At 49.3% G+C, this 72,089-nt stretch overlaps 1 long non-coding RNA gene across 1 annotated transcript; it reads right to left on the reverse strand.

Annotated features, from left to right (window-relative positions):
- Positions 1–55,325: 55,325 nt before the first annotated feature.
- Positions 55,326–58,109, reverse strand: LOC129150625 (uncharacterized). The gene is made up of 3 exons (XR_008557344.1): positions 57,950–58,109; positions 57,488–57,750; positions 55,326–55,469 (listed from the first exon to the last, which is right to left on the reverse strand). It is a non-coding gene; the product is annotated as an uncharacterized LOC129150625 (long non-coding RNA).
- Between the last annotated feature and the right edge of the window lie 13,980 nt (positions 58,110–72,089).

Here is a 72,089-nt window from a genome sequence, read left to right on the forward strand (position 1 = left end):
CAACCATCAGCCAAGAGTTTCAATGGAAGAGACACACATTCAGAAACACGTGATGTTTGGAGAATTCATCTCCAAAGATAATCACACTTTTGCCACCCTCTGCCGTGCAGCTTGTCTGTTTAATGATCTTTTCAAATTGCCCCATCAAGCCCGGATGAAATATCGCCCCTGAGGGAAGCAAACTGCCTCCCATTACTCCCCAGGCGGCAGCTTTGTTATCACACAATTAAGAGAGAGAGTGTAAACTCACAATTCTGCAGACGGCACTGAGGGCCCCACTCCTCCTTGCAGCCCCGTGTGGGGCGAGTCCTGCGCCTCTGTGGGTCTCATAGGCCTCCTTTGGGGGACACGGTAGTCCAGACTCTGAACTTGCAAAGCCTTTTTGCGATTGCCCCGTGGCCAGAGCAGTGGTCCTCACTCTTCTTTAAAAATTAATTTCAAAGAGGAAGGGAGGGAGAGATAGAAACATCAATGATGAGAGAGAATCATCGATCGGCTGTCTCCTGCATGCCCCCTCCTGGAGATGGAGCCTGCAACCAGTCATGTGTCCTGACCAGGAATTGAACTATGACCTCCTGGTTCATAGGTCGAATCTCAACCACTGAGCCACGCCAGCCGGGCAGGAGTTCTCACTGCAGCAGACGCTCCTGTGCGCTGGGCTGCACCCACGCTTTCTGATTCAGGAGGGATGGTTCCGTGACTGCGAATTTCTCTCATGAGCTCCCACGTGCTGCCGCTGCTGCCGGTCTAGGGCCCATAACCTTATATGCCAGTCTCTGCTCCCCACCTTTTTAATTGCAAACCTCTAGACGGCGCCTGTAGAATATGCACAAGGGCTGCATCTCCAGCATCAGAGGTCCTCGGGAGGGTCACGGGAGGGAGGTCATCTCCATCACACTTTCCCAGAGTTCCACGCTTTCCCAGAGTTCCACGCTTTCCCAGAGTTCCACGCTTTCCCAGAGTTCCACGCTTTCCCAGAGTTCCACGCTTTCCCGAGTTCCACGCTTTCCCGAGTTCCACGCTTTCCCGAGTTCTGGGCCCAGCAGAGGCCCAGTAAGGGGACACTTAGCCAGGATCTGGGCAGGATTGATGCGACCACAGCTGGAAGGAGAAGACCTGCCAGGCTCTGCCCCTCTTGGGGTCCCCTTCCAGGTGGGGTCGGTGGAAATTTGTATTTGTGGGGGGCCCTTGAGGATGTCTTTGTAGAGACTCATTTTGCCCCTCTGACTTGGGAGCAGCAAAATACAGTGTTGAGAGCCAGGGAGAGAGAAAAGACAGATACTTAAAAAAGAAGTTGGGATGAAGACCTTTTTCGCAGGTGAACTTCAGGGTTCGGACTATATTACTCTATATGTCCATCAAGGACAGTCATTTCTGCAGGGACCAGCTAACAAGCCCTGTGTTCGAGAGCCGCGGCCGGCCTGTATTCCCGAATTTGTGAGTTTGCTAAACGAGTGTGGACACCTAGACCTCCGTGTCTGACAACGTCCGTGTCAGTAACAACCCCTCGTCGGGGGAGGTGTCTGAACGTTTCTCGTGGACGGTCCTCTCGGTGCAAATGGCCAGGCTCCCAGTTCTGTTCACCTCGCCGTTGCCGCCGATTCTCTTCCCAGCAAGTGTACTGGGGTTTTCAGGAATGTTTGGAGTTCTCACTAAGAACTGCTCCAGTCTCGCTGGGGAGCGGGTGCGAGAGGGGAGACTTGGTTCAGTAGAAGGTTTCTGAAGCAGAGGCAGAGCGCTGTCGGAAGGGGAGGAGCAGGCTGGGGACGCAGTGCGCTCTGCAGTTCTGGATGGTTCTCAGGAGAGGCCAGGCAAGGACAACAACACAAAAGAAAACAGCCAGGACTCACCCGCCGTGCGGCCTGGAAGGGCTCCAGCAGGGACCGTTCCAGCGACGCCTTCATGACCCCTGACCTTGCTGAGGTCTCCGCATGCTCTTCGGCTGTAAGGCTGATTAATCCCCAAAGTGAAAGCATAATAAACACTTAAGGTGGAAAACATCATTTTCCCCCACTTGTGCACTTCCTGCAGGCCTACCCTCCCCGCACCCACCCCTCCCGTCATTCTTGTGCTGGAAACATTGGCAGCGACATATGGCCTGAAATAACTCCAGAGTCACGACAACAAGACTGAACTTCCAGCGCCCAAGATTTACGCGTCGAACATGTCCCGCTCCCAAAACATGCTTCATGAGGGTTAAAATGGAAGCGATCGTCCCCGGGCCTCGGGAGGCACGTTGGCCACACTTGTTCTGATCGAGGAGGGCACACGCGCTTTCTGAGCAGCACTCAAAACGCACGAAGAAGTGGAAAATGGGGTCCTTGAATGGTTGGCCTCAAAACAAGAAAAGTTCTATTGGTACGGTATCCACAAATTACCTGAAAGATGGGGAAATGCATAGCTAGCGATGAACGTTACTTTGAATAAAGCACTTTTGATGTTTCTCTTGAAATGATCGTGTTTTCTTTGATGACAAAGTCCGCGTTATTAACCGGTGCACCTAGTCGTCACTTTCACCTTCTGGTTCCGTTTCTCATCATTCAGCCAAGGTCTATCGACAGGAAGTCACGCAGTCAGGCTACTGTTCTACGGACCACGCCCTCTAACTCACGTTGTGAAACTGGCCACGCCACACACCCGCGTGGGAGGAAGAAGCCAACGTGGAAAGTGGAATTCCCGCCCACGCCACTTCGCAGAGGCTTCCTGTCCTGGGGGAGCGGCGGGAGCTGCGACTTAGGACCATGGTCTCCCGGATCTTCCCCGGGACTCGACGTCTTCCCTGTGAGCGATCCATTGCAGTTGGTGTGTGTTTTCTGGGCCTCAACTGCCCCGCACCCCGGGACAGCGCTACCGTCAGCCCGGGGCCTCCACTTTACCTGCAAATAACGAGGACTGTGGTCACGGGCTTCCCCAGAGAGCACCTGCGACGCCAGGCGTGAGGTTGAGTCCCACGCGCCAAAGGCGGCTCTGGTGGGGGGCCCTCCAGGGAGACGCTGGCCGCTTGTCAACACGAGCTGGTTTTCTGTGCTGACAACGGAGACGTGCCTGGCTTCCGCCCACGCATTTAACTCACGGGTTGTTACAGGGTTTTTTTAAATTTTTTTATTTCATCCTTTTTTTTAGGTTGTCTCTATGACCCGTGTAGTAATATTGGTAATATTTTCATTCCTGTTATGATTGCAAATCAATTAAGAGGTCCTACTGGTTGATTACATCAACCAGAGTAGCAGCTGATTAAACAGAGTGTCTTCTGGGTAAATCCCGACTATTTTCCTGGCCCAGTGAATCTAGACCCTCTCAGGGGCACCAGAAAGCTCTGCCGTCAGCTGTTCTTTACGGAGCTAGAATGTGGCTGGGGAACTAAATATAGACACATGGAAGTTAAGTAAGAACACTCGATTTAAAAAGATTTTCAGTAAGACATGAGGAGTCACCTGGTATTACATGATGACTATTTCACTGAATAATAACCCTAAGTTCACAGCAGTACGTGACCTTGTGGGGCTATATGTCACCCCAACAGTGGATCTGATGGGTCACACTGGCTGAGCAGTGTCCTCTTCTCTTCCCTCCACCTTCCCCGTCTTGCCTGCCTCACGCCCCCTCTCACGGCACCAGGGCCGGTTGTGGGTCCTGCGCCTGAGAGGGAGCAGGCCAGTCCTCATGCTCACGGCTGGCGCGCTCTGCTGTGCATGAAGAAAGAGCACGTGAGTCAGGGAGTGGGAAGGAGCCAGGCCGGGGTGGGGGAGGGGGGCTGCTCTCCACCTCACTTTCCCAAGGTGAGGGAGGATGGAGGGGGACGGATAACTGTGTGAATGGAGAGGTAGAGCGGGAATCCCGAAAGAAACACTCAGGAAGGGGTAGGGGTGTTAGGGCCAGGTGAGCTGGGCAAGGACACCGGGAAGGGAGGTATCGACGGATGAAGATAATGCTTTGGAAGTGACAGATCTGCGTGGAAGTGACAGCCGACTTTGTAGGAATGAATTAGATCCACAAGGAAGAGAAGGCAGAGGCAGGAGTGGCGGCCTGAGGCTGGGGGGGGGGGGGGGGGGGGTGAAGGAGAAGGGAAGGGCAGTGCGGATTCTCGGCGGAAAGGACGTCAAACATTACACATGGGCCATGGTTTGGCCCCATGCTCTAAAAATCAATACTTTTCATTAACAAAGTGCCTTGAAATTGGAGTTGATCTTATTTGCAGACAGTATTACTTTTAAAGGGATATTTATGCTCCAGGTTCAGGCATAGAAACCAGCATTAATCAAAGATATTAGCTCATCTTAATTTTTCTTTGCTGCATTTATGCTTGCGCCAGTGAGAAGACCATGTCGGGATCTATCTGTCTATATAAAAATCGATACATTGAGAAACTGAAAGAGAGATGTTGTGTGGGGAGGGGGCGGGGGGCCGTCCTTCTCGGCAATTAGGAGGATGGTTGATTCCCTTAATATTCTAAGAGCAAGCGAAGCTATCATTATGAATCACTATGCTTGATGAGTCTAATTCTTTTTAGTGCTGCTACGGCAGCTGCTCACATTTCAATCCTCTAAAGACAAATCAATCTTCGTCATCCCCTCATCCATATTCCCGAGACTGCACCGGGCCCCGGCGTGCTGCGCCACCGGTGGGAGGGAACGGCGCCTTTTCTTTGTGAACTAGCAAAGCACCTACCTGCCTGGGAAGCCAGAATTCCAGTCGAGAAATAGCTGTTCTTTGCAAAATTGACAGTGACCACCAGTTACGTGTGCATGAGAATTGGGGCCGAATGGCACCTTCTCGGCCAATTCTGGCTTTCCGGAGACGTCTGCTCCCTGGAAGGGGGAGCGGCGGCCGTAAGCACGAGTCTCTTTCAATACAGCTTCGACACAGAAACCAGTAATGGCAGCGTGGGCACTAGAGTGGCTTTGTTTTGTGGTCTTGGAGGAAACCACACACATACACCCAAATGTCACACGTCACATGAGTACTTTTATTTTCCAATCTTGCAAGACCAAAGTTGGAATATTTCCTTCGATTCCTACTTAAAAATGAAACACCTCAGTCCTCCTCAGTGAGCAAGGGAGGCTGGGTGTCAGGATGGAACGGCGGTGGACATGGTTTGGAGCCTCCATCGCGGCTCCTCTGTCCCTGGCTCCCAGGGCACGCTGCGTCTTGCCTCGGACTGGGCTCTGCGATTCCTGGGCCTCCTCACCTGAGGAGCCAGCCCATAGGGACATCCTACTGGCTCCCAGTCTGACTCCGGTGATGAGATCCTGGTCTTTGCCTTCGAGTCAGATGCATGGTGGGGACGAACATGACGGGACCTTGAAAGGGGTCCGTGTATGTTGCATGTCAGACAATACAGAGGGTTTGTGACAGAGGGTGGTTTCGGGGAGGTTATGACGGCTGCGTGTTCTTGCTCCTCTTCTGGTTGAGAAACGGGGTCTGTTTTCGTCCCCTGGGATTTGGCCACGAGAACGCAGAGGAAGGAGGCTACGTACGGGCCTGTCACCGCGGGACCTTCATCTGCAGCTTCTGCCTCAGCGCCCGCTGCACCCCTCTCCTGGGGCCTGGCCCCCGAGTCCCTTGGCCACTCTGGTCTAGCAGGGAGGGAGGCCCCGGCTGCCGCTGTGGCTCCAAGGTGACGCGTGGGAGGGAGCCATCGGAGCCGCGCCTGGTGCTGCTGCGCAGGGTCCTGAACAAATGAACGGCTGTTGTTGGAAGCCACCGGTTTGGGGAGCAGCGTGTCCCTCAGCCATGGATAAACCAAAGAGCCACCCGGCAGGAACAGTGTGCAGTTCACGTCTTGGTCACTGCCCCTCTCCAGGGACGACATTTTCCGAAAGGTCAGGAACAGTAAGAGTGATTGAAGTGTAGATTTTATTTCTCTCTTATTTCTTAATATTTTTATTGGTTTCAGAGAGGAAGGGACAGGGAGAGAAAGATAGAAACATCAATGATGAGAGAGAATCACTGATCAGCTGCCTCCTGCACACCCCCCACGGGGGATCGAGCCCACAACCCGGGCCTGTGCCCTGACCGGGAATTGAACCCTGACCTCCTGGTTCACAGGTTGGTGCTCACCCCCTGAGCCACACCCGCCGAGCTGAAGTGTAGGTTTGAAATATGCTTCATTAAAATCAAGGGAACACACTTACACGTAATTCAACCTGAATGACATCCCGTACATATAGCGAACTACCAAAACACCACTTTCCCCAACATGTTCTGCTTCCGTTGAGTCTGTGTTCTAGCGAAGACGTGCGCCTGACTCTGTGATCACACGGGATGGGGACGGACAGGGGGTCGACAGGAAGCAGCCCGGGGCCCGGAGGGCGCTCTCGTCACCGAGGCGGACGGCCTGTCGCCGCCACTGGCCTCGCGGCGCCGGCTTCTCCTCGCTTCCTTTTCCTCCCGTGTCACTTCCACGGCAGTGGGGACCGCGCTGCGGATGAAAGTTGCAGAGAGAACTATGAAGTACAAAGAGAAAAGGGGGACATTTTAAATAAAGACAAATTTAAAACGCCAAAGCCTTTGAAATTTCAAATCGTTTTCCCTCATTCGAAACCCATAAGCTCTAAATGAGAAGCCACCTGAAACCTCGGGCCCGTGTGCGCGTTTTGCTGATCACAGACTTTCTCTTTTCATGTCGCCTGCTTTTCATTTCGGGAGCTGTGAGCTCTACCCAGAGTTATTACCAAAATTGATTTTGAGCCTGCATCGAAGGCATTATCCCTGCTTCTCTGAGGAAAATGGAATGTATATTTATCAAAGTGTCCTGGCCGAATAAAGGAAAGTGAGAGCTGGTAATGAGACCAACACATCTGTATCTTATTGAGGCCGGAGAACGATCCTTCCGCTTCAGAATTCCCTCCCTCCCTCCCTCCTCAGCTGTAAGGAGCCCCCCAACATCCAAGGAGCCCCCCAAGGAAACAGGTGCTGGCGGTCCCAGGCGCCTGAGAAGGTGGCAGAGGAGAGGGGCGCACCTGCAGGGCGCGATCAGCGAGCTGCTGGCATTCCTATAGATCATTCCGTGACAGGGACCTAAATGTCGCCGTGAAACAACAAGCAGGACTCGGGACGCGGCTGTTCTTTGTGACCAGAGAGAGCCACCCGGGGCCTGCCTCTACGCCTCTGCGTTCTGTCGGAGGATGCCCTGCAGACAGCAGCTCTTCCTCCCCGAAATGCTGCCCAGCAAGCAGTTTTCCTCTCCACAGCATTAATTAAATTACATAAAACCGGCGGTGCTTAAATCCCGGCATCTGTATTGTCTCACTTAATTACACCCCTGGCCTCCTTTCAGCATTCTTCCATTTGCTGCAGGGACATCTATTGGCGAGAGGCGAAGGAATCAGACAGAAGCGATCAAGCGGGATTCGGATTCCTACGGCCCCGCGCCCACCCTGCCTGTCCCCGGCGTTCTCACCCGGGGCTGAGCAGCTCGGACGGACGAAACGCAGAGGGCAAAGGTCCCAGTGATAGGGACACGCTGGGAACGAAGGGCCTTTGAGTGTGGAGGGTCATACAGAAAACACGTCTCAACAGTCTTTCCACATTTTTCAAGCCCGTGTAAGAACACCTTCAAGTGGGAGGCAGTTCGCCAGGCTTGATTGTAGCAAGTCATCTGCCAAATAAGAGTGTCCCTGAAGCTGGGGCAGGAGAGAAGCTTCCAGAAGCTCTCCCTGGGCATCCTGCTCAGAGGAGTGTTGTGAGCCTGGGTCAGCGGAGGTGACCCTGCAGGCTGGCTGGGAGGGCGGGGCCAAACAGAACAGCCAGGCGCCCAGCTCCGCTGCTCAAGACCCACTGCCAGAGAAGGGCCGACAAGGGAAGCCCACAAGACTTTTTAAAAATATATGTTTTTATTGATTTCAGGGAGGAAGAGAGGGAGAGAGAGATAGAAACATCAGTGATGAGAGAGAATCATGGATCGGCTGCCTCCTGCACGCCCCCCACTAAGGATCGAGCCCGCAACCTGGGCCTGTGCCCTGACCGGGAATTGAACTGTGACCTCCTGGTTCCTAGGTCGATGCTCAACCACTGAGCCACGCTGGTCAGGTGCTCACAAGACTTTTTTTTTTTTTTTTTTTTTTTGCAAATTCCTTCTCTCTCTTTTTTTTAATGGACATGTCCAGAATCAAATTAATTTCTTTCTCAGATCTAGTTATTTTACTTTTTATTTATTTATTTTTGTCTTAATGAATGGCTATCATCCAAGCCAGAAACCTGAGGTCATCTTGGGTCTCTCTTCTCAGCTCCTACCTGCATCTACCTCTTGCGTCCCATTCTCTCTCTCACTGCTGAGGGCAGAACAGGCATGCCCCGCCGGCCTCCATCTGCTCCAGGTCAGGGATCTCCGGGCCCCTTCCCCACGTCCTGAACCCTCCACAATGATTTTCCTAAAATGTGAATCTTGCCTGGTTACTCCCCGATGGCTCAAATTGCCTGCACAATAAAACCCAGGCTGCTTAGCATAGAAATGGAGACCTCCACGGTCCAGGCCCTGGTTCCCTCATCAACCTCATTTCTCTCTCTATTAAAGTGTTCACTGTTGTTGAACCAATGAAATGGGATCTATGGACTGGAGATTTAAAAATGATACTTATATTCTCCTGAGAAAACACAGTACTGAGTTTGTTGGATATTCTTTGTAGTGAAACAATGAAGAGAGGAAAATCTGAGGTTTGATGAAGAAACAAAATTTTGCTAATCATAACGAAAATTTGATGTTTTGGGGACTAACGTGGACCCACATTTGGCAATTCAGAAAATACTGTTATTAATCCAACAGCTACAAAGTTTATTCATCTTTCTTCCATCTGTTCATCAAACAATGATGAATGCCAGCGATATACCATCCAATACGTCGGCACCGGCCGCACGAACATGAGACAGGGCCAGCCTTCCCGGAGCTCACAGCCTCCTGCAGGAAGAGGTGAGAAAGCATGTGTGATGCCACATGATAAGGGTATAAGAAGGCATCCGGCTAAACAACCTGTATTAATTTGGTCTCTTTATATTGCAGGCAGTAGACAGTTCAGATCATTCTCAAATGAGCCAAAAAAAAAAAAAAAGAGAGAGAGACAGAGAGAGAGAAGAAAAAATTTACTGTTAAACATAAAGGACAATTTTGGGAGCATTTTGCATTCAGTTTTAGTTTGATTCAGGAACTCTAATCATGTTCCCAGATCTCTCTTCTTCTCTCTCAACTCCAGTTATGTCTGCTGGCTTTTTCATACATGGGTCATGGAAATTCGAGGCCTATACTTTACCAGTTAATTAACTTTATAAAAACAAACAAAACTTTTCCCCTAACAATTCTATAAAATGGCCCCAGATGATTGAGAGTTCTTGCTTGGGTCATTTGTCTACTCTTGATCCAAACACATGGCCAAGATAATGAGAAGTCCTGACTGATCAACATGACCAATCTTGGCGCCAAGCACAGGGCAAGCTTCATCTCGTCAATGCAGCCTCCGACCAATGCCGCTGGAGTCAGAGAAGGGGGGTTCCCCAAAGGAAATTCTCCTGAGAAGGAGGAAGAGCTGTGGAATAGGTAGAAAACAATGGAAACCTGCCCTGGTCCTGGAGCTGAAACTTGAAGATGAGCAGGAATTTGCCAAGTCAGAGAGTGGATGAGAGCCATTCCAGGCAAAGGTAGCAGATATGTAAAGACAGAGCTATCCAAAAACATGGTACTTTCAGGTACATTTTAACACTGTCTTAGTATGATGGGACCCATGTGGGTAGATGGCATGATAAAAGACCAGAAACATTGATTCTACTCAGAGTGAGCTGTGAAGTCCTTTAAATGGCAGCAATCTTTTGGGAAAGACCAAGTATGGCATGCCTTCAATTTCAGAAACATTTGGGAAAGACTTTGCACAGCCATCTTCTGAGGAATTGTGACCCCGAGCTCCCCAGGCTAAGTGGACACGAGACAGGTTTCTGACTTCAAGACAACCTGGGATGCACTGCACCCCAAGGGAGACCCTGGAGGTGAGTCACCTGTCTGACCTGTCAGCTCAGCATTGTGCAGGGAGAACCATCTAGGCCAGTGGTTCTCCACCTTCCTAATGCCGTGACCCTTTAATACAGCTCCTCATGTTGTGGTGACCCCCAACCATAAAATTATTTTCGTTGCTACTTCATAACTGTAATTTTGCTACTGTTATGAATCGTAATGTAAATATCTGTGTTTTCTGATGGTCTTAGGCCACCCACAGGTTGAGAACCGCTAGCAGGGTCGCCTAAGACCATCGGAAAACACAGATATTTACATTACGATTCACAACAGTAGCAAAACTACAGTTATGAAGTAGCAACGAAAATAATTTTATGGTTGGTGGTCACCACCACATGAGGAACTGTGTTAAAGGGCGGCGGCGTTAGGAAGGTGGAGAACCACTGAAGTGGATGGTGTGGGAGAAGAAGAGGGGTAGCGGTTAAGTAATCTCAAAGGAAAAAATTAGAGACAGGAGTGGTGATGATGTAGCTACTGCACTGCTGGGTCTTGACCACCGCCTAGTTCTTCAGTGAGATTTTCGTTTTCAGGACACCGAGCTGTGCGACTGTCCTAGTTGGTCCAACTGTGCAGATGACAGCACTGCCTTCTCTTGTGAATCTTCACAAGGAACTCCTATGCTTGTGGCCGTCCTAGAAGAACCGTGTGTCTTGCTGTCTAAAGGAGCTCAAGTAATTTAAGATCCGCCACCTGTCCGTCAGAGTCTTCCCGTTAACATGAAGACACTGGACAAATCCGGAAGGGGGTTATAAAACACATGCTAATGCTGTGTTTTTCAATCAGTTAAACATGAGCACGCATCCTAAATTGGGGGCCTTAACCAAATACTTCATTTTCTTTCACTTGCACAGGGAGTTTTCCTAATGCCCCAACGTCAGAAGTCTTTATTTTCAGGCTCCTTACTGGGGACAGTCAATGATTTTCTTAACCAAGTGGTGATTTTGCGGTCATGGCTGACTTCCTAGGCCTTCGGCCTTCTTGGTCCTCAGGTTTGATACTGCAGGCCTGACACATGTGGACGTAGAAAGATATCAGCACCACGTCTGAACACGCCGATCCATGAAACACGGCAGGGCACCCCCTCTAAACGGTGTCCAGATTCGTGTTGGCATTACAATGCTATCTGTTTCAGTATATATTTTCGATGGAGGCTTGCAACATTCTATTTGCCTTTAACTATAAAAGGTTGGCAATGTGGACATGAAATCAGTGGGTGAAAAACAATCCTTGAAATTAATTTACATACATTATTCGCTTTGGGAGATGCATTTTCCTGAGAGCAATGATAGTTTCAAGTTGGACAAAAAAAAAACAAAACATAACAAAAACAAAACAAAAAAACACCACATCACTAATCACATCAAATAATTGCTCTTATAAAAATATAATTTCAACACAAAAAATTCAGATACATTTTTCTTTTCTTGTTCTAGAAAAGAGGCGCCAGAAACAGCACCCCCGAGACTCCGTGGGCGGATTTCACAGACAATCCAGCGTTGGGGCGGAGTCCGGGGTCCTAACGGAGCAGCTTTCCTCCCTGCAGGCTACGATCAGGTTGAAACATTTACACTCATATTTGTTATCTGGGAGAGATAATTAGATATTTCCACCGCAAAATAATTTACATTAATGGGCCGTAACTCTCAATGTGTAGTTTTAAACTGCACATTTAAATAATATAATATCTGTCTCCCTCAACGTTACTGTAATTGTCTCCATGTGGTGGCTTTATTTTTCTTTTCCAAAGCGCAGTGACTAAAACAACACACTGAACGTCTTCAGCCTGGTGGTTTGAAAGTTTAGACTAGGTTACCCAGCAAACTTGTTCAGAATTTAACTCAATTCTTCGTGTGGAGGATGAAGGTGGCTTTGAACTTTATCTAAAGATATAAGATGAATAATACGTGGTACCTACATGTCCTGGGGGAGGGGCTGTGAGACAGGGCGGGATTTGCTTCTTAGTCACCTCCTGTTTAACCCCAAATACCCACCCGCTGTCCATTAGAAGCAAGGCTCGCCTCAGTCACACACCTCAGCCTGTTCTTGGTCTAGGGCTTGGTCAGCAATACTTTCTTCGGTGAAATGTGTGCCCGGAATATTTTGTCCATTTATTTCCTCAAATATCCTGTCAGCTACAACTCATGGCTGAGTAGGATCCTGGGATAGAGGCAGGAAAGCCCTCACAAGCCCGGATGGAAGAGAACAGGACTGCCTGTTCCCCCTGCAGATGGGCTCAGCGCTAGGATAGTGTTATCACCGAAGACACACACCTACAGAACGGGATGCAAGGAACAAGGGCTCAGAAACATGAACGGATGCTCTGACCTCGGGACGACCGTCCGTGTGGTCTGAACGATCCTTTAATTAGAGATGGAAGTGACTGTCCTCAACTCGGGTCACCTTGGCGAAGTGGGGCGTGCTGAAGGCCTAATTTTAATTATTCTACGCCATCTTTTCATAGCACTGTAAGGAATATTGAAAGATTCCAATTTCTCAAGAGTTGAGAGTGACAGCAACATACATGCAGGCCAGGGCCTTCGACACCTGCAGCAGAATGTCTCAGGTTTCAGAGTCAGAGCTTACGACCTTCCTGAGTTACTTACTCCGTAGAGGTTCAGTTTCCTCACTAATAAACGCATGGCGTTATTGGTGACACTAAGTAAACATTCCGTATCACTACATATATAAAGGTATAAATACCACGCAAATGCTCGAATGGTAACGCTACGAATAACAAAATCATAATCCTCGTCAAATGGCTTCTCTCCACAGAAGGCCTTTATCCGACATTCAGGAAGCGATGCTCACCACCCCGTCCCTGGCGTTTCCCAGACACTTGTCCTCTGTAGCTCCTTCACTCATGATGCATCTTCCCGGGTAACACAAACATTCCCCGAGCAAACTTGCTTATGCTGCTAATTAGTCACATCTGGGATCAAGTGTTTGCAAAGATAAGAGGCAGCGCCTAGTCTGATTTATGAGTATGTTTTTTAAAAAACTTTAGAATCAGATTGAAAAATGCAGTTTGATTCTACAGTGTATCACATCCATGTTATTCATGCGTGAATGTGAGCCATTTCACACAAAAGGCCACTTTGTTTCATGTTCTAAAAAACATCCAAGTAAAGAATGAACATCTAATGAGACTTTCCGCTTCATTATTTTTAGCATTGAAATCTATCTTCAAAGACTCACGCCACTGACCAGGGTCCGCGTCTCCGTGTCGAATGGTTTCTTTGGCAAATGAAGAGAAAGCTGCTTTGAAGATTGTTTTGCTCCCAGAATGTCTGTGGCCTCCACATTCTAGAGTGAATAGATTAATTGGGTGTTATTCGTAAAAAAAATAAAATAAAATAAAATAAATGGTGATTTGGGGGCTGTCCTTCCTGCAGGCAGCCCTGCCCAGCTACTGCTGATGCCTCATGGCAGATAAGTGGGCCATGGAAGCTTCTAGTCCGCTGTACCGGGTGCCGGCAGCTTCCCTTCCAGCTCGTTTCTCCTCCGCATGCAAAGATCACAGTCCTGTGTCTGCAATTCAATTGCCAATTGATTAGTCTAGTCCCATGGAGTCATTCTTCAACGTAAAGCCAATGTGTGGCACCCCAAAAATACGAAGTGAATTGAATTGCATTGCATTGGTCATAAAAGCCACCATCACAAGACAATTATCACTAGCACACTTTCCTAGCTTAGGATTGGATGTAATATATCTATATATCTACTAGAATATATCTATATACCTATATATATCTATATATATCTATATATATATGTATGTATTTTATTGATTTCAGAGAGGGAGAGGGAGAGAGAGATAGAAATATCAATGATGAGAATCATTGATCAGCTGCTTCCTGCACGCCCCACACTGGGGATCGAGCCCACAACCCAGGCATGTGCCCTGATCGGGAATCAAACCATGACCTCCTAGTTCATAGGTCAACATTCAACCACTGAACAGCACCAGGTGGGCCAGGATTTAACATATGAATGCAATAAGCGCATGCCTTCTTGTAGGTCCTTGAACTACTAACCCTTTGAAGCACATTTACTGCACACCGGCCCCCGAGGTGGCCTTCCAGGCACCAGGCATGCATGGGAGCTATTATTCTCATACAGTGAAACACACCATACAAAGTTTAAAAGGGACAGCATCCGATGATAGAAATCCTATATAATAAAAGACTAATATGCTAAGTGTCCAACCGTTCATTAGACTGTTCAACCAGTCGCTATGACACATACTGACCACCAGGGGGCAGACGCTCCAACCAGTAGGTGAGCTTGCTGCTGGGGTCCGGCAGATCGGGACTGGGCTAGACGGGCTAGACACACCCTGGAGTCCTCCTGCGGCCCCTCCCCAGCCTCTAAAATATTTCTTCTAATTAATTTCCTTTCAATGTGCACCGAGTCTCTAGTGTAGATAGAAATGTGTTATGAAGAAAATGAAAATAATGTGGACACTCTGGGGTTAACTGAGTGATCGGTCCTTGAGAAGATCCCCGGAGGGAATTTTAGGGAGGGGCAGCCCCAGGGGAGTGCCCTGGGGGCACTAGACGTGGGGCTACTCGGAGGAGGTGATTGCCTCTCAGAGAGACTGGCCTCTGGAAGGAAGGGGAGCTTGGGAGGAAGTGAGGGTGGGAAGGAAGACCTGCCGGCCTGGATGAGAACTCTAGATTTTGTGGAGTGATCTGCAGGTGGAAGTGTATTTTTCAAAAATTTCCATGTGTGTTTAAATCATTTAGATTTTCTATTTTGGTTGAATTATTTGTATGTCCCAAGATGCTAGTGCCCTCTGTATCCATGAAGGTTATGGAAGAATATGGCATCCATGGATGTTTCTCAATATTTTTGCTTTAACAAGAAATGGTAACATAGTTAATTCCCTCTAAACACAGGAAAAAATAAAAATCTACAGTAAATATCTGTATGGAGAATTACAAAATTACTGATTTCCTGGCTAATTAATATATAATTAACTTCAAATGAATCTGTCTTATTTTAAGTGTTACTGGGCCTTGATAAGCAGAATGGCCATCAAATATGTAAATATCAACTTGTACAATTACAATATCAAGAATACAATGGTTGTTGGACATGTGCAGAAGCGGTAATGAAATTCATAGGACAAGGACTTAAAAGACTGAATTCACAAATACATATGAAAAGATGTGCAAACTTCTGGTAAGCAGGGAAATAAAAGTCAAACCACAGTCATAAAATATTTTGCACTCCTATTTGAAAAAATTAAAAACCAACAATAGTTGTGGAGGACTGTGATGGAAATGTGACTCATTGCTTGTGAGAATATATACTTGTGTAAGTATTTGGAAGAACAATATGGTTTATCTGGTAAAGTTTAGGAAAAGCACACCCTGTAATTGAGTCACTCTGCTCAGAGGTGTACGAGTGAGAACCTAGGGAGAAAGCCACAGCAATTTAGAAACATAAATATTCGCCCACAGAAGCATGCATTAAAAAGATGTATTCTTGCCATGAAACATGTTAGAGCAATGAAAATGAATAAGCCATCAACACAGATGACTCAAATACAACATAAAATAAATAGGTTCAGAAGAATGCACATGGTGTGTTACAAGTTATCTATATATATATATATAAAAGCCTAAGTGACCATTGCAACCGAATGGACGACCGAACAGGCTGTGTAGGGAGACTAGGCCGACATGGGGTTAGTGAGGGGCGACCAAATGACTGAGCAGCAGGCTGCATGGGACAACCAGGCTGGCAGGGGGGTTAGTGAGGGGCAATCAGGCTGGTGGTGGGGGGGGGCAGTTAGGGGCAATCAGGCAGGCAGGCAGGTGAGCAGTTAGGAGCCAGTGGTCCCGGATTGTGAGAGGGATGTCTGACTGGCGGTTTAAGATAACCTAGGATCGGGCCTAAACTGGCAGTCGGATAACCCCCAAGGGATCCCAGATTGGAGAGGGTGCAGGCTGGGCTGAGGGGACCCTCCCCCCACACACACATGAATTTCATGCACCAGGCCTCTAGTAAATATATAAAACAATAATGTATACATAATGCATATTTCTTAGGGATACACATAAGTGACTATGGTTCATGGAAATTATAACCATATTGGTTTGCCACAGGAAAGAATGATCAAATTACAGTTTCTGTTTGTGAACATTAACTTCTGCTTCATTGTCAACGACTATCTGATTGATCTTCCCATGAACATGCTCAATTGAGTGCAGCCAGATTAGTTCATTTATTTTTATTAATAGCTGATGAGAGAATGCTTTTTAACTTTGATTTCAGAAAGTTTCTTTAACACAAAGTAAGAGATATAGCAAAAGTCTTTAATGTAATGTTTGGCAGACATTCATAAAACCCCTATTACAGGACAATTCCCAAAATTAAAGTAATATCCAAGTCTTTATTTTTCTAAGTTTGCTTTTTGTCTGTAGAAAAACAAAAAAAATACTAAAGAACTATCACTCTATGTTAAATAATATGGAATTTCCTTAAAAATTAAAAATAGAACTACCATATGATCTAACAATTAGTTTTGGGTGTACAACATGACTCAACATTTGTATTGCAAAATGATCACAATAAATCTAGTTAGCATCAGACACCATACTTAATTACAACTATATTCTGGTGATGAGGACTTTTGAGTTTTACTATATTAGCAACTTTCAAATGTGTTATACAGTATGCAGTCGCCATGCTGTATATTATAACCCTGTGACTTATTTATTTTGTGACTGAAAGCTTATACCTTTTGACCCTCAAATCTGGCAATTCCACTTCTGGGTATTTATAAAAAGAAAAATCACTAATTTAAAAATATATATGCATTCCCATGTTCATCACGGTATTATTTATAATAGCCAAGATGTGAAAACAACCTAGGTGTTTGTAGATAAATGAGTAAACAAGATATAATATACACAATGGAATATTACTCAGTCATAAAAAAGAATGAGCTCTTGTCATTTGCAACAATATGAATAGACCTAAGGGCCTTATGCTAAGTGGAATTAAACATTTATAGTAAGGTTCTTGGTACAAGGTTGATATATAGAAAAACAATTGACTTTTTTATACCAGCAATGAACAAGTGGAATTGGAATTTAAAAACACTATAGCATTTTACATTTGCACCCTCCAAAAATGAAAATATTGATGCACAAATCTAATAATATATGCACAAGATCTATAGGAGAAAAACTACAAATCTCTGATAAACAAAGTCCAAGAACTAAATAAATGGAGAGATATTCCATGTTCATGGATAGGAAGACTCAATAATGTCTTAATATAGGAAGACTCAAAATATCAATAATTTCCAACTTGATCTATAGATTCAATGCAATTCCAATAGAAATCCCAGAAAGTTGTTTTGTGGATATTGACAAACTGATTCTCATGTTCACACGGGGAGGCAGAAGACCCAGAAGAGCCAACACAGTACTGAAGAACTAACGATGTCAGAGGACTGCCACTACCTGACTTCGAGACAGAATACAAAGCTATGGCAAGTAATCAAGTCAGGGTCGTGTTGGCAAAGGAACAGACAAGCAGATCAGTGCAACAGAACAGAGAGCTCCAAAGTGGATCCACACCAACAACAGAGTCAACTGATTTTGACAAAGGACCAAAGGCAATGCAATGCAGCAAAGAGAGGCTTTTCAACCAATAGTTCCGACACACCATATGCAAAAAAAAAAAAAAAAAAAAAATCTAAACACAGACCTTATAACCTTCACAAAAATTAACTCAAAATGGATCACGGACCTGCATGACCTTGGGCACAGTGATGGACACGACACCAAAACCACAATTCATGAAAGAAATAATTGATAAACTGGACTTCATTAAAATGAAAACTTCTGCTCATCTAGGTAATGAGAAGCCAAGCCACAGACAGGGAGACAACACTTGCAAAAGATACATCTGATAAGGACCATTATCCAAAACATGCAACGAAGTCTTGAAACCCAATAAGAAAACCAACAGCTTCTTGCGGAGTGGACCAACGACCTTAAGAGACTCCTCACTAAGAGGTACAGGTGGCACATGCTATAAGCAGATGAATAGATGCTCCTCATCTTACATCATCAGGGAAATGCAAATGAAAAGAGCGGTGAGATGCCACCACACATCTACTGGAAGGGCCCAAACCTGGACCACCACCACCAGACGCTGGCCAGGGTGCGGAATTTCGTGCACCAGGCCTCTAGCAGTAGCGCCCATTCACTCTGGTGGGACTGAGACGAGGACACAGTAAAATGTGGCCCGTGAATGTTTGTAGCAGGTTTGTTCACAATTCCCAAATCTCGGAAACAACCATGGTGTCTTTCAGCAGGAAGCAAGCATGGATGAATAAACTGTGGCCCATCCAGACAATGGGACACTATTTAGTGCTAAAAAGAAATGAGCTAACAAGCCATGACAAGATGGGGAAAATGTACGTGCATATTCCTAAGTGAAGAAAGCCATCTGAACAAGGTACACGCTGTGACTCCAGCTCAGTGACATTCTGGAAAAGACGAAACTGGGCTCAATACAGAAGCTCAGCAGTTGGCAGGTTGGGGGAAGGATGAGTAAGCGGAGCACAGGGGATGTTTAAGGCCATAAAATACTCTGTGTAGCATCACACGCTGGCTATGCGATCTTACTCTTGTACAAACCTGTAGAGTGTGCAATGCTAGGAGCGAGCCCTAAGGTAAGCTGTGGATTTGGAGTGATTCTGATGTGCCCGTGTAGGTTTATCCCAGGGAAAACAAAGTACTCTCCTGGTAAATGGCCTTGAGATGGGGAGGCTGTGCACGTGCGGGAGAGGAGGTGCGTGTGAAACCTCGCTAGCGTCCTCTCAAGTTCAGTGTACGCCTCAAAGCGCTCCGAAAAAGGAAGGCTTTCAAACTAGGAGAAAACGCGTCATACACACTGCGCATCCCACAGGCGTGAGGCGGCGATTTCCAGGCTGGGGGGTCGGGGGGTGTCTGAGGAATAGTGCTTTGGATCTGGATGGAAGAATGAGAGTGATGGTTCGGGCAGGGACTCGATTCTTGGAGGAATGGTTTTCACCAGCGTGTTTACTCCGATGAGCTAATGACAATCGGGGGCCTGGGCCTCGCGGCTGACGGGGAGCCGGCCGCTTCCTCAGGCCCCAAACAAGTTGTGAAAACCTGCAAAAATGGCCTCGGCAGGCGGAGACGGAAACTAAATTTAGTTTTGCTTGTAAATAAGAAATATCCGGAACCCAAACACATATGCTCTGTGCTAAACTCTCCCCAGATTAGCATAATCAGAAAGTGGGGTTTGCTAATTCCAGATCAAGGCGAGCGTTCTGGCCCATCTGCTTCTTTGCACAGTTTGAGGCTCTGTTCCCGTCTCAGGGGGAACAGAACCAGCGCTCACTGCCATCAGAGTAACTGTCCTTTATGGGGTACCCCTCACCCAAGACCTCCCCACCCCGCTGCAGGCACCGAGGGTCCCATGCCCGTGTGGGGAGAGGGGGAGGCGAGGCAGCGGTTCCCCGTGAAATATGAAACAGCGATCGGGGATCAGAGCGGAGAAGAAAGCCGCGTTCATGGAACAGCGGGGGGAAGGAAGCCACGGCTGCCTGGCCTGGGAGGAGACAGGAGGGACCCAGAGGCTGACCTGTGTGAAGAGCAGCTGGGGACCACCCCGTGTCTCCCACGCTGGATGGGCACCCGCCCCCCGATATCACCAGCTGGCGACCTTCCTCAAGGTCACCGCTCCCAGAGGTGAGCAAGCTTGCTCTGTGCCCAGTGCAGGAGCCGCGGGTCCGAGGGGCAGGGACGTTTCCAGTGAAGGGTTAAAGGGTTTCCTGGCATTTGTCCTCGTCCCTGGGCCTGTGGTTGTGTGGCCGCGTGACATCCTTACACACCCTGACCTCCACCCGAACCCAGCGATGTCCCTGGGGGCGCCCCGGGCTCCTCCATCGAGAGGGTACGGAGCCTTCAGTCCAGCAGGGGTGTCATTGGCAAGTCCGAGCACAGCGGGCAGGCCAAGGCCCAGCCCCGAGCCTGAGCGTCCACCTGCTGGCACCCAGTCTCCCTGCTGGACTGAAGGCTCCGTACCCTCTCGATGGAGGACCCGGGCCGCCCCCAGGGGACATCGCTGGGTTCGGGTGGGAGTCAGGGTGTGTAAGGATGTCACGTGGCCACACAACCACAGGCCCAGGGACGAGGACAAATGCCAGGAAACCCTTTAGCCCTTCACTGGAAACGTCCCACTTTTCCTCCACTAACGGTGCTTTTGCTCGCCCCGACAGGCCGAGCAGCTCTCCGCACGCATCTGCTTGAGAGCCTGGATTTCAGGACCGGAAGGCTGCCGTCCACACTTCATTTCCACCGAGGTGGTAGAAATGGCCTCTGACACAGGAATACTTGGAGGAGCCACGGGCGCTCACTCCCTAGGAAGGTGCCATCAAGTAAAATGTTACAGCTTCCTTTGCTTTCAGATACCCTGCCACACGGGCTGAATGATGCCTATGGGACTCGGGGCCGTGGAGCATCGTCGCTTGGTGGTGCCATCATTGAACAGGGCCATGCCAGCCCTGGCTCCGAGTGGCCTGATTCTATGCTTTTGAAATCTTGTGTCTGATTTTCATAATTTTAGGGGCGCTCTCCACTTGCAGCCTCTTTCTGCTCAGAGCAACGCCCCGGTCCTTCCATTCTCCCGCCTTACAGTTATTTCCCAAATGCGTCTAAAGTGAGAGTAGATTGTGGAGAGAATCTGTTTGGACAGATTCTCGTGGGTTTCGATCCTCCTCAGTTACAGGCACCTGATCCAGCTTTGTTTCCTTGCAGCCTCTATCACTCAGGCACGTGGGGCCACGTGTTCGGACCACAGGTTCAAGCTCACAACCACAGCTGTTGGCTATCATGGTGCTGGGGGGCTCTGCCCTCCACGCTGGGACTTGCACGTGGCCACGAGAGGACTGTGCCCTCTCATCAGTCCGAGGCTTGAACCTGTCCACACTCTGTAGCCGCTCTCCACAGATTTCAAATCCATCCACTCATTCATTCATTAAGCATCTACTTTGGACCAGAGACCGTAGGACACATTGACAATACAACGATATTCGGTCTCCGACCTTAAAAACCTAAGTGTTCGGTGGGAAGAGAAAAACAAAGGCATAGTCAATTACTATGCAAGTAATCTTATGAGAGCTATTATAGACACCCGACTTTCTGGATATGCAAATGTACTAATTAACACTCACTCAAAAATCACGGAGGTATACAAATTGTCAGGGGACCAAATGATTTTAATAATTCTAAAGGCTCCTAACCACCTCTCTTTGCTCCGTTTTCATTGAGGTAGCTGGGTACCCATAACATGAAGTTCTTGTAACGTTAGCTTGAAATGTCGAGAAGCATAAGGCAGGCGCAGTGTGAGCAGCAGCGGCAGTGTTAATGGTGTTACCCAGGCAATTCGAGCAGCATGAAAAAGCAAACCCTCTGAATTGCTAAACTTTGAAAACTTCCTCCTCCGCCACCACCATTAACCTGTTTCTCTGCGCTTCAGGTTGGGAGTGTGGCGTCCACTTACCTTGAAATGAGGCGATTAAACAGCAACGCCCTGAGCTGTTCTCACAGCTTCTGCTTCCTGGGGAATGCCGAATGGATTTGCACAGAAAGAACCGTGACCTGTATGTACCGACCTTGCGGAGGCGTGTGTGAGCAAATACACACATAAATATGCACACATATGCACACACACAAGCTCATGGACATGCAGGCACACATGGCATGTATTTTCACACACATTCAAGCATACCTATGAATATACACACCTGTGCATACATTTACATTCTTGAACTTGAAGCAAAGACTTTTTTAACCCAAAAAGGGTGCCAAGTTCCTCCTGGCAGTCACATCCCATCGTGCCAAAGAGAACACAGAGCACAGCTGAGAGGTGAAGCCTGAGGACCATACTCAGGCACACACCACGCTGTCATCTCACACGACCCACCATCACCTCCTTACACCGATCGCCGCCTGAGGAGGAGTCTTTCAAAGGACGCGCTCGCCTCCACCTCGGAATGTGGCTTCATTCGGGAGAGAGGTCGCTGCAGACGTGAAGATACAAACCTTGGGACGAGATGGTCCCGAGGGAGGGTAGGCCTGCATCCAACGACAAGTGTCCTTGTGAGAGAGCAGGGGACAGGGAGGAAGAGGCCACATGATGACGGAGGCAGAGGCTGCAGTGACGTGGTCCATCGACAAGGATCTGACACTTCAAGATGGTTCTCCAAAGTGACGAATAGCAAGAGCCTACAACCAAGATGACTGCACCCGGCAACGCTCTCACTTCGAATTGAAGCTCAGACAAAGAGCTTCACAGACAAGAGAGTTAAAGGAGTCCATCACCACCGAGCCAGGATTACATGAAACGCTGAAGGGCCTTTTTAAAAATATATATATTTTGATTTTTTACAGAGAGGAAGGGAGAGGGATAGAGAGTTAGAAACATCGATGAGAGAGAAACATCAATCAGCTGCCTCCTGCACACCTCCTACTGGGGATGTGCCTGCAACCAAGGTACATGCCCTTGACCGGAATCGAACCCGGGACCCTTCAGTCCACAGGCCGAAGCTCTATCCACTGAGCCAAACCGGTTAGGGCTGAAGGGCCTTCTTGAAGAGGAGGAGATAATATGAATAAAATGGCAACAGATACATAGATGTCAACAATTGAATCTAAAAATCGAAATAAACAAGAAATCTAGTGAACCAAGTAATCTGGTGAGTAAAACAGAACCAGAGGCGTGGAAGCATGGAACAGACTGACGGATCTCAGAGGGAAGCGGGGAGGGGGCGGGAAGAGATGAACCGAAGATCTTACCTATGGACACGGACAGTAGGGTGGTGGAGGGGGGCAATGGGGGGAGAGGGGGACATCTGTAATATTCTCAACAATAAAGTTTTTTTTTTCAAGATTGTCCGAAATCTTCAGTGGCGAGAACCGAGAGCAGGATGTGGACAGACGTGTCTCCTCAGCGTGGATGTGGGGTGAGCACAGAAAGCGGGCACTCCGGCAGGAAGCGCGCAGAAGACTCACCTGCCAACGTCAGCGAGCGCCGTGCCTGCGCTGAGAAGCCCTGATGGGGGTGGGGATGAGCTAGGACACGGGAGGGCAGCACAAAGAAGTACCTGGACTTAAAGTACTCGATTCAGGGGGACAGTGGGGGTCCCTGACTTTGAGAAGGGGAAATGGACGCTGTGGTGGAAGCTCTGCCTTCTTGGTACCTAAAGGGGAAGCTCCCCGAGAGCGGAGCGGGAACCTGGCCTGGGCACAGCGCAGGTGCCTGTCCCTGGCGCTGCCACCTCCTCTCCCGCTTCCCCCGGAGACCAGCCCTCACCGGGCTGCAGGGGGCAGCATTCTCACGGAGAGCAGACAGGTCTGGTTCGCTCCAATCAGCCACCTGAGGAATGCCTGGAGGAGGCTGCGCCACAAAGAGCATCATGAGGGGAGAGCAGGTTCTGTATGTAAGAGGTTATAATGAGCGAGAGAGAGAGAGAGAGAGAGAGAGAGAGAGAGAGAGAGAGAGAGAGGGAGAGAGAGGGAGGGAGGGAGGGAGAGAGAGCGCTGCCAGTAGGCAGGTGCCCACTGTGTCTGTTTCAGCGTCCGTCCGAGTTGTGCCCTCGGTGACTCCAAGTTCCCTTCCTAGTCCTCCTTTACGAGGACGTGACAGACGACACCACCCCTGCAATTCCCAAATAAATGAAGCACAGGAGATGCCCCACCCCCGGGTGCGGCCTCCTCACCTGCGGGGAACCAGGCAGCAGGCGGGCACCTCTGCCTCCTGCCCAGTCTCCAGCTCCCGCACCTCCGTGCCCACGGGGACCAGGAGCCGCTCAGTGCTCACTGAGGGCGGGTGGGGGTTCATCCATATCCACAGAACAGCGCTGCCCTCCCTTCACCCCCTCCGGGCCTCACCGTCTCCCCAACGTCTGGGTGATGTTTGGTCCAAGGCCGACGGCCCAGAGGACCTGGAGGCCAGCGGGGCGGCCACGGTGGCAGGTGCTGGACAAACGCTAGTGTGTCTGCTGCCTCCACTCCATGCCGGTCCCAACACCCACGGGGCTGTTCGGGTTCTGTGCGCCTCCCTGATCCCCGGGCATTGGGACACCCTGGAGGCGACCAGACCCTTGGGAGAAAGGAGAGAAAGACGGTGTAAGATGCTGGGATGGAAGGAAAGGAGGCGCTGGCCTCACCCCCAGTTCCAGGCTGGAGCTGAAGGCTCAGCCTTCTGAGCAGGCCCATTTGTCTCCCATTCTTCCCCTTCCCCTCCTTCCCCCTCCCCCTCCCCCTCCCCATTCCCCCTCCCCCCTCCCTTTCCCCCCACCTCGGAGGCTCTTTTTTCATCGTGTGCCTGTGTTTCTTCCCGTTAGGAAGTCAGCTTCTGTGTGGCCAACGCTCTGCTGAGCCCCCCAGCAGCCACCACGCTGCCTCACAAACAGCATTTCTCCGAAGAAACACCATTAAACAATATTTTTGAAAATGAAGCTTCAACAACAGAGCCGCAGAACGAACCAGGAAATTGCTTCTGGGAACTGAGCGAGACGCCATCCGTGGGAGCCTGGCTTTGAAGGCGGCACCTTGGGCCTGGCAGGTGTGGGCGGAGGGGCGCCGAGGGTGCCCATTAGAGCTTAATTGACTGCCTCGCGCCTTCCTCCCGGCTGAGCAAAGGGAGGTGTGCAGCCCAATTAGCCTGCAGGTTCCTCGGGTTTGGTTGTGCCGATATTTACACCCCTAATCTCCAGCAGGAAGAGCGCGTAATTATGCAGCCCGTGACTCACTCCCGCCCGGCTCTCCGCCCACCCCCGGGAAGGCTCTCCGCCCACCCCCGGGAAGCGCTGCGGGGACGTGTCCTCAGAACACAGCCTCTGCCTCAGCTTCCTCTGGGCGCCTGGCGGGAGGCCGTGCTGTTGCGAGGCAATCGCTGTAGGTTGTTTAGCTTAGGTGGGTCGGGTGCCCGGGGAGGAGAGGGGAGACAGGGGATCTTTCTGGAGAAGGGAAGGCGAGGTCTAACAAAGGCCCGCTCTGATGTTTACCGAATTGTTTCTGGTGTCAGGCGTGGCGTTAGATGCCTTCCGTTCATAATATCTCATCACGACAACTCTTTGGACGAAGTGTGATTGTCCACAATGCCAAGGAGCTGAGGGTTAGAAAGGTCATTGAAGTGCCACCTTGGAGGCAGTGACGGCGGGAATGAAGACCAGATCCCACAGATTCCGACCCCTGTGCCCTGCCCAGGGCTAGGCTGTCCGGAAGGAGAGGCCCCCTGGTCACGGGGGCTCTGACCCGGCCCAGAAGGGGCCCAGGCGCGCACCTGGTGCCCGTGGGAAGTGCTGATGGGTACAAGTTCCAGCTGGGGGTCCGGTCCAGCCTTCCAGGTGTGGAGGAGGGACTGGCCGGGGTCCAAAGACCAGATTTAAAGGACACGTAAGGTGTGCCTGGCTAAGAAGCTGGGTCTTCCTTCACCTTGACAGTGATGGGTAAATGCTGAAGATTTAAAGCGACAGCACACTTGGACTTGCATTTTGCAAAGCAAGATCACCTGGTGGCGGTGGCAGTGTGCCCTGCGGGCAAGGCAGCTGCACAGATGAGCTCAGGGGCACCAGGGGCCGTGGGAACAGCAGCGCTTGTCTGAGAGCCCCTCGCGGATACACCCACGGGGAGCCCGGGAGCTCTTTCCACGCCGCCTCTCTCGCAGGTGAAGTGAAGCCGGGCGGGCGCATGGAGTCCGGAGGCGGGAAAGGTTTCAGCGGGTGTACCGCTGCCCTGGCTCCGAGGACTTGGAATTGTGTGGACTGTGCTGGCCCAGCTGGGGGCTGGGGGGCGGGTCCTCCGGGACCCCCTTCCAGAGCAGCCTCCTGCCCTCCGCAGTCTCCAGCCGGAGCAGTGGTCTCAGGAAGCAAACACGATTCCCACCAGGCTCCGGAGCTCTGCAACCAGAAATGCAAACTTCCCACTTTCACCCCACGGTAAACTCTCACCATAAAGGGACACATTTGTCTCTGTCACCAACGGGCATCATCCACTCTCACATTTTAAATTTCCGTTTGTCATCAGATATTCAGGGCGAGTGGCGTTGCTCTATTTGGGGCGCTAAGGACTCCTGTTTCAAGGAATGCCTGTCGGGGGACACAGCGCCAGGAGGACTGCGGAGGGGGAGAAGCAGCAGGAGAGACGGGGGAGCGGGGCTGCCAGCTCACTGGGAGTCAGAGGAAAGGGGGCCCTGGGGACAGGGTCAGGGGGTGAGCCTGGGCCGAGCTGCCCATGGCCCCCTGGTTGCGAGTCTCCCTGGGACTCTTAAGAGTTTAGGAGGTGCACACCGGTGGCGGGCGGGGGAGGGGGGTGGGGAGAGAGAAAGGCAAGGGAGAAGATACTGGGACCTCAGGCCGGAGGGTGCTGAAGGCTGGGAGTCCAGGAGAAGGCTTGGAGAGTCGCAGTAGACGAGCCACCAGCTTCCCAGGTGTGTCCCCCAGGCCACGGTCTCCCCTGGTTGGGCGGCACAGGGGTCATCAGTCACTGCAGCTGGTCCCGCGTTGCCCGCCTGTTCTCCTGCTTTTCTGGGCCTGGAGCTGAAATACAACCGAGGCCTGGATTTTCTCTCTGGCAAAGGTAGGGGGATCTAAACCGCATGCCAGCGATGTGCCAGGAGAGGAAAGGCCACCCTGGGGGAGGCCCCGCGGCAGTCTGGCCCCTCGCTAGGCACCGGGGCTTTCTGCCTGGTGACCTGTGTCTGCTGTGAGCTGCTGGGCCACTTTGTTCAGCTCTGCCTCAGTTTCCCCATTCCACTTGCCATGAAACTTTCCTAGCTTCTCACTGTCCCACCTCACATGGGCCCTGTTGCTAACACTGTACATGAGGTTTTGGTTTAAGATGCACTAAAACGGACAAAGCTTAAATCACAGCATAATGTCTACACACACACCTGCACACCCACCTCCCGTCACACACACACCTGCACACCCACCTCCCGTCACACACACACCTGCACACCCACCTCCCGTCACACACACACCTGCACACCCACCTCCCATCACACACACCTGCACACCCACCTCCTGTCACACACACACCTGCACACCCACCTCCCGTCACACACACACCTGCAAGTGACAGCGCAGCCACGTTATCCTAATGGGCAAGGCCGTTTTCACTGTGGGGTCTGCCCTCAGGGATGCCATTTCTCTCCATTATCCTGCTAAAGACCGCGATTATCCTCCCCATTAGCAGCGTAATCCACAGCCCTCTTCTCCCTGGGAGGGTCCCCTGCCTCTCCCTTCCAGGCTGCTGCTCTCAGACCCAGGCCCAGCCCGGAAGGTGCAGGAGGCCCCAAGCAGCTGCCGACCAGATGGATGGTCTTTGGTTGGAGGGCTGCTACATCTGCGGCCGCGGGGAACAGCTGGCTGGCGGCCATACAGAAGGGCTCTTATTTCTCTGCTCTGATGACCAAAAAGCATTTGCTTCAGAATGTGGGGGATTTGTAATACATTCTGAAAACCTGTGAATTTTGGTCAAAAGTCAATTCCATCAGTAATGGCCTACTTGAAAAATGGAAACCAAAATTTGCAGTCTGTGATGCTTTCTTTTAAATCCTCACTGGCAGATTGATGGCGGGGGAGGGGGAATGGGGAGGACAGGGTAGGGTAGGGAGGGAGAGAGCGAGCGAGAGAGAGAGAGAGCGAGAGAGAGAGAGAGAGCGAGAGAGAGAGAGGCACCTTTTGATCAAAGTCCTCATGTGTCCCAGTGTTACAGATGGCCCAGCAAACATCTATCTACCGTTACTGTAAGAAACATGCAAACACGGGAAGAGTTTTTTTTAACTTATTTGAGCCAAACTGGACAAATGCCGGGAAGCAGGGGCACCTTGTATACCCGATCAGCAAAGGAGGCCTCGTGCCAATTAGTGGCGCTCGTGCCTCATTAACATAAGCAGGCTACCTGAGGGTGCGCCTGCGCAGCAGGTACAGGGCTACTGCTGAGTCAGTGCCCAAAGTAGGGCAAAGGGGCCTTTAACATGGGGATCCCGCTGAGTCCCTGCCTGCAGAGTGCGCGTGGCCAGGGGGCCTGGAACCTCAGGGGCTCTGGTTAGGGCCCCCACGGGGACGTGATGTTTTTTCAAAGAAATGAGTTTAGATTTTAGAACAAAACAGGTAATTTATTTCTACAGTTTTAAAATGAGTATTTTATGTTAGTGATTGTTGCCTACTAAATGCCTACAGATAGGAAGAGGAATTTTTTAAAGCACTATTTCCTTGGGATAATAAATTTTCACTGTGAAATTCCCTAAAAATTATTGGTTAAACAGCATCCATGTGAGTCGGGGTGTCTGGGGCAGGGTGGTCTCAGGAGCACAGAACAAGCTGAGTCCGTGTCCCGACTCTGCCCAGCTGAGCACACTGCGTGCCCCTGAACGTGCGGCTGGGCCTGTGGCTGCTGGGCCTGTGGCTGCTGGGCCTGTGGCTGCTGGGCCCGAGGCTGCTGGGCCTGTGGCTGCTGGGCCCGTGGCTGCTGGGCCCGTGGCTGCTGGGCCTGTGGCTGCTGGGCCCGTGGCTGCTGGGCCCGAGGCTGCTGGGCCTGTGGCTGCTGGGCCCGTGGCTGCTGGGCCTGTGGCTGCTGGGCCCGAGGTGCTGGGCCTGAGGTGCTGGGCCCGTGGCTGCTGGGCCTGTGGTTGCTGGGTCCGTGGCTGCTGGGCCTGTGGCTGCTGGGCCTGTGGCTGCTGGGCCCGAGGTGCTGGGCCCGAGGTGCTGGGCCCGAGGTGCTGGATCCCGGGGCCTCCCTTCACCTCACTGTCTAGTGTCTCCTGCACCTCCGTTCTCTTCCAATACCAAAGGTCAGTGTGATCTATCGACCAGAACAGAAGCATCTCCCGGCAGCTCAGTGAGCTGTCCACATGGAAAATGAGAAGCAGGACTCGGAGCAGCCTGGGCATCAAGGAGCACAGCTCCCGCTCCTCCCACCGCCAGCTGGGAGCGCCCCAACCCCAAGGAGACAGGGCAGGCGGGAGCGGAGACCCTGTGCTGACGGCTGCTGCCACCTGAGCTAGTGCTGCCAGATCTGGTGGCCGGGCTGGCATCCTGGGGGCCAGGGCTCCCGGGCCTGGCGAGCTGGGCAAGATGTTGGTGGAGGAGCCCCTGAGTGACACCCACTCCTCTTCCCAGCCCGGCGGCAACGCGTCTCCGGGCTGAGCTGGGCTCCGGTCGGAGAGTGCAGGCGCAGGCGGTTCCACATGCCGACACGCAGGGGCTTCCTTACGGGAGATCCGCGTGGGCTGAGCCAGCAGGGGCGGTGTCTGCGGAGGCGGGTGGTTTCAGGACAAGGAGAGAAGGCCGTGGCGCTCCGTTTCCGTAGGTAAACCGATGGAAACCCACCGCAGGTGGCTACGCCCGCCTCCCCCGGCCCACCCACTCCCCACCTGCCACGCTGCCAGGTCTTCGTGCATGAACACCTGCATACTCCACCATCTAAGCAGTGAGGAACAGTTTCCCAAGGACAGTCACTCGGATTCCTGTGGGTGCCACAGAGCACCCGAGTTGTTGCTCAGGTGTGTCTCAGAGGCCGTGAGAAACATTTGTCCTGTGAGGGACGTTGGATGAAAAGAATATGTGTCTAAGGTTTCAGTCGCTCTAGTATATGAAATATGTAGTATACAAACCCCGTGAAAGAGGCATGTGTGAGGGGCTGAAATTCAAGGCAAAGGTGCCCTGGGGCTATTCCAGTGGCTGCATGTGGTCAGCGGGGAGGAGGGCTATTGCAGACACCGACGGAGGCCCCATGTCCATTTGGGGCGGGGACCCTGAATAGAGTTGGTCAAACATCTAAAGATTGTCCCACAAAATGTCCCGCCTACCCGGGATCTGACCAGCCATAAGCAGTGTTATTACACACACCTTGGCACACGGAACAAGACTCTGTGCGGGAACAGACCAGAGCCTCGCCTTCTGGGGTAAATGCCGCAGGTCCCCGCAGTGGGGCCGGTCCGTGTGGGACAACCAGCTCTGGGAAGAGAAGGAATTCGGGTGCAGACTGATGTAGGCACATGCATAAGTTTGTTATAAATTTTATAGCGAAGGACGAGTAGCACTTACAAATAATACGCTGCATGGTGCCCTGTTGTTGATTTCATTGGCAAATCGAATCTCAGAGAATGCTTCCGCTGAGTTTTGAAGAAATGTTTCCGTAGCTAACCTATGGTTGCCATGGACTCCAAGTGTAGTCCAGGCGTGAATATTGGTTAAGATTTGCATTTAAAATTCCACCCGGCTTAACCTGATATTACTGCACAGCCCAATGTTTAACGTTGAATAAAGAGATAAGACAAAAGAAAGATGTGCATCTACATGACTGAGCAAGGTGAATGTTAAGTAACAAGGATGCACGAGGAACTTCACTGCTTCACCTGTGCTACGAGACTCCGTTTCCGACTCGGAAGGGAGTTTGAACACTGTAATAGCATTCCCACTTTATGGTGACATTTATAATGTAGTGGCTACAAACACAAAGTGCTTTTAAGTTTAATTTGCTCTCCTGACTTTTTAACACTTTCTTATGGCCAATCAACACAGCAGCAGCCCAAGCCCACTGTGAAGCACGTGATTTCTATCGTGTGGCTTCTCCCCCATGGCTGATGTCAAGCGGCCAAAATGACTACGGAGCACAGACATGGACCAAGGCGAGCAGACGTGCATTGCCATGCAGCATCCCCACATCACGGACAATAGACATACTACCCCCAAGAACACAGATAATAGTCCAATGGAGTAGAGTAACTGGGAAATGACGTTTTGAGTATTTATTGCCTTTGCATTAAAATAATTGATTTGGTTGTAAGTTTATGTAATTGAATGATTAGTAAGATTCTGTGGAGCAAGAGGCTTGCAAAATTCCTCAATATTTAACAATTAACGCTTGAACTCTCAAGATGTTTTGTCCTGAATACCAAAGGCTGTTGGTTTCTATCCTGGAACATCATGGGGAATGGAGATCTCATTTCCTTTTGTCTTACCCCCAATAACCAATCCTATAGAATAAAGAGGTAATATGCAAATTAACCCTCACACCCTCACAAGATGGCTGCCTATGACCAGGCCAGCAGGGGGTTTAGTGAGGGATGACCACATGACTGAACAGCAGGCTGCGTGGGGCGACCAGGTCAGTGGGGGGGCCATGAGGGGTGACCAGGTTGGCAGGGGGGAGCAGTTGGGGGCGACCAGGCCAGCAGGGGGGGCAGTAGGGGATGATTAGGCTGGCAGGGGGGGCAGTTAGGGGCAACCAGGCTGGCAGAAGGGGGCAGTTAGGGGTGACCAGGCAGGCAGAGGGGGGTAGTTGGGGGTAACAAGGATGGCAGGGGGGTCAGTAAGGGATGACCAGGCCAGTGGGGGCGGCAGTTAGGAGAGACCAGGCAGGCAGGCAGGTGAGTGATTTGGAGCCAGCAGTCCAGGATTGTGAGAGGGATGTCTGACTGCTGGTTTAGGCCCAATCCCCAGTCTAAGGGATCCCAGATTGGAGAGGGTGCAGGCTGCGCTGAGGGGACCGCCCCCCTCCCCGTGTACAAATTTTGTGCACCAGGTCTCTAGTTTTAAATAAACAGTTACCTTTCTCTGAGGTGTGGTGCTGATACCTGCATCCTTCCAGCCATGTCTATGACAGTTAGGGTGCACTTGCTCTGGTTTATGCTTTGGGTGAGCAGACACAATTCATTGAAGTCTTTCAAGTTGTACAGCTTCTTCAAACAGTATTGACAAAAAATAGTGAAAGACATTTGCAAAGACAGATGACGTTTATGAAAAGCTATAACCAGCCCTGGCATGGTGGCTCAATGGGTTGGAGTGTCATTCCTTGCACCAAAAGAAGGCAGTTCGATTCCTGGTCAGGGCACATATGGGAGACAACTGATATATTTCTCTCTCTCTCTCTCTCTTCTCTCTCTCTCTTTCTTTCTCTATTCCTCCCTCTAAAATCAATAAACGTATGCTTGGGTGAGGATTAAAAAAAAAAAAAAAACTACAACCAAATAATTTACTCTTGCTTTTAAGTAAATACCCTGTGAGTTTACCATTATGTTGGAGTTGCCTCCACGTCCAGAAGAAGTGAATTATTACACTGGAGCACTCACTCTTGCCTCAATAAATAAACACCCTTTGTAAGTGGAAGAAAGTTCACATATCCTGGAGGACACGTCACAAGTGATAGTTAAAAATGCAAACCGGAAGCCCAGCAATCATGGTGGAGAGGACACTGTCTTCATTCCACTGCCAACTAAATGTTCTGATTTGGTTTCAATTTTAGCAAGACCTCTGCACCCATCTGCCTCATGCGCTTACCGAAGGTACTGGAAGATCACAGTGGGACCTTAGCAAACATCCCATCTCATTTGTGTAGAGAGCGGCTACAGCATTTGGACAGGTTCAAGCCTCAGGCTAATGAGAGGGCGCAATCCTCTCGAGGCAAAGCCACGTGCAAGTCCCAGCGTGGAGGGCAAAGCCCTTCCAGCACAATTATAGCCAAAGGCTATGGTTGTAAGCTTGACCTGATGGTCCGAATCTGTAGTCCCAGGTGGCTGAGTGAGGTAGGCTGTGGGAGGTGTAGCAAGTGCTGCCAAAACAAAGCTTGATAGAGTTCAGGTGCATGTAATTGAGTAGATTTGAAACCTGAGAGAACATTGTAAACATCTTGACCATGCTCTTACTTTGCCTCGTGGAATCTGGCTATAAAATAAAGACTCGGCTTGCAGGCCGTGGCACTGTTTCTCATCCAAGAACGGCGTCCCACTTGGCCCCAGCTATATTCTCTTGTCTGTCTGCTTTAATCCTTCACCACTGCCCCTCAGGTTCACTCCTGGCCATGCAGAGTGCAGCACAATTTGTAAACTTACTTCAGCTTTGAAGAGTTAGATTCCCATCAAAATCATTCAGTAGTAATCAAATCTACATTGTTACAGGCACCAAAAAATAAAAAATAAAATAAAAATGCAGACACCTTCCAAAAAATATTACCGCAACAAATTTTCATTTTGTCAACAGCATTTACATTTTCCCCTCCTTCTAGATTAACCACAGCAATTACATCAGATTTCTCTCAGCAAAATGTACATACAGACCAAACAAATGGAGACAGAGAAGAAATTGCAAAGAGCATATGCTTATTTTAGCCTTGCAAATAGGTGTATCCGCATATTTTCATCTTCTGACTAAGACTCAGGAGCCAAGGACTACAAGTGATGTGGGAAGGGATGTGTAATTCCATCTCATGGCTTTTGGGTACAACTATCTTTCCTGCCATGTCCTTTGCAGACATAGCAATGGGTTAATAGGTGAATAATTCAAATAATTTAAGCCAAAAATTGGTTATAGAGAAAGACACAGGAAAGTAGAGAGAAAGAGACAGCCCTCGGTCTCCAGTTAGGTTGCTATTTTAAACTATGGTGCAGTAACAGGAAATTTGAGGTACAGTAAGGCCAACCGATGAGGAAACAATTCCCATTGAAAGGTAGTTTATTACTCACAGTTCCCATGAGGAGAGGGCGGGCCATGTCTGGGGCACATGACAAAGCACCTGGTTAGGCACAGGCGAAGGGGGAGGAGAGACCTGAGTAGGGGCCTTGACTGTGTTTCTTCAGGAAGGAGAGGTGAGGAAGGACTGGTTAGTTAGAGGATGTCCGTGAGCTCTGGGCACAGCAGCACCCTGAACTGTGGGGATCTGGCCCTGGGGTGACTGGGGCGGGGCCTAGACTGTGAGAGCCACCCGGATAGAGGAAGTAACGCTGAGTGATTAACATGTACCTGAAAATCACCCCAGGAGGAGGGTTCCGGGGGGTTGATTAGGGAGGAGGAGGTCAAGGGGAGAGGCACGTTTGTCACATGACCATACTATTGGCATTTTCAGAAGCCAGAAGCGTGGTTAATACCGTTTCTGATGTTCAGAATGTTCCCAATAGAATTCTCGGCTGCTCTTGAACGCCTAGACGTCTAGTTTATCCATCAGTGCATTTGGGCGAGGATTGAACATTTATCTCAAGTGAGCTAAAAAGAGAAACTCATGCAGTAGCAGTTTATATAACAATCTAAGAGCCTCACGCTAAAGAAGTGCAAAACAGATTTCGGGTTTAAAATAGCAGCAGCGAGCAAATAGTGTAGACGCACGGCAGAGGTTACTTCCACGAGCCAAGAAGCTCGTGTTGTGAGCGGAAGGGGAAACGCGTGCACCGGTACTTATAACCATAAACAAGGAGGCGCGCTGAGCGGGCGCCCGAAGCCAAGCAGAGTAGGACAATCTGCCCTAAGATTCCCTTTCCGTTGCTTACAGGCCAGAGGAGGGTCCTCGTTTGCAAAACCACAGGGACAGCTCTCCCTCCCCCGCTCCCCGCCAAACACAGAGGAGCCTGTTCTCATGGGGGGGGGGGGTCCTGTGAAATGCTGCCCTGCCCCCCCTTACAGCTGGACATTTTGAATATAAAAAGCAAAGTCAGCTGCCATCAAATATTACAGTTGGTACTAAATCAACATTCAAAGGGACCCTTATTCTGAATGGAGAGGGTGAGGTCAAAAAAGGGAGAGGAGGAATTTGTAATAATACACAGAGGATCGGATGCGTGGAGAATTATTTAAGTAATAACTTAAAATCACCTCTTTTGGCTAAGATCAAATGTGCTACCAAGAGAGTGTCTATTCATTTCTGATTGAATGTATTGGGGCGGACATTGGCCAATAGAATTACACAGCTTTCAAGTGTGCAATTCTGTGGTACATCAGCTGTGTACCATTGCATTGTGGGCCCACCACCCAAAGTCAGCTCCTCCCGTCACCGTATATTCTACCCTCTTGACCCTCTACTCCTCCCCCACCCCCTTCCCTCCGGTAACCACCATCCGGTATCTACGGAGGTGAAGCTGATCTTAGGAAGATGATAGAGAGGCTGGAGTGCAAGAGTTCAAAGCCCACCAGTGGTGTGGCAGGGTGCACTCGGCACCGCCAGGCCCCAGAGCCCTAATCTAGAGGAGACATCGGGCCCCGCCGCTGCAGCCATTCTCAACGCCACAGGAACCCCTCGTGACCCTTGGAGACGACCAGATCCAGTGGTCGGACAGTGGGTGCTTTCTCCACGCCAGGCGCAAAACTAGTCTCCGAACTTTAGAAAGAGCCCAGAACCGTGTCCACGTCCTGCCTGCTGGCCGGGGTGAGGCTCCCGGCTGTGACAGCTCTGGAGTTTGTAAGACACTAGTCCTGCTCCTGGGCCAGGGCGCCGAGCTGCGGAGCCAAAGGCGGCGGCTCTCAGGTGATCCCGGGCCACGTGGCCGCGTCAATCAGGACCCTTCTGGCTGGAGATGTGGGACACGTGTGTGCGCTAACGGACACCTGGGGACGAGCGCCCGGACCTCAGACAGCACCAACCGAGGAGCATCAGCACCGGTCTCCTCTGCGCGCCCTCGCCCAGCTGCCCTGCTGGGTGCGGCTCTGTCCTGCGGAGGGCCGCCTCAGCCTGCCCGATCCACGGGGGGATGAAAAGAAGCCAAATTCACACTTTCGCATCGAAACTTGGCCGGCTACGGGAGGCCATTTTCGGTAAGATGCTTAATTCTAATTTTCCAGCCATTTTATTGCCCTCAAAGTGTGTGGGGAAGACGGGGGTGCGAATCCGTGACCTCGGGCCAGCAGCCCGACGGGCGGGCGCGCGGAGCTCCCTGCCGGTGAGCGTGGAGCAGGTGTCTGACGACAAAGCCCGCGCTGACCCCGGTGTTTACAGGCCCAGAGGAGCCGGGGTTCTGCTGTACGTGCCGCCGGATCATGGCCGGAGCCCATAAATATTCAGCAGCAAGCACGCTGCTCCGTGCTGCTGTCTGCGCCGCACTCCGCATGCATAATTAGCATAAAAGACAAATTCGTGTCACTGTGCTCAGATAGGGAATGCAGGGACACAATTAATTGTTTAGTTTAAAATCTGAAGTGAAACTTGGGTAGTTTAATAGCAAAATGGCATTATGAATCATTCCACCCATCAATATATATAAATCTGCGCATGAAAAGCAAGTCAAAATAGTTTTCAGCTAATAAAACACGGCCCACTGTCACAGTGCTATTAATTATTGGTCTGTCGACTATTTCACTGTGCCGATGAATATTAAATATTTTTCTATTCCTGAGGAATTTGAGCCTTCCGGGCTCCCAGTTAGAGTGGCGTCCTACAAATTGTTTTTCCATAATTTAAATCATTATCGATTCCTTTCAAAAATGTGCACAGCAGCCTCTGAAGAGAATGGGTATTTGGGAACCTTGCTAAGTGGATTTACTGGAATTGAGGATAAATATCCTCTCGAACAGCATTTCTCCTTCAAAGCCCTGAGCAGTGCGATGTTTGTTCGAAGCAGAGGAGCGGAGTGAAAAAGTGGAGAGCCGGGGTTTTGTTCTGTGACGCATCAGCCCTAGGACCTTGGTCCGCCCAATTCGCTCCTTTGCGTTTGTTTCCTCATCTTTCAAAACAGGAAACCATTTGCCTTCCCCACTTCAAATATCAGAATAAATGGAGAATTTATGTGAGAGAGCCCTGTGGAAAGGCTCTGGAAATAGAAGGTGTTTGTTTTTCGTACAGTAACGTGTCCTTAGAAGCGAGTCGGCCTGGGCGAGCTCCGTCGATGCCCAGCTTCTCCTGTTTGGCTGTGTCCTGCGCATAAGTGGTGCTCGAGTTTGCGGCAGGAGAGGTGCTTGAGAGGTAAGGAGATGTGTGGGCAGCAAAGCTTGCTGGGTGTGTGCTGATGGATGGAGCGCTTGCTGTAGAGTCAGGAAAAAACGTATTTCCTCCAGGAAGAAGGATCGGAAAGAGTCTTAATTTAGCGAGAACATTAAAACACATTATGATTTGATTTTTCTAAAGTAGCCAAGTTCGCCGGTAATTGTGCTATAACAATGCTGCCGTGGATAAAATTACACTGTTATTGAAAACCGTGCATTTCCAGGAGAACGGTGGTAAGATGTATCTAAAACAGACTCTTTCTTGTTGTTACTGAAGCTCTGCTCTGTGGGATTAATTGCTTTGAAATCAATGGATGCAGGAAGCAGCCCGTTAGCAAACAATTGTGTGGTGCCTGCCCCACGCCACGCGATGATGACGAGGACGTGGTCTTGGCCCTCCCTGGACTTCATTGCCTTCTCGCTCACCTGCCCAGTTTCTCTCTGACGGTTTCTGATTCAGTGAGATAAAGAAAATAATTCTAGGAAGCCTTCATAGGGGTCCTTTCTGTAATGATAACAAATGTCAGAGTTGACTTGTCTTTCAATATTCAAATTAATGGGCTCAAATGCCCATTCCTCACCCAGGGAAACCTTAACCAGCTCTCGGGATTTCTGGCGATTCTTGAAAGAGTTTGTAGGGTTCCCAGGGAACTTCTGATTTTGAGTTATTGATTCTGCTGACTTTATTCTGTGTTGTTGTTGTTTTTGGTGATTTCTGCAAGCACATGGTGTCTATTTTAATATGTCACCTTTCATTGAGTGCCCCAGTTTTTTATAATATTCTAACCAGCTAGTGTGAGTACTCGTAGCCAACTTGTGCTGGTTTTCACGTCACAAGAGGGTGTTTACACTAAAGAGTTCAAAATTGAATTAGACAAGACAATCTCCTATCCTATGTAATAAAAGGCTAACATGCAAATAGACCGAACGGTGGAGCAACCGGAACAACCGAACAACCAGTTGCTATGACCTATGACGTGCACTGACCACCAGGGGGTGTGCGCAAAACATGGCAGACGTCGGCCATGGTGGGATGGTGGAGCAGGTGAGCGGGGACGCCAGACCAAGGTGGGCGCCAGTCACTGTCATCGGGGCGAGCCTCTGGTGGTTACTGAAAATTCTTTGCTCCCGTGCACCGCGGTCCCACCTGGTGCTTGCACCCACTGCCAGCGCTGGCCCTGCTTGCACCCACAGCCAACACCAGAGCTGCTGCTCACACCAGCTGCTGGCACCCAGCACCAGTCCCGATTGCTCAGCACCGTCAGAGGTTGCGAGTGTCGGCTGCTGGCCTAGATCGCCCCTGAGGGCTTCTTCACCTCTCCCTGCTCCTGAGGGGCAATCGGGGCAGTAGCCGCTGCTCACACCCACTCACAGCGCCAGCCCTGCTCGCACCAGCTGCTGGCACTGGCCCCAATCGCTCCATGCCATCAGGGGGTGCGAGCGGGGCTGGCACCATCAGTGCATGGGAGCTGTGGCAGCGGGAGTGGGGCTGCCGACAGAGAGGGGCCCAGGAGCCGAGGCGGGAGGGGCGGGTGGGGGCATGGAGGATGGGTCGAGACCCACCCCTGTGCCCACCACAGCCCTGCAGCCCACAGTTCCTTTCAAGGTGCACGAATTCATGCACTGGGCCCCTACTATATATATAAAAGGCAAATGTGCAAAGTGTCCCCATGGGAATTCAACCAGGAGACTGGGAGTTCGATCGCTTGCTATGACATGCACTGATCACCAGGAGGTGGTGCAGAATGTAGGACGGCTCTGGCTGGCAGCTGGAAGGCCCCGATTGGCCTTGAACGTCAGCCAGGCCTAGGGACCCTACCTGTTCTCAAATTTGGTGCACCAGGCCTCTAGTAAAGAAAACATAGAAGAAAATCTAAGACTTTAGATTTGATGATAAGTTTTAGATACAACAGCAAAAGAATAATCCACAAAAGCAAAATTTAAAATGTGGACTGTATTAAAATGAAAATGTCCACTCTGTGAAGACACTGTTAAGAGAATGAAGAAACAAATTACAGACTGGGAAGAAATATTTACAAAACCCACATCTCATGAAGGATTTGTATCCTAAATACACAAAGAATACTTAAAACTTAACAATAAGAAAACAAACAACCCAATTAAAATATATGCAAAATATCTGAAAAGGCACTTCATGAAAGATATACAGATATCAAATGCACATATAAAAATGGTCAAAATCATATGACATTAAGGAATTGCAAATTCAAACAGTGAGATGCTACTACACACCCATTAAAATGGCCAAAATCCAGAATACCGACAACCTCCATCCAAAGCAGGCTGCACGTTCCCCAGATTCTGGAGCCTTACACCCACCACGTCACCCTCCTGCCCAGAGGCACCGTGTTCTATATGCTAAAGGCCCAGCCATCAAACCTCAAGGCCTTGGGAATTTAAAGCCAAAGAGTGCCATTCCGAACTCCTTTACCTGGCGAGGGTATTCCAAACAACTCACTTCAAAGTCCCAGGCCAGTTTGGCTAGGAGTACCTCACTCTGTTGAACTAGATTACTTTGTGGCAGATTATTCTGTGTCAGTTGGGTTAAACTGGAGCTATGTTAACCAGAGTAACCTGCAGGGTTAGCACTGACCAAGAGAGGAATTTAAGCAGACATTTGTAGCAGCAGCTAATGAATTTTGGATGGTTTCTGAGTGACATATGCTGGCAGACAGAGCAGGCACCTCAGGTTTCATTTTACCACAGTGTCTGCCAGATCTTATTCCCAGCTGATGGCCCCGCTGACCGAGAGCAGCCCCTGGGCCAAAAGGATGCTTGGGTGTGGTCACCAGGTTACTCGGGTGTGGTCACCAGGATGCTTGGGTGTGGTCACCAGGTTACTCGGGTGTGGTCACCAGGATGCTTGGGTGTGGTCCTACAGCAGTAGCACCTATAAAGAAGTGACAGTTCGGAGATGTCTCCTGTGGCGAGCCAGCACAGCCATGGCATACTCAGCCCCAGGGCACCTTATGTGCCACGCCAGCTCAGCCAGGTTCAGTGACCCCAAGAGGGGGTGGTGAAGGACTGAGAAAAGACAGACAAGAGAATGAAAGCTGGGTCTCAGTGGGAACCTTTCTTCTCTGATGGAGAGCACCTCTGATGGAGAGCTAGCGACAGCACCACGGACTACAAGCCGTGTCTTTATTTTATAGCCGATGCCACGAGGCAAAGTAAGGGCGGGTCAAGATGTTTACAACATTCTCATGGGTTTCGATCCCACTCGATTACATGCACCTGAACTCTATCAAGCCCTCATCACTCAGGCACGTGGGGCCACGTGTTCGGACCATAGGTTCAAGCTCACAACTATAGCTGTTGGCTATCACTGTGCTGGGCGGGCTCTGCCCTCCACGCTGGGACTTGCATGTGGCCACGAGAGGACTGTGCCCTCTCATCAGTCCAAGGCTTGAACCTGTCCAAACACTAGCCGCTCTCCACAGTCTCCTCCAGCCCCCATGCGGTCCCATTCTGTCCACTGGATGTTCCTGGCTTTCCAAGTGCTGATGGTCCTTCCTCCAAACCCTGAAGGTGTGATGGGCACTCACTACCTGACACTGAGAGGGGCCTTGCCAGGGCTCCATTTCTCCCGTGGCCCTGGTGTCCACACTGGGACAGACGTGCCATGGGGCCGATTTGTTCCTCTCCACCTCATGGGCAACCTAGCCCAGGCCCCGTCCTTCAGGGATCTGGATGCTCACTTTTCCGAGGTTCAGTCACCAGGTGGGGACCATGAGACGCTCTGGAGGAGGACAGAGCTCTCGTTACATACACACCTGCTGCAATGTTCAGAGACCTTCATTCCCTCACGGCGGTTCGGCTTTCCTCATGGAATAGATGGGTGGATGCTTTAAACTGGCATGGTCTGCCCTTGTCACAGGGCTGACTGTGTCCCCCCACAGATGTCTTATGGGAAAGCCCTCGTTCCCAGCGTGGTGGTATTTAGAGATGAGGCCTTTGGAAGATAACGGGGTTTAGAGGAGGCTAGGAGAGTGGGGCCCCTGCAATGGGATTAGTGGCCTTAGAAGAGGAGGAGAGACTGGAACTCTTTCTCTGAGCCATGTGAGGACACAGCAAGAAGGCAGACCTCGGCCAGCCAGGAGGAAAGTTCTCACCAGGAACCTCTCTGCCAGCATTGTGGTCTCAGACTGTCCTGCTTCCAGGCCATGGGAAATGAGTGTCCTTTGTTTAGGCCACCCAGCCTAGGGCATTCGGTGGTAGCAGCCCAATCACTGCGACAGATCTTGGCCCATGAGCTAGGGTACGTGGCAATTAGAAGATATAATTGGCGTCAGAAGGAGTAGGGACTTGACTCAGCCTTTTTGATTTTCATGCAAATTGCTAAGGCCAGCTTCTATTCAGCCTCCATCACTCCTGGATCTCAGGCCTCCAAAGATAAGAGAATTATGTCAAATTAGATTCCGTCTAAGACACTGGGAGGCACTTGATCAGGAATATAGCCTGGGGGGTTGCCACTTGGTTTTGTCCATAAGATTATTGGGAACAAGGACACATTCATTTGCGTGTGCCTCATACATGGCTACTGTCTACAAGAGCAGAGCTGAGCAGTTGCAGCATAGACCGCATAGCTTTTAAATCTTAACATGCTTCTTCCATGGAGATATGAGTTTACATCCCACTCCTGACACCAAAATATACCCTCTCTCGCCCTCAAATATATTTACTCTCTGACCCTTTAAGGCAAAGTTTACTGACTCCTAATCTGCTGGCCTTCTCTAAACTCTCATATTCGTCCTCATCTGGAAGCAAGAATTTGTTAAAATAGTATCTCTTTCCTTTCTGCCTACTTGTGTGGGGCCGCCGCTCCTTCCTTGTTCCATTAAGAAGTCGTTCGTGTGGCTGCGTCTCCTTGGAAGGCTTGCCACTTTGGGGAACTCAGTTTCTTGTATTGCCTGTGGCCTCTGATCTCTGAAGGACTCCAGACAATTAGGGTTTTGTTGATTATTGGCTTTTTGTCATTGTTAGGGTGGGAATAACATTTTTCTTGTGACTTTATACATCTCAGTTGAAAGCGAAACACCAGCTATCTTAGGTTTCAGAAAGTTAATATTAATAACTATTAATAGCATAAAGATGCATCCTTTAGAAACTTTAGCATGTCTTCCCTATCTGCATAGCTTGTCGCATTGGTAAAAAACTGAGACAATGTAAGAAGGAGACTTCCCTCACTCTGTAGGTCTCTTAGAGGTGTGCACTTCCTTGAGTCCATTTCCCATGTCACCCACCTCCCCTCCAGTGAGATTGGAGGTCTAATAATAGGATAACTTAAACACTTAACAAGAAACCCTCACTGTGGATGTAAAACTTGGAAGACAAAACCAATGACTATTTTTCCTGTTTCACTGAATAAACAGTGGCAAGTTTCTGTTATTTTTGTACCGCTAGCTTATTCCTTAAACTCTTATTTTTAAAATTACCAAATGCAGTTAAATCCCCTTTTTCTTTGGTTTAACAATGCCAGGGGCAGATTCGATTTATAATGCCGGTGGCGAAAAATAACCCAAAGAACGATGATGACGCTTTCAGATGCCATTAACATCCCGAAGGGAATTTACCGCCTCCTGAGATGCATTTGGCACTAAGTGGTTCAGATTGATGGTTGTAACAGCAACATGAAATACCTTACAGGAGGAACCTCTGAGAACTAAGGGATAAGATTGATCGACCCTGGATCAGCACCCAGGATGGCGCCCTGGTGTCACCGCTTGGCCATGGACCACTTTTGAGAAAGGTTACAGTTGGGGGCACAGGGGCTTCCAACAGAGCACGAGGCGGCAGGCCAACACGCGACTTCTCCTGACAGTCAGGGGCATGCTGACTGCGCTGCAGAATCTGGTGGTTATTGTTGTTTAAAGTATTTCTCCTACCCCCGTATCCAAATACCTGCTGACAAATTCATTTTGTTCCCATCATTTTCATTTCCTCAGCTTCCATTTTATATGAAAGACTATTGGTACCACTGGACTCTGTCGAGTTTTATTCTTATTAATGTTTCCAGCTCCTTTCATCTCATGAATTCTCTCTCAACAACCTAAGTTATTATTTACCTTGACTATTGAATTTTCAGTTTTATGTATTATGTTTGTATTGTGAGACCTTCCGTTTGGTTCACATATGCTCTTAAGTCTCCTTTGCCCTTTCAAATATTCAACTCCCTCTTAATTCTTTAAGTATTATAAACACACTTCTTTTATATTTCTGCATTTCGAATCTGGTGACATTTTAAGGTTTTGTCGGTCTTAGAATCCTGTCTGCCTTTGCTGATGATTGCCACCTATGGCTCCCACTTCTTCTTTTTTTAATGTTTTACAATTTAATATTTTTTGTAACTTTTTCTGGAAGGCCTGAGTTGAAGGTGGATCACTGTAGGGATGTTTACATTTGTCCTGCCCATTGTCTGTGAGCATTAAACACCTAGGACTGCCTTCAAATAGAATTTCAACTTTAAAATTTTATTTTTAGATTTCCTTACAACTTGGATCTTTCACACACACCCTGCCCCCCATTTACTTCTTTTAAACATCTCACTGGAATTATATCAACTCTTATGGCTGATAGCACCCTATCTAATGCCTGTGTGATATCTTCATGTAGATTTTTTATGCATAGCTCATCTCAAATGTAACATTATAATTAATCTAATTTCTCCTCTCACTCCTGAAACCTGTTTCCTTCCTTCTCCACATCTTCTTAAGCTCACATTTATCCCATCCTATTTCAAGTCCTCCAAACAGGAGGTTTTCCAAATTCCCAGAAGTTAGCCCACCTGGACTAGCTCTCTACCCTTGCTCCAACCAACTTGACTGGACATTTGGAATGACAAGAACCACGGTACTCTCAGAAAGGTCATAGGAGCAAACTTCCTGAGAAGGAATACATTAAAGAAAAATGTAGAGTTGTTTCTAGTTGCTGTATAAAGAAAACAAATTCCAACACAATCCTATATAATAAAAGCCTAATGTGCAAATCGACCGAATGGCAGAACGACCGGTGGAACGACTGGTCACTATGACGTGCACTGGCCACAAGGGGGCAGACGCTCAATGCAGGAGCTGCCCCCGCCCACAGGCCCCAGGCCAGCCAAGGCGGGTGCCAGCAAGGGCCCCTGATCGCCCCTCTGGTCACCCCACAGATCGGCCCTGATCGCCGGCCAGGCCTAGGGACCCTACCTGTGCATGAATTTCGTGCGCCAGACTCTAGTCTCTTATAAAACGATGTAATTAATTAAATGCAATGTTCATTTTTTAATTTCATCTTATTTGACCTATTCACAATAGTAATATCTGACATTTTACACTCCCTCCTTCTGGACTGTCTTTTTTTGTGTTGTTTTGTTGTTGTTGTTGTTTGTTTTTACTTGCATGCAGAACACCAAGGTCTGCTTATTTCCTCTAATCTGACTGATTGTTCCTTCCACCTTCTTGGTTGAGGCCCTTTTTATTCTGATATCTAATAGGTGAGATACTCACAGACCCAGTTCTTGCCACTTCTTTCATAATACCATTCAATCCTTCGCCTTTAAATGGCATCAATGTAAGATGAGAGGATACTCAGATTTTAGTCTCTAGTGTACACATCTCCCTCAAACAGCTGTGCATTCTGCATCTCAGTTGTACATCTAACAGGCACTGCAAACGTCACTTGCCCAAAACTGAGCTCAGGACATTTTGCCCCGATCCCGTTCTTCCCTGTGTCTTCCCCGCGTCAGTTACTGGCAAGTACATCACTCCAGTTCTTCTGCTCAAAGAGCCACGCGTGCTTCTTTATCCCGCACTCTCACGCACTCCATGTCTATTTGCCATCAAATCCCGTTAGCTCTGCCTCCAATATATCCAGGATTGGAGCACCTCGTACCTTTTATATTGCTACCACTCTAGTCTGCCACCTGTCGCCCCGGTTAAGGCAGTAGCCTTCTCCTGTTTGGAGTCCAAATACATAATAACCAGAGGGATCCTGGCAAGAAAACGTCAGGTCCCATCTGTCCTCTGAGCAAACCCCACAGTGGCTTCTCACTCAGAGAGAGACCCTGACGTCTACTTTCTGATGCACGAGGGATGGAGGACCAGCCCCTGTTACCTGCAGCCTCTTCACCTGTCTGCTCCTCCTCACTCTTCTGGCTGCACCACCACACCTGCTCCACTTCAGGGAGCCGCACCGCCTGACCCTGGTGCCTGCTCCTCCTTTCCGGTGGGCTTCCCACGCCCCCCTCCATGGGAGATTTCATACTACTGAACACTTCATGTCTCTGATCCCCACAGTGTTTTAGCTGGTAACATCATTCTGTGCCCATCATACATTTATTGTGCGACTATGTTTGTTTTCCAACTCTCCCACCAAAATGGAAACCAGGGAAAGGCAGGGAGTTTTATCTGTTTCATTAATCAGGTTATTTTTAATTCCTAGGACAGAGCATAATTCATAGACAATGCTGAGTACATATTAGTTTAACTGATACATTAAATGACTAATGACTTATCTTGACTCACCCAACCATAATAGATAACTATGATTCTCAGTGATTTGGGAGGCAATCGAAGTTACGAGATTATGTCAACACTCGCTCCCTCCAGTGCGAGTGCAGCGGGAGCGCGACTGTGGTCTGGGAGCCACGGGCCGTCCTCACACGAGGTTTTCGGTCAAGGCCCAGGCCAGTGCCTTACACCTACTGGGTGTTTCGCAAATTCCTGTTGATTATAAGAGTTTAGGTATTTGCACGTTTTTATTCATTACTTTTTGTGATTTTAAAGCTTTATTTATATCTGGCTCACTCCACTTACATGTTTTTATCCAAGAAGTAGACAATAGTTTAATTGCTATAAGGTTTCCACTCTGAATTACATGTGTTTTAGTCCAAGGGGGAAGAAATGTAGACTTACATCACACCCCTTCTTCCTTCTCTGAAATGAGTGCCCAGAAACCAACAGCAGACTTTTCAAAGTGCTTTGTCCTGGGTCTAGCCAGCATGACTGATTTGGGGCTTACCCACTTCTGCCGAAGGGGCCAAATCTTCAGGCCTCCTCCTGTATAACAAGAGCCGGATCGCTTTGTCAGGAATCCGTATCCCCAGTGAAGACTTTTTATTTCCTGAGACTTTCTGAATGCCACCGCCGCCCGCTGCCCGGGGCTTCTGTGAATGGATTGTCACACAATCAGGGAACCAGGAGGCCAGGGCCCTGATCGATGAGGACTGTCACCATATGTAAGCCCCAAATGTGTCCCTGTGACAAGATAAGCACCGACGAGAGACTCAATGCAAGTGAGAGGCCGCGGATGTTAAAACCTGCCTTGGTCGCAAGTCGAAGGAAGGCTCACGGGCGTTGGCACAAAGCACGCCTCGTCTGCACTCCGGCGGGGTGTGCCCTGGGGGGAGCGTAGTGATGTTTCTGATCCGAGGAACGCGTCTGGTTGCTCTTAAAATGCCAGCCTGGTGAGGGCATCGCCCAGCTCTTCCTCACGATGAGGCGTTGGTGCCGCTCACCACACGCACTCGCAGGCGGAGTCCAGACGCGGTGGGCCGCGGTGACCGCTGAGGGCGAGAGGCGGCAGACGGTCAGCCGCGGGGGACTCTCTGTGCTTTTTTCGCTGCTGCGGCAGCTCGGCCCCGGAAAGCCATCCTGTTGTGTGACTCCTGAGCTTGGGGGTGAAACAGCTTCCGTGGCCCTGTTATGTCTTCATCCCCATCGCGCTTGCAAAATTAAAAGTCCTCGTTTTAAAAGCCTAAGGTTTACTAAATGTTCAGTTAGCCCAGTGGTCGGCAAACTCATCAGTCAACAGAGCCAAACATCAACAGCACAACGATTGAAATTTCTTCTGAGAGCCAACTTTTTTAAACTTAAACTTCTTCGAACACCACTTCTTCAAAATAGACTCGCCCAGGCCGTGGTATTTTGTGGAAGAGGCACACTCAAGGGGTCAGAGAGCCGCATGTGGCTCGCGAGCCGCAGTTTGCTGACCACTGAGCTAGTGCAACAAGAGCAGCTTGCTATGGGGATGAGGTCCTCATGTAATTCAGATAACATGGATCAGTATTAAAAACCCGGGAAAGAACAAGGTTTTTAATAAATGCCCCCAGAGCTAACAAAAATGCTAACTTTCATGGCCTCCCTCAGGCACGCCCCGTGCTTCATCGCTCTGTAGGTGGAGAGCTATGGGGGCTCTCCAGTTCCTCGGGGGCAGGGCCCGGGAGGGGGGCGGTGTCTCCTGATTCCCGTGGACACTGTTTAAACTCAGACTGAGCAGGAGGGTGAGGCCACCCAGGAGGGCGAGCGGCCGTCCTGGCTCCGGGAATTCTTATGATGCCCCGTCCCCTGGGGCCTCTGAACGTCAGGGACCAGAGTGACACGGACTCAGAGGTGAGCGAGGTAGAGCAAGGTTACTGTAATCCCCTGAGGTGTGGAGGTCCAGTGGCCGTGGGACAGATGAGGGGGGCATGTGGAGGTGTTGCCCAGCTCTGGGTCAGTGCTGAGGAGGAGGGAGGATAAGCCACCTGCTATCTTTAGAGAGAGGAGCGTCCCTTCATCGCCCTCACTGACCCCTCGGCCTCACACCTCCTCATTGTTGATTCCTCTTCAGCTCCCTCCCTAACCCCTCTCCACCCGCCCCCCCGCCCCCCCTCACCGCCCCCCTCATCTGTCCCACGGCCACTGGACCTCCACACCCGCCAGTTCATGGCCTCAGGGGATTACAGTAACCTTGCTCTACCTCGCTCACCTCTGATTTATTCCTTTTTTATGTATTTTTATGGATTTCAGAGAGGAAGAGAGTGAGAGAGAAACATCAGTGGTGAGAGAGAACCATGGACCGGCTGCCTCCTGCAAGCCCCACACTGGGGATCGAGCCCACAACCCGGGCCTGTGCCCTGACCAGGAACCAAACCATGACCTCCTGGTTCATAGGTCGATGCTCAACCACTGAGCCAGGCCACCAGGCTGATTTATTCTCATGATAGAGCAATATATTGGGGGGCAAGGAGACCACTGATTTTTTTAAAGCTGCTAAGAACCCTCCATAGCTCTCCACTTAGAGAAAGAATATGCAGCCCCAAATCTTTCACTAGATACTGAATGCCCCCAGGGAACTGGCCCTAATGCCCCATCTAAACCTCATTTCTCACCCCCTGCATGGCCCCCAGTTCATGGAAGTGGAGCTGTTCTTGTCTTGGTTCATTGTCTTACACACCTGTGTCCTCTCATGTACTGACGGCATCTCCCAGGGCTGGTGTTGCCTTATTGGAGTCTAAGGAAAAGGTCTCTCCACACTGCTGTTCCTTCGGTTCCTCCCGCTCCCCACCTAACATCATCCAACCCATCCTTCGAGGCCTGGCTCCGTCCTCCTCCTGCCCCCTCCCTGACCACCGCCCCCTCCTCTGCCCAGAATGGAAGCAGCACCCCTTCCTCCAAGTCCCCATAGCACTTTGTGCACCGGAAAGAAGAAGCACCGCTGCCTTGTGTTTTACAATCAATCGCATGTGCTGGCCACCTTCCTTCCCTCGGTGAATGCGCTCTTTGTGGCACGCTCTGCTCTGATTTATGTTGTGTCCCTCTTTCAGTTCGTTACATGTACTTCACACCCGTTAAAGACGTGTTGACTGTAAGCATTCCCTTCTCACTTTCCATGATCTGATTCGAGAATAGCCAAGGGCTTGAAAGTGCCTATTTCACGTTCAAGAAGCCCTCTGTGCGTAATCTTACATTCTGACCTGAAGCAGAAGTTGAGATGATGACACTATAGAATATTCATACACTGGGGTTATCATAGCTCACCCCTAAAACTGCTGCTTAAGTGACTTAGCTGGCTTAATGGATTCGCTTCATTTTAAGGATCATTTAAATATAATCTTCCTCCCCTTAAATTATTTCAATCACAGCGAGCTTTGGCTGACCTACTTTTGAACCAGTGGAGGAATCCTTCCCAAAAGCCCTTTGTGATCACAGACTAGATGATAGTGCTATCGTGGTTAAGTCACTTTAGGCCATTTTCTTCACAAAAAATCTAAATTAATGAGGATTCTGATTATGTCACACATAATCTCTTGAGGTTTAAGAGGGTTGCCTAAAATAATACACCTCTTTTTTTTTGGCCCAAATTCTGAAACAATAAATCAGGCATTTGGGATAACAGAATAGTACCTTTTTTTACTATTAAATCTAATAAATGGAGACAGTGATTGATACCTGTAGACAGTTGGTATTGGAATGCCTGATGCAGACAGACTGACTCACCTGGCCACAGGAAGTGCTGGGCGTGGGCGGCACACGCCCACCTGGCTGGAGCTTGAACTCTGACACACACAGCCCTAGGGGGCCGTCAAGAAGGAAGCATCCTGCGTGGGCTGCATACGCTCAGAGGGGGAGAGAAGTGACTGGCTGAGCCACCTCCTTCCTTTCCAAACTCGTGGAACAGATAAAGTCCCCCCTCGGTTGGTTGAGGCTGGAGTGAAGGACTGGGGTGGCTAACGACCCCAGTGGTAGGGCAGAGGGTCGTCAATACATGAGTGACAGGATCAGGAACCGATTGTCCCTCTCTCCAAACACTTGCTCCTTAGATGGATATGGTAGAATGAAAACAAAGTGTTTCATAATTTTCTGAAAACAAGACCAACATTTGATTTTTCTACCTCACAATTACTGGTTGTGTGACTTTAACCAGTCAACAAACATCTTGAAATCATAAATACATCAAGTGTAAAATGAGAATAAAATAACTATAATAGGAATGAGAAGAGACAGTATTGATGAAAGCACTCTTTGAGCTATAGAATCTGTATAAAAACACCAGTAACAGTTAATATGAAATTATGCCAATTTTATGTCAATTTTGTGTAGCAATTTATATCATGTACACATGTATAAACACTCATGATATATCAGAAAATAAATGTTTTCCCCCCAAATATCTATTCAATGATATAATCATACCCTTGTAATCTATAAGTCTTAATCTTTAATAGAGTAGGTACACACACTCACACACATACACAGGCCACATTCTGAAAAAGGCACAACTATGGAGACAATAAAAGATCAGTGGCTTCCATGGGTTGTGGTGGGGTGAGGATGGATGAATAGGCAAACCACAGATGGTTTTTTAAAGCAGTGGAAATATGCATGATGCCATAATAATGGAAATATTGGATCACATTTTATCCAAATCCATGGCATGTACACACCCAAAGTGAACCGTATGCACACCATGTGTTAGGGTGATGATGACATGTCAATGTAGGTTCACCTGATGTAACACATGCACCACCTGGTGAGCGATGCTAATAATGGGGGCAGGGGCTGGGCACATGGGTAGAGGGAATGCATGGGGAATAACTGCACCTTCCTCTCTGTTTTGCTGTGAACCAAAACTGCTCTAAAAAAGTCAAGTCTTATTTCTAAAAAAATCAGTTCATGCAATTCACGTTAGTAGGAGCATCACAGAAACTCCTCAGCAGATGCACAGAGGCTATTTGATAAATGCAGCACCCACGTAAGATGAAGAAAACGAACCTTTCGGCACCCTGGGGCTGGACGGGCCTCCTCCCCATGCAGAAGGGCGTCTGCCAAACAGAACAAACAAGACACGGCTCCAGGTGATCGCCAACCCCTTGGCAGGTGCTCAGGTGGAGGTCCGGACCAGCTCAATCTGCCCCGTGTTGTTGGCTCTGTGTTTAGTTCACTTTGTCAGGTTTTTGTTTCTATTTTTCTGTTTGGCCTGGGTCCTGGCCTGAATTCTACCCTTAAGAAGTCATCGTTCTACCCTCAGTCTCTCAGAACGTGAGGGTGTTTGGAGACAGAGTCTTGAAGGAGGCATTTAAGTTCAAATGAGGTCCCCGGGTGACCGCTGGTGTCCTCCCCAGAAGCGGCGACTGAACACAGATGCTTACAGAGGAAAGAACGTGAAGACACAGAGAGGAGAGGGGGCCTCAGAAGGACCCCACTCTGCCTCCACCACGGTCTCGGACCACTGGTCTCAGACTGTGAGAAAATAAATGTCTGTGTGTAAGCCACCAGCCTGTGGCACTTGGTGATGGCAGCTTGTACAAATGAATGCACGCTAGCATCACTTAAGCTCAACACAAATGGAAGTGGTAGCCAGGGAGAAGGGGGCTGAGTGGAAAGGTGAAGGGATTAAGAAGTACAGGCTGGTAGTTACAGAATCGTCACGGGGATGCCCGGTACAGCACAGGGAATAGTCAACAATACTGCGATAGCTAGGTATGGTGGCACGCGGGGACTGGAAATATGGGGGAACACTTTGTAAAGTACATGAATGTCTAACAAGGCTGTACCCCTGAAACCAATACAAAATATTATTGAATGTAAAACAAAACAAAACAAAACAAAAAAACTTCTTTAAATAAGCGTAACTATATTGTGGTTTCCTGTTACTGTGATTGCTCAACGCATCCCCAGATGGCCCTGCAGGGAGAGGACGCACCCCAAGGAGCACAGATGCTCTCAGTTCCACAGCCGAACCGGGCCTTGGGCTGAGGAGCTGTCTTTAGTGTCACTGTTCATGTAGATATGACGGTGACTCGAGTGTGTCCCTGGAACATCCCGGCCTTTCGAATGAAGAATTCTGTCAGCTCCTAGTCAACATTTTCAGAGCTTCTTGGTGTCCAGTCTAGTCTAGCACTGCTTACACCTGAATCAGTAACAAGCAGTCTTTCGTGGCCCTTTAACACTCATGAGACGAGCTTGGCCAGTCTCCGGGAGTGTCCCTGACCGTGGGAAGTGACCAACGCTTTGTCACAGATTCAGCCACACCGCGGAAGCCAGCGTCGGTTCACCGCCGTTCCCAGGCTGGGAACTTACCAGGGAGCTTTTGTCGGGAAGCAACCCATCCCCCAGCTTGGTGGCCTAGGCCAGTGGCCGGCAAACTCATCAGTCCGCAGAGCCCAATAGCAACAGCACAATGATTGAAATTTCTTTTGAGAGCCCAAAACCGACTTCTGTGCATGGGCCACGAAGTTTCAATCGCACTGTATGTGCGCGCCCACATGTGGTATTTTGTGGAAGAGCTACACTCAAGGGGCCAAAGAGCCGCATGTGGCTCGCGAGCCGCGGTTTGCTGACCACTGGTCTGAGCCTTGATTTAGCTCACGGGCCTGGGTTGGACACCGTAGAGTGGCAGGTTCTGCTAGCCTGGGCCAAACTCGCTCAGGCATCTAAGGTCAAGTGCAAGGTCCGAGTGTGCTGGCTGGGAGAGGTCACCCTCACCTGGGACAACTGACCTCCAACCCTCAACTGGTCAGTGAGCGGGTTCATGTGGCGGGGTGGGTTGCCAAGAGAGGGGGTGAAGTGTGCAAGGCCCTCGGGCAGGCGCCCCAGGAGCAGGGCAGGCAGACCAGGTGTGGGGGTGGCAAACTCCTGGCTTCCTGGGGGAGGGGGCGCACACCCACAGTCACGTTCCCAGGAGGCCCGGCCCGGTGCGGTTGCAGCTACTAAGAGCAGAGATGTGTCCGCAGAGCTGCGAGAACAGTTCGTCACTATTGTTTTTACTTAGAAAAGTGGAGAGAATGTTGTTTTGGAAATGAAATGGCTGCTCACATCCCCGTGGTGGCTGTGCGCCTTCTGGCAGCCCCTCAGCTCAGAGCCGCCCCGCCGCCCCTGTGGCTCAGATGACCTGTCCGTGTTTCCAGCCTCTTGAGGGCGTCGGCACCTGGGCGCGGGGTGCTGGGCGCGGGCCCCGGGGCTGAGGGTTGCGGAGGAGCTCAGGCAAAGGGCCTGGCCAGGCGCTGCGGGGCAGGCTCTCGCAGGCCCTCAGTGTGCCCACCTCCCTGCAGAGGACGCCTGCTCCGTCCAGCCTTCTGGATGAGCTGCTAACCACTGAGGCACTTGGTCAGCCTCGCTGCCTCACAGAACAGACTCTATTTAAATTGCAGATTTCCCCTGGACGAGGCAGCGGAAGCTCATTAAAGACATCTCCATCGCGCCCTGGCGTTTGCTCTCTCTGGTGGATGCAGTTGACTTTCGGCACGTTGGTTAGAGCCAGAATCCAGTTGCTTATTTTCCCCTCTTCCTCCTTAGCTCGTGGCAAAATATTATGCTCAGAAAGCAGGGAGAGTAACGACTCCTTAGCCACTTCCTATTGATCAGTCCCTCAGCTTTCTACCTGAGGAAAATTGCCATGGTGAGGCAGGTACTGCGCAGGAACGATCGCCAGCAGGCCCACCGCGTGCCGGGCCCACACGGCGGTGCTGATTTATACGCCAGGATGTCACATTCCGGCTCCAGAGCGGGCCACAGAGCTGTGGACGGCAGCCTGGCAGGGCTGCGATCATTAGCAGCTGAGACAGCAGAAAGGGCCAGTGGGGGCAATTAGTAACTGAAGAACAGAAAGGCGGGGGGACCCACTAAGCAAAGCAGAATTAAACAGCCATGACAATGGCTGCATTTTTCATGTGTCTGACCTGCACCGCTGGCTGCCCTCCATTCCCCTGCACACTTAGTGCTGGTTTAAATCGTCAGGAGCCTCGGTGTGGCAGCCCAGTGAGGGGTTGAGTGAAGCATCGAATGACCGCTCACCCCCCATTATGCTTCTGCTGCAGAATCGCCAAGGTCAGTGGTCGGCAAACTGCGGCTCTTTGGCCCCTTGAGTGTTTAGCAAAGGCCAGCTTAGGAGGACCCTAATTAAGTTAATAACAATGTACCTACCTATATAGTTGAAGTTTAAAAAATTTGGCTCTCAGAAGAAATTTCAATCGTTGTCCTGTTGACATTTGGCTCTGTTGACTAATGAGTTTGCCGACCGCTGGCCAAGGTGATGCTGACACTAGCTGTCCTGATAAAGCTTGGGGCTCAAAAAATAAAAATAAATAAAAGAATGAAAGAAAAAAGTAATAAAATGTTGTGGGGCATCTATATCTATAAAAGCCAAGCGACTGGAATGACCGGTCACTATGACGCACACTGCAGTGGCCAACCAGCCCAATCAGGGCCCCAATCAGCCCCCTCCAACCCCCTGCAGCCCCTCCCCCCAGCCAGCCCCACTCCTGATCAGCCCCCCCCCCCCCCGTGTCCCCTCTCCTCTGCCAGCCCAGCCTGATTGGCCCCCATTGGGGTGGCCAGATGGACCCCACCTGTGCACGAATTCTGTGCACTGGGCCTCTAGTTTTCATATAAAAACAAATAAAGCTTGGGGCCATAGCCTTTGGTCTCAGCAATTATGAGAACCTTATACCAAAGTTTTCATGACAATTTATGTTTGAATAACACTTGGCAGTATTCAGCAGCCTCATACATATTGTCTTCCTCTATCCTTACAACAACCACGTGGCATAAGATAGTTTTTATTTTATTGATGAAAGAGAGAGATCATTTGCTGTTCCATTTAACTATGCTTTCACGGGTTGATTCTTGTATGTGCCCTGACTGAGGATTGAACCCACAACCTTGCTGAATCAGGACAATGTCCTAACCAACAGAGCTACCTGGCCAGGGCTGGGAGAAGCTAGTTTTAAGCTTCTATTTTAGCGAAAAGAAACTGAGACCAGATAGGCTGGGTGACTTGCTGCCATCTCAGGATGGGAATATGCAGGGTGCACAGAGGCAAGGACACAGAAACTGGACACATCCTACTGGCATTCAACTTGGGGGTTTGCCACTTATAAGCTGCGTGAGTTATGTATCTCCTTAGGCCTCAGTTTCTAACAGTTCCTTCCTTACAAGGCTGTTCTGAGCAGTAAGTATGCTATTGAATCTAAGGCACTTAAAACACAGTACACATAGTTTATTCTATAAAAGTGGTAGCTATCATGCCAATTCTCTGTTCTCTCCTGAATCAGGTCCCGTGAAATTCTTATAAACACATTGTTTACAAAAAAAAAAAAAAGATAATGGTGATTGATTATTGAACAATTCAGCAATGATCTCTCACAAGAAAATGTGATCAAAACAGGAGACAGCAAACAGGACAGGGGGATAGCTTTTGTCTGACCATGTATATTAAAAATTAATTAATTGCCAGCATTTAAACATTCAGAGATTTCACATAAAGCATTCAGCTATCTTTTTTTTTAAATTATATATGCATAGGTCTTTCTCTTTTTAAATTTTATTTTATATTCTTGATTTCAGCGAGGAAGGGAGAGGAAGAGAGAGATAGAAATATCAATGATGAGAGAGAATCATTGATTGGCTGCTTCTTGCACACCCCCTACTGTGGATGGAACCCGCAACCTGGGCATGTGTCCTTGACTGGAATTGAACCTGGAACCCTTCAGTCCACAGGCCGATGCTCTATCCACGGAGCCAAACCGGCTAGGGCAAGCATGCAGCTGTCTTGCTTTGCTGAAAACTCTGAGGAGTTAGCCACACGAAGCTACATTCTACATGAACTGAACTGCAGCGTCCCATCCCCCAAACGTTTGCAAGGACATGTGTTGTCCACTCTGACCTAACCCCCCCCCCCCCCATGCTGTGTCTTCTGGCCCAGTTCTCCCGTATTGATGTCATCTGCTCGGCCCCCTGCGACAATTTAAATGTAGGACTTATTCTCTAGAAAGTGGGATATGCAGGAACGCCATTTTAATGTGGAAACCTAGTGAAAGGAGCAAAGGATGGTGAAGCTCCGACCATGGGCCTTGCCCTGATTCCTCCGTAGACTTCGAAGATGTCCTCTGCTCGACTTCTCTCAGAACAGATTTGTTCCTTAATGTCTGACCTACTTCCCCTGTGGCTCTCATCAGTGTTCCTTCTGGCAATTGCAATGACAGAAAACAATGTTTTAGAAATAGAATCATCATGAAACTTGCAGCTACATGTGCTCTTGGTCCCCTGAGGGTTCTTTCCCGGGCACCGGGCAGTTGCCAGTGACATCGTCATTAGCCTCTGACCTGCTCAGCCATATGCTAAAGAACTTAACACTATTTTTGGTCCAGATCAGGCTCTCAAATGCCAAAGCATGTTCCTGATTCATAAATATAAACTTCTTAAAAACTCCAGCCAATTGCTAATTTTATCCCTGCTTTAAAAAAACAAAACGAGACGAGGCTTTTAAAGAGATCAGGTGTCTGGTCGCTTGTCGGTGAGATGGCGATGTGTGGGAGACAGGAATGACTTCGATAGAGGCCCTGGCTCTGTTACCTTCTGCACCTGTGTGACCCGCAGACACTTCCTCTAAATGCCCTGCGGGTGCGCCTTCTGTGGGCAGAGGGACTCACTTGCTGATAATCAGGAGACAGACTGTCACACCTCATTCTGACTCAAGAGAAGAACTTTCTAGTAGCCCAACGTTCTGATGACCCCCTGGACAGCCATTCATGTGGCCATGGCACTTTCACCTACACTTCGCTTTTTCAGAATTAATCATTAATGACCCATCTCCAAGAGTATTCTGGCTTCTGTGAACCCTAGAATGGGCCAGCCACATCCCTCGTCACCAAGAGTCTCCCTAAATTCTTCCCTCTCCCCCTCAGCACGTGGCTGAGCTCTACAGATTCATGGCTGAGTCTCTAAAATCAATACTGTATTTACACCCAACACTCCAGGCCCTGGCTCAGAATCTCTTCTCTCTTGCATGGATGGTGGTGGGCCAACCGCTCTCTCTGCCTCAAATGTCTTTGCTGTCGAACCCATCGAGCTTGTCAGCCAGAGATGCCACCCTGAAATGTAGACAATAATCACTACAGGAAACCTTACATGGTTTCTGTTCCCTGTGATATAAAACCACGTCTCCGGACGGCAGCTGAGTGTTCCCAGACATGGCCCTGTTCCATCTGCCCTGCTTCACGTTCTGTTTCTTCCCTTGATTCGTCATATAAGAGATGTCAACTAGACTTACTATTTCACACTGCACACAAATATCACAGCATTACGTTGTAAGGCTGAAACTAATATGCTATATGTCCATTCTATCTCAATTAAAACTATTTATTGACCATGCACTACATGTCAGGCACTGTCTAGGTTTTTGGGGTAAATTAGCAAATAAGACAGACAAAAATTCCTTTCCTTATGGAGTTTCTAGGCAGCGAAGGTTGTCTACCTGCTGCTTGTTTTGTATTGTTTTGGGCTGCTTCCCATTACAACTGCAGGGCTGAGTAGTTGCAATAGAGACCACCTGCTCTGCAGAGTCTATAATATTTGCAATAAGCCTCTTTAGGATTGCTCTCTGACCCTGATCTCTGGGTGCAGGCAGGCTGAGCGATGCCCACAATGCCTTGTCTCTGCTCATGAAACCCCATCACTGCAGAACCCCACTTGCCCCTCTGCATGGTGAAGCCGTATTCTCCTTATAGGGCCCATTTCAAAAGGTGTCTTCATTATTAAGCCATCCTGGGTTTCCCAATCCTGAGTTGCCATCTTTCTCTTTGTTCCAATCCCACCCTGCTTTGCCATCTTTCTCCTTCCCATCCTAACTAATAAAAGGGTAATATGCAAATTAACTGTCACTACATCACAAAGATGGCGGCACCCATAGCCACAAGATGGTGGCGCCCAGTCCTCTTGGCCCCACCGGAGTCCCCCAGTCCCAGGGGGCGGGGGCGGCCGCTGAGAGTGGGAAGCATTCCGAGCCCGGCCGCAGATGGGCCTCTGGGCCACGGAGAGCCTCTGGTCAGTGGGCACAGAGCGGCCAGGCCCTGCAGAGAGCTACTGGTGCACGGATTTGTGCGCAGGGCTAGTAGTCATCTTAAGAAATCCAAAATTATTTACCTGTCTGTCTCCTCCTAGATGCGGGGTTCAGGGGTCACAGACCACACCTCACAATTTTACCTGTATCTGCCGCCTCTAGTAGATGAGGGTTTAACCTGCAAAAACCAAGAGCCTCCGCTTCCCAAGGAGAACCTGGTGGTTCCACGCGTGGAAAACCTCCTGCTCTGTCTTCCCCTCGTTGCTTGCACGCTCTGTCCCCTGGGCTGGGAACTGCACTGAACATGACTGTGGCCTGTAGTGCAAAAGGCTCCCCTGAAAGGACACGCTGCAGGACTCATAGACGCAAAGCAGACCCCAGAGGTGTCACTGAGTTCTCTTCTTTTCTAGAAAAATAAGGGGAATTTGAAAGCGATGGACTCAGCTTTGCAAATGGCATTCAGATAATGTTTGATTCACAGAGGCCGTGTGAGCAATCAAAATAAACTGGCTTTGTTCAGGTTCAGAGCTTGGCCCCTCCCCCATGCAGCACTGCCCCCCCCCCTCCCCCGCCTCTCCTGAGCTGAGTGCTATGAGAACACACACCTGTCTGCGCGGCTACCCCGGGTCCCACGGAGGCAGCGGTCCCCGCCACCCCCAGACATCCTGCCACAGGATTGTCCGTGTGTTCTGGAATGCTTGTAAGGTTCTTACAGATAATGACCCTGACTCTGCATCGATCCAAATTGCCTCTTCAAACAGCTGTAACAACCCAACCAAGCCAGCCACGCATCGTTTTGGCCGCAGAGACACAGATTTCCATGAAAATGAATCAAACAAGAAGCACAATCTCGAAGCTGAATGGCACATTCGGTACCGTTTCCAAGCGACTCTGTTCTGGAACTGGAACACAGTGACGTGGGCGGAGCCTCAGAGGCAGCAATCACGCCTTTCGAATGTGTCCTAAGCTCGCTGTCGCTTCTACACGGACATCGCCTGCGCGTATAAAAGCGAAGGCACGCCTCACAGGATTTTACCTCCCAACTTGGATCATTCACCAGCCTTCCCCGCAAATATGGCCGGAGGAAGTAGATGCGGTCTGATGACCCCTCCCCAGCCATGGTTTCCAGGCCTCAGTTCCAGGCGCACGCTACAAACAACTGCAAGTGCAGTCTTGTCATCACAGACAGCTGTGTGGCCAATAGCCTTGTTTTCCTATTTCTATTTCTACTGAACGGAATCTTTAGAGCATGCTGCTATTGTTGTTTCTTTCATTTTTAGATCCTGATCTAACCGAAGCTTGGGACAGGAAGGCTCTCTCTTCCTCACTGGCCCGGGGATGAGTTGAACTGTGTCCCTTCCCCCGAAAGATGTCCATGTCCCAGCCCCCAGGATGTTGGAATGCAGCCTAATTTGGAAATAAGGTCATTGCAGATGGAATTCGCTACGTTGAGGTCAAACGCTAGGGTGAGACCTTAGGACAGTATGACCGTTGTTCTCATAGACAGACAGTCCTGCGAAGAGACAGACACAGGGGCGATGCCATGTGACAAGGGAGGGATACATCTGCCAGCCAAAGAGGGAATGGTGGCCAGCCAACCAGCAGAAGCCAGGAGAGGCGGGGAGGGGCTCCCCCGGAGTTGTCGGGGCATTACAGCCCTACCCAAGCCTTGATTTCAGATTTCTAGTCTCTGGAGAAGAGCCGTCTTCTTGCCGTGCTCTTGGCTGTAAGGAGTGGCTCTTGGTGCTGAGCAGGCAGATGGGCCGAGGCCCCAGGGCCCTCACCCTTGCCCAGGGACCGCACCCCTACCTGGCAGGAGTTGGAAGGGTTGGGAAGACAACAGTGTGTCCACTGGTCGTCAGGGGCCTGAGGGGCCTGCAGGCAGGCGGCAGTGATGGCCAGGAGGCTGACACTTCTAGACAGTGCTCCGTGCTTCACAAGAAAGTGTATCTCGCCCAAAGTGCCAATATAGGCCAGCTAAAAGCATCGCTCTTTCCCCCTACCCATCGCTCTCCCCTCTGCCTCGCAGGCCTCACCTGGGCCAGACCTCATCGGAAGACACATTGCGCTGACTTGCTTCACTCAACAAGTCCGAGGAATAGACTGAGCCAAACGTGGCCGGACAAATGGTAGCTCAGGGGGGTTTCGGGGTGAATGGGTTAAGAAAATTGTAGTTTCCTGGTAGCCAACAAGGTCTTCGTTGTTTCTGAAGCTTGTGTTATGTCTCCGAGGACAGAGAGAAGCCTCTTAATGTCATTCTACGCAATTGACTGTATGTCTAGATCATAATCAGAAACTGGGATCCATTAACCTGTGGCCTGAGGCAGCAAAGCTACCCCAGAACACGTGCTTTATAAACTTTTGCTTTGCCGCCACACTAACATTTCCTGCGGTCAGCTCTTCCTACTTCTTCTTGAAGGTACCTATTCTTCTGCTATTGCTGTTCCCATCGGCAAGGCTGGCATCCACATGCACCGTTGTCTATGAAGCCGGGATTAGCCGATAAGGCAGCAGAATCTAATGCTGCCGGGTGGCATGGACGTCTACGATGATGACATTTCCTGTTGTAAACATTTTCTGTAGAATCATACGATTGTCCCAATCTTCAAACAGATGAACAAAGAAAACACAATTCAAAGGCAAACATGAAAAATAAGTTTTTGCTCCCAGAGTACAAAATTACTCTGGACTGTTAAACCTCCCATCCATTTGCAATATTGTAAAGACTTCGTCCTCTCCTCTCCGCGAGGACACACGCATGTTTCTTTTTCAATAAATCCAACGCACTTGGAAAAGCGCACCCAGATGGTGAAATTTCTTTAGGGAAGTGCATTCATCCGTGATAATGTTCCCAGCTGCCAGAAAATGGATTCTCCATTGTGGCCACCACCTGATTTCATGCCATAAAACTGGAACAAAAAATAGAGATGCAAAGAATTAAAAAAATGAAAAGGGTTACAGAAAAACCAAGATTATCACTCTGTCCCCAGAGAGGGAAGTGGAATATTCTAGCTCTAAGATTGAAGCACATCTTTAGTGCAAATCAATGCAACAGAGAAAGTGCCCAACCAACTCAGCGTCCAGTGGCCTGGCGAGAGAGCAGCTGCGACTTGCATGTCTAACAGCGCTGTTTGCAGCTCCGCTTTCGGCCTTGACTAGTCCTGAGTGCTGTTCCCCAGCCAGGCCAGTTGGGAGATCTTCGAAAAAAATCGATGGGCCGCCAAGTCAATCGCATTAAATTATAACTTAAACATTCACCAGACACGGTGGTGATTACTTAAAGGCCCTAATTTCCCAGCCAGTCAACAACATTAGTGAGCACCTACTGTGTGCTTTACATTGAACCTGAAACGAAAGGAGGGCAAGAAAGACATAGTAACTGCACACTGCTACCGTCCCTACTTGCTCCAAATTTTTCTGTGTCGGTGCTGGAGTATTTTTCTGGACTGTTCAGGCTTCCTCTTACGTGTGTGTGTGTGTGTGTGTGTGTGTGTGTGTGTGTGTGTGTGTGTATGAATCTTATCATAAATTGGGCAAGTAAAACATGCAGTCCTTAGAACTGATCTCTTTATTTTTCGGAGCCAACATTACCTTTCTATGTATGCATACATCTGTCTCTCTTTCCCTCTTTCTTCCTCCCTCCCTCCCTCATCTATGTCTTTTATCTGTCTGTCTGTCTGTCTGTCTCTGTCTTCAATACACCATGCAGTGTAAACCAGCTAGGTATAAGCTTCTTTGCTCAATGGTTTACAGCAAACACTGATGCAGCACATAGTATGTGCCAGGAAATATTCTCAGGACATTTAATACTCAGAACACTGTAAGGTTGGTAATAGCTTTACTGATTCACATATTACTTACCAGAAACTTGAAGCACAGAGACATAAAGTAACTCGCCTAAAGTATTTTTTTATTTTTTGTAAATGATTGAGTTAGAACTTAAATTCAGGCTATTAGAATCTAGGGTTCACACTCTTAATTAGCATGCTGTATGTTTCACATTATCTTCTTTCTTTCCTACAACAATCCTGTCAAGAAAGTATAATCTTAGTTAACAGGTGAGAAAAATGAGGCTCAAGGTCATGCATGCTGACAAATTATCCTGCTTGTGGCCCAGCCAGGGTAGCTCAGTGTTGAGTGTCGACCTATAAACCAGGAGGTCACAGTTCAATTCCCAATCAGGGCACATGCCTGGAGGGCGGGTGGGGGGGGGGTGCAGGAGGCAGCTGATTGTCAATGATTCTCTATCAACATTGATGTTTCTATCTCTTTCTCCCTCTCCCTTCCTCTCTGAAATCAATAAAAAAATATTTAAAAAAAGTTATCCTGCTGTGTCTCACAGATACTGACAGATGACATGAGACTCCTAGGTCAGAGACAGAGGACTCCACTACTCACAGAAAACCAGTGGCCAGAATATCAGTCTGCTTTTTTATTTGTGTGCCATTCCCCAGGGCCCCAATTCTAACAGGGTGAGTGAAGAGAGACGGTGACTATTTCACCGCAGTGAATAGCGTCAGAGAGGGGACCCTGAACTCAGGGCACCTCCATCTTTATGATGGGAGTGAGCATGCCAGTCCTTTGCTCCAGGGAAGACATTACCTCTGTTTTCCAAGGCTCTTCACGCACAAACATCCTTTTAAGAAAAGTCCAGATCACAGAAGGCAGGGCCTTGGCTCATACGACAAGCGGATGTGTGGCAGACCCGCACAGAATTTATTCTCCACGAAAGCCGCACAGCTAGTGGATAGAGAAGGTCAAATTGGAACCGGGTCCTCTAACTCCTGTCTTCTCCAGAGCTGCGTCTTTCCACAAGAAGATGGAGTCTGAGGCATGCGTGGTTTAAAAGTTATCATTATACACTAGAGGCCCGGTGCACGACATTTGTGCACTGGGGGGGCGGGGGTGTCCCTCAGCCCAGCCTGCACCCTCTTGCAGTCCAGGAGCCCTTGGGGGATGTCCAACTGATGGCTTAGGCCCACTCCCCGGGCGTAAGCTGTCAGTGGGACATCCTTAGTGCTCCCGCCACCTCTGCTGCGCTCACCAGCTGTGAGCCTGGCTTCTGGCTGAGCAGCGCTCCCCCTGTGGGAGCGCACTGACCAGCAGGGGGCAACTCCTGCATTGAGCATCTGCATCCTGGTGGTCAGTGTGCATCATAGCGACCAGTCCTTCCACCATTCGGTCGATTTGCATATTAGCCTTTTATTATATAGGATAATGAAGGAATAAACTTGATTTTCTTTTGTTTATAAAGGAATTCACTTCAGTTCGTGAGCTCTTCTTCCGATAGTAGCTGAGAAATTAGAAGTCAGGGTAACACAGCCATTTCCACGGTTAAAATTAAGCTCTTTCGGGGAAACAGATTCAGGATTCCTCTTTCCACTGCTCCCCACTCCTCCTCCTGTTTCCAGTGGATCTACGCGTCACTCTCACACGGGGAATGGGTGCTCTTCCCCGTGGGCTGGCTTCGTCCCTGGCTGACCTTCCTGCAGGAAAGATTATTCCAACTGTAGTGGTTGGCGCATGTCTTCTTCCCCTCGGCCCAGTGCACGGACGGAAGGACCGGCGCTTTTTCCCCGGAGGTTTGTGCCCAGTGGTGTTAAATAAAACAGTTACAGTGCACACTGACCAGGGGGGAGAAGCGAGGCTCTGGCTGTATCAGTAAAAACACCCGAAGCTTAGAGAGGACTGTATGCGGGTGAGCTACCACAGCGCAGCACAATAAGACCACGTATCCACAAGCGCCTCCGGGAATTGTACCAAAACAACGCTCACATTCCTCCGAGCAGAGGAAACGAAAAAAGACATTTTCTGAGGCACGCACACCACCTTCTATGTTTACATTGTTCAAATTCCAAGTCACGCTGGCGAGACACCCACCGCCTACTGCATGTGGACTTGGGTATCTCAGGGCCAACACTTGTGGGCTGATGTCCATTCATTGACGTTAGTACTCGGGTCATTCACAAGGACGGAGGCGTGGCTCTTTCACATGCGTTCAACATTCTTGTTTTGAAACCAAATATGAGGCTGGAGGCTAAAGAGCGATCCCCAAATCGCAATGCAACGTGGACTGCTTGCTCCGGAGAAGAGATCGCCTCGTTTCTGCTGTGTGTTGGGCAGCGACTCGTCGTTCATTCCAGTTAATTATGGTACAAAGCCATTCACAAGAGCCCGGATCAGCATGAAGGGTAGCACAAATCCAGGCGCGAGCTCGGAGGTCTCTACAAGCCATCTCTGTAATTATCGCCGAGCCTGCCAAAAACACAGTCAGAGGAGCCACCGTCTGAATGGCAGACGTAAAATGCATATTAGCCTTAAGGCATGCGCACGGACTAACCCCTACACCTCAGTTACTGCAAGGTGGAAGCTGTGTCCACATTGGAAAAATCACGGAGCGCATCTCGTCACCACTCCGCACATGGCTGAGCACCGCGTGCCGCTGCGCAAACACTAACTCACGCAGGGGGACACACTACAGCCCTGAGAGGTACAGAATGCGATTTTTGTTACAGCTTGTATGAGTTTAAATAACAGAACCGTTAAATATAGATGATTGCATCATTGGAGAATGTACAGCAAAGAAAGATTTTTAAAATCGCTTCAAATCCCACCACCAGAAATAACCGTCGTTAATTCTTGTGTCTCGGTATTTCAACGGCTGCATAATATTCCACTTTCTGTCTGTGCTGGGCTTTCCTTCCACCAGTTCCCTGTTGGTGGACTAGCTATTGTAAAGTTTCCACTGTTGTGAACGGAGTCAGAGGTATCCTCTGTCGATATCCATTTTCACTTGTGATATTTCCTCCACAAGCTGCCCCAGAATTGCAATCGCTGAACCTTTTACATCTTGTTACATTTTCTAAATTTTCAGACATTTTACCAGATTACATTCCCTTCATTGTAACATGAGCAAACGGATTTCCATCAAAATCTTGACAATACTAGTTTACAAATTTTTAATATTTTTCAACACACTAGAGAACAAAATTATGTCATTTAATTGTTTTTTTTATTTTCAAATGCTGTTGTCAGTTTTCTGTCTTAACAAGCTATTGTTATCGTCAGCTCTTGGCTGAACTCCATCCCTACTATGGGTGTTGCTAGCAGCGTATTTACTTCAACCCATGTATCTATAGCATGGATCCATTCATCTGACAAACATTTATCAAGCAACTAGCATGTGACAAATACTATGTATGTGGGAGGAATTTATCATAAAGCAGGAGAGGGCCCAGGTCCTGGCCTCAGTTAGCAGAAACAAATTGTTAGCAAATTATTGATAATGTAATTCTCAGAACTGATGGATATGAAGAGTATAGAGCATAGTGTGACAGAGAGAGACTGGGGTGTATGCAATTGACAGAGTTGTCATGGAACCCTCTTTGAGGATATGACATTTGCGCCCAAGCATGAGTCATATGACAGATTCAGTCATTAAAAACCACACCAGGCAGGGGGAAGGTGGAACCTTCTAGGCCATAGCAAACAATGCAGATTTTATTCTTGTTGTAAGGGGAAGACATCATATGCTTTTTCTTTTCTCTCTCTCTCTCTCAGTGGAGAGTATTTGTTATCAGTTGGCACCGTCATCGTTGTCCACTGCAAATCACTGGGTGGCTTTATTCTCCAGCTAAACCTAAGCGATGGTGCTTTAGCAATGGACAAAGTAGATGAGAGATCAGACCCATCCGGGCTTATCTGTGTGGTCCAGGAGAGTGCTCTGCGTGTTTCAAGCCTAAAGCGTGAGCTATCTTTGTTTGGGAGTGAGTGGATGATGGATGTAGTAGGAGGTTAAAGTGGAAATATATTTGCCTTGTTTTTGACAAACAAAGGAACCTAAGAGAAGGGTACTAGGGAGGACTCTACCCAACGTGATCCCACACGAGGAGCGAGGTCATTTATGGAGGACGTAGCAAAGAGGAGGCCCGGCGGCCTTTTCTTATTTCAGACGTTGACACTGACTCACCATAAATGCATATTTACCAAGTTGGGGAAATCAGGAAGGAAGATCCTCCTTACACAGAGCTTCTTTCCTTCTTTCCTAAATTGTCGCATTACAGGAGCTATTCATATACATTGCTGAAAATCAGAAAATAAGGACAAGCAAAATAGGCAAAATCTATGCAAAATAAGTTTCCGTCTCACAGCCATGCCATGTTCAGTAATCTCAAGAATGCCCCCTTCCTCTGGTTTGTCCAAAGGCTGTCAAACTGGAGCCCACATCTCACTGGACGTGAATTCCGGGTCAGGAGCTCCACTCCTTGTTTATGATACTGGCTTGTTGAGAAGGCTGTGCCTCCTGTCTTACCTGGGAAAACTTGTTGGATAGTTATTGGGGTGCTGGGCACAATCCCTCCCTTCCTTGTGATGGAGGGGGAGGCAGGGACTTCTCCCTTACTCCCTCACCCTGGTTCTGGTGAGAGGGGCTTGGAGAGGGCCAGTCGGGGGGTTAGTATATACTTCCTGAAGTTTGCAGACACAGTGAGATGGTATCTAAATTATGCCTGGAAATTCTCAGAGCAAAATGCTGACCAGCTAGCTGCCTTGAACTTGCAGAGTAAAGGAAGCAACATTGGGAATGACCCGCACCTCTACCAGCGGTGGTTCTAAGGGTCCAACTTGTGTCCGTAGTAACTGCAGACCCTAAGAAGAGAGTCAACAGGTAGCAAGGACCCAGGGAGAGTCAGGCAGAGGGGAGGCAACATTCACACTGTTAGAAATAAGGTGAGCCTCCCAAGTCAGGGGTTCTGGTAGAATATAAAACACTTGGGAGCCAGGCAGCAAGGCAAACATATTTACTTCTACGTAGAAGGGTGCACACACATGGTCTGGAAGCGCATGCACACCGAATAGGCAGGCTGCTCGGCTTTACAATCCCTTACGCACGTGACCTGTCCTTTTCTCTTGATTGGAGCTCAGGCGCACAGTCTTTCACGATTGGCTAATTCAAAGGGAGGGGTTGGCCTTTGAGGTTTCAAGATGGCGGCCCCCAGGGGAGCTGCAAGCCATGCGGCCAACATGGTGGCTGCCAAGTCACACAGTCCAAAATGGTGGCTATCTAAACTGTTCTTTGACAGAAAAGATGACTTGTTTATTCTCACAACACCAAGGAAGTTCACACCCAGGAAGTTCACACCCAGGAAGTTCACACCCAGGAAGTTCACACCCAGGAAGTTCATACCCAGGAAGTTTACACCCAGGAAGTTCACACCCAGGAAGTTCACACCCAGGAAGTTCATACCCAGGAAGTTCACACCGAGGAAGTTCACACCAGGAAGTTCACACCAGGAAGTTCACACCCAGGAAGTTCACACCCAGGAAGTTCACACCCAGGAAGTTCATACCCAGGAAGTTCACACCGAGGAAGTTCACACCAGGAAGTTCACACCAGGAAGTTCACACCAGGAAGTTCACACCAGGAAGACAGTTGCACATTCCCAGGAGGGACTTTCTGAGGAGGAGCCAGCTTTGAGTATTCGCTTCCAATGCCTTACGACATTGCAGTCAAACAGTGTTTTGTTTGCATTTTACCGCTCTTTTCCACCCTGACCCTGGAAGAGCGGGGGGCAGCCCAGTGGGTGGAAAGGGAAGAGGCAGGTGTGGAAGAGGAGGGAGCGGGCAGTCCCCATTCTCCTGGGGTGGCAGGTCTCCAGCGGGACCAGCCTGGGAGGGCAGGAAAGGTGCATGGTGAGCGGTGCCCGGTGGCGTTGTCATTATTACAGTTCCACTAGGGAAGGCACGCAGCTTTTGTGACTTCAATGTGGAGGGCCACTTGTTACCCAGCACTAACCAGACGTGCACATGGGCTCCCTGGCATCACTATGTCCAGAAGGCGTCAAAGACCAGCCAGAGGAATTCAAAAATCGTCCTGCGATTGCACCTCATCACACCCCACTTCTTCAAAGCACTGATTATGGGCAAAGAGTTGCCTCATTCTCATGGAAAAATAATGAGAACCTGGGATGCGCTCCTTTAGAGCGCTTTCATTTTCTATGCAAATGCCCCCTCCTGGTAAATGTCTCCTTGGGGAGGGAGCTTCTTAACGGAAACTATTAATTTTTATTGTCATCGTGCAAACGATATCTGTACAGCCCCCATCGCTCACAAGGCTTTCACATTCATTACCTTTATTGCCACCTCTTTAGTAACCGCATCCTCGCTAATGTTTTTGAGTTACCTCTCCGTTATAATGGAATCTCCCATGTTTCCCCCGTATCTCATTATGTTGCCTCCAGCACCAGGGTTGCATCAATAGGGTTTCCAAAATTAAAACGGAGTCATTATTTTCAGAAAAGCAAAAAAATGCCCATCAGATATTAGAATGTTCCTCAGGAGTATTCTGCAAGCAGCCTATTGTATAGGCTGGGTGACGTTTCATCACCACCTGGAGGAGACGAACATCAGAATGCTAAAGAACAAATAAAGGGACACATGAAATAAATCCGAGGGCAAAAGCCACACTGACCATAGGCATTGCATTCGGGAAATAATCAGTCTCTTTGATTCGGTTCAGCGCATGGCATGGCCAGACCCTGCAAATGAAGGGAAATGTAATGAGGCAGGAAGGGAAATTGACAGCTACCAGATTTCAATGAGAAGCAGACAATCTTCATAGAACAGCCGTGCTCATTAGGCCGGTGAAGTTATGACAAGGGAAGAATTCTAGAAGGCAGGCGTAAAGCAGCACTCCACCATCACCTCTCTCTCTCTCTCTCACAGAAGGAAATGGCACGGCCGTCTTTGTCAGCAGTAGCAGCGGCTTAAGAAAAAAGACCCCTTCTCTCTCGACAAAGGCGCCGTTTGGAGCAATAGTACAGGGTCAGGATGCCAGGTGTTTCAGAAGAGGGAATAGAATTTTGTGATCGACAAGAAAGAAATGCACTTCGGACAAGTGGTATTTCTCTAGCCACTCCCTTGGGAGGGGCGTGAGGCAAGAGCTGTTGAAATGTGTCTCTGTTCAAGGACAGCCTATGTAGGGGCTAGTAGTTACGACCAAGGTGGCTCCGTGGGCGCTTGTGAAAAACCTGGCCATTCAGTATCTGCCAGGAGAGTGGCAGGTGCTGCACCCAACAGCAGCTGTCAGCGGGGTTGGGAGGCGGGGTCTTCCCAGAGGCTCAGAGCTCCTGGAAGCTGGGGCACCAGCAAGTATGGAGGCTCTTCCTCCGTGTCAAAGCCAGGCCTCGTCCTTGGCCTGAAATTCTTACCCTCGCGTCCCAGTCCTTTCGCCCAAGACTCAAAAGCTGACCTACACATTTTTCATTAATTAAGATCCCCGTGTTATTTTTCCACGAGGGTAATTACTATGATTTGCAGGAATTCACTCACAGCTCGTATCATTGTTGCGTGTGTATTACAGCGGAGCACTTGATCCATAATAGAAATGATTCAGACCCTTAAAGACATGCTGGTCCCCACCTCTGTGTGATGCTCAACCAGGCGCTGAGCGGATTCAAAACCACACCCCACACCTTCAGATCTCTGCGCGTCTAAACGAAGCTAAAAGGCACCAAAATAAAATCCAGGCTACCTTTACATTTTGTTTCCAAATTTCAAGTAACGATTTAATTTTTTCATAATGAAAATAAATTTCTAAGCCAAAAGAAGACATTAAAAATACACTTAGGGACTAACGTCTCCCTTCTGGCCTCGTCGTGCAATAGGAAAGCGCTGCCCCCCTGCGCCCGTGCTCTGCCTCCCGTGCGGAGAGACACCCCCAGTCATCAGCCTCTGCTCAGCGCGGAGAGGGAGCGGCAGACGGTGAGCCAAGGACCAGGAGCTAAACCAGAGCCGCGTGCCTTTCTGGGAGCGTTCCCTTCCCGACCAGAGGGGAGACCTAATCCCTCCCCGTGACACTGGGCTGGGCTTGGTGGCCGCCTTGGACAGTGGGCCTCACAGCTGACACGGCTGACCCCTGGGCCGGTCAGACAAGCTGCTCGCCCCTTTCTCTCCGAGGAGGCTCGGCCCTGCCGTCCAGCCCGGCTGCCAGGAAGCCTGCGCAATCCGTGCGGAGACTCAGAGGTCACCGCAGAAACCAGTTACATGTTCTCAACCTCTGCACGTAGAGCATGTGCAGAGATGGACAGACAGACGGTACATGATAGATAGATACATACGCAGGAAGACAGATGCCTAGTGTTAAAATAAAATAAAATGGGGACCAGGCTTGAAAATCCCAGACAAAACCATCTAAGCCACATAAACAAAGTTATATCTAGTTGGTTTCACACACGTAAGCAAAACTTAACTTGGGTTATTTCTTGTAAATGACTCTGATAATCATCACAGAAACGCGTTACCTTCCCAAAAGGACGTGAGATGATCCCTTGTCACCCACCCCTGCCGTCAGGAAACACCCAGGCGATCCGCAGTCCTTGCACAGGTTGACGCATGCCCGTTTTCACGTTGTCACCAGCCCGTCAGTTCATGCTCCTGAGCGCCGGGTCACTAGACAGCGATTTAAAACGACGAGGCAGTTATGCGTTTATTTCCAAGAAAGCAGTGGCTGTGTGATGCATATTTTTAAATTTAAAAACAACCACAGCCTATAAAACAAGACAGCTAATGCATTCTTGATTTTTTTTTTGATAAATCAGTATATAGACTGAGGCAGGTCTATATCTAAATATCCAGTTATCTTGGTAGATGAATATAAGAGTCTGGGAGAGGACACATCAACATCTCAACAGTGGTTAGAATAAGTGATAGTATGGCAAATTATTTGGATTTTTTTCATATTTAAGTTACTTGTATATTATAATTTCTCTTCCACCCAGTATCCATTATGTTAAAAATAAGTTCATGGCCCTAGCTGGTGTTGCTCAATGGATAGAGCGTCGGCCTGTGGACTGAAGGGTCCTGGATTTGATTCCGGTCAAGGGCACATGCCCAGGTTGTGGGCTCGATCCCCAGTAGGGGCGTGCAGGAGGCAGCAGATCAATGATTCTCTCATCATTGATGTTTCTATCTTTCTCTCCTTCTTCCTTCCTCTCTGAAGTCAATAAAAATATATTTTTAAAAAGTTAATGGATTTATACAACCCAAACCTTCCTTCAATTGCTTGAGGCCCTTCGTTTGCTCGCACTTTGGCCCAGCTGTGTGTGCACCAGGCCAAAGCCTGGGAGAGCCTGGCTTCCCGGCCCCTCGGAGAGCCTCTCTCAGTGCCTGCAGCCGCGTCCTGAGGCGGCGGGGTGGGGACAGACGCTCTCCGAAGCTGGAAAAGAACTCTCGATATTCCTGCCTGGAAAGTGCTGCCCTCCTGCCTCTCCTCAGAAGGCGCTTGTTCTAGTTTCCTGTGTGATGTCATCAGCGATGCTCGCCAGCAGCCGCTGTAGCTCAATCCATCCACTGCTGACTTCCTGGGGACAAAAACAAACAATGCCATGCTCGCTTATAAGTCGATTACATCACCACCGAGTTTATTGATTTTGATGTATAGATATGTGCGATTTATGTATTTTCTCAAATGCTTACTTTCCAATATTTTATTTTAAAGAAAAGTTTTGGAGTTAAAAACTAAACTGTTGAAAAGCCTCCCTCTATTTTTGCTAACACCCTCTTTTAATATTGAAAGGTTTCCATTAATATTTCACAACGCAAAGGGAGGTGATCCATGGGAAATAAAACTTCTGCCTACCTTTTCCCTCAATCTCTTTACCTCCCTCTTTGTCCAGAAGTTACATAAATACACAGAAGAACAAAACATTTTCTTTCCTAGATCTGTGACATGCATCTCCACGGTTGATGCTGTTTGAAGAACAAGTTTCTAAGGACTTGTATTTACTTGAGTGTTTTTTTGGGGAAAAGACAACCAGCGCATCTTTTTCTGTTTCGTTGGGTTTGTGGAGACTGTGACAAGTCACATGGCCACTGCCTCAGAAGTTCAATGGAGCTTGTGTTCTCACTCTGGAATTCCTATAACTTTTAGACGTCCTTTGTGAGGAAGGCCACACAACTGTCCGTCAGCTCTTAGAAACCGTGTGTGTGCCAGCGCGGGAAATGGGCCCAGAAGAGAAAATGCAGATGAACACACTGAACTCTACAATCTTCCTGTCCTCCGCCATTTGGTTCTCGTGGCTTCAGAAAGATCCAGTGATAAAAACACACAAGGCAACTCACACCTAATTTACATTTCGCTTACATTCTATGTGGTTGGCTCAGCTAAGGCATCACGCAGGGCACATTTTTTTAAAATAATGTATTTTTATTGATTTTCTAGAGAGTGGGAGGGAGAGAGAAACATTGCCGAGAGAGAATCACCCTTCGGTTGCCCCCTGCACGCCCCCTACCAGGGACAGGGCCCACAGCCCAGGCAGGCGTCCTGACGGGGATCTAACTGTGACCTCTTGGTGCGTGGGACGACATTCCACCAACTGAGCCACACTGGCCGGGCCCCAGGGCACACTGTCTGAAGCAGACACACACTCTTTCTTCCCACAGGACGAGTAAAAACGTTATTGAAGGAACTTGTGGTGTTTAAAAACTACTGGTGCAATATTTAAATATTGTAATGGACGTTCCAAGAATGTTCAGGGCTTCTGGCCAAGAAATAGTCATTTAAAGAGGAAAGTTAATTTCACTTTCTGGGAAACTTTTATTTCCAGCCTCACCCTTTCTCAGTGAAGGATGGGTGACTTGCCAGTGTGTGCGGGGCGCCCCCTGACCTGGCTGTTGGGAGAAAACACTATCCTTCTTCTTAAGCGGTCGTCTGCGATTGCTCGTCTCCGTTTTTATTTTATAAAATGC

This window comes from Eptesicus fuscus, chromosome 10 (genome assembly GCF_027574615.1).
Source record: "Eptesicus fuscus isolate TK198812 chromosome 10, DD_ASM_mEF_20220401, whole genome shotgun sequence".
NCBI classification, from domain to species: Eukaryota; Metazoa; Chordata; class Mammalia; order Chiroptera; family Vespertilionidae; genus Eptesicus; species Eptesicus fuscus.